Source organism: Onychostruthus taczanowskii, unplaced genomic scaffold (genome assembly GCF_017590055.1).
Source record: "Onychostruthus taczanowskii isolate IOZ18803 unplaced genomic scaffold, ASM1759005v1 scaffold72, whole genome shotgun sequence".
NCBI classification, from domain to species: domain Eukaryota; kingdom Metazoa; phylum Chordata; class Aves; order Passeriformes; family Passeridae; genus Onychostruthus; species Onychostruthus taczanowskii.
In genome coordinates this window covers 2620068-2692156 of record NW_024505008.1, presented here as the reverse complement: position 1 = coordinate 2692156, position 72089 = coordinate 2620068, and the positions used below count along the sequence as shown (strand labels likewise).

General features: G+C 39.0%; 1 protein-coding gene across 1 annotated transcript; it reads right to left on the bottom strand.

The window, feature by feature from the left end:
* Nucleotides 1–15600: 15600 nt before the first annotated feature.
* LOC121345382 (multiple C2 and transmembrane domain-containing protein 1-like) lies at nucleotides 15601–66332 on the bottom strand. The gene is made up of 7 exons (XM_041422216.1): nucleotides 66327–66332; nucleotides 66063–66182; nucleotides 50638–50691; nucleotides 24894–25003; nucleotides 22113–22222; nucleotides 18647–18744; nucleotides 15601–17597 (listed from the first exon to the last, which is right to left on the bottom strand). The coding sequence occupies exons 1-7, from the start codon at nucleotides 66330–66332 to the stop codon at nucleotides 17526–17528; spliced, it is 570 nt and encodes a 189-aa protein (XP_041278150.1). The 3' UTR covers nucleotides 15601–17525.
* Between the last annotated feature and the right edge of the window lie 5757 nt (nucleotides 66333–72089).

Sequence of the window (72089 nt, the reverse complement as noted above, 5' to 3'; positions counted from 1 at the left end):
ACTAATAAAACTTCAGTATTTCCTTTTGTCAAACAAAATGAAAGAAATGTTATGTGTTTACTTTCTAAGGAGTGCAAAACATAAGTTTACAATAGTAACATTTGCTTTTAGTCAATAATTTGATGCATAATTGTGAATTTTCAGTAAGTGGGATTCAGAGGACCCTGAAAAACTTATGGTGGGTCTCAAAAAGCAAATCCTTCAGAATATTCAGAATTCTAACATACCGCTGACTAAAATGAAAGCAGGAAAAGCTTCCATTCCATTCATTTTGGCCTGATTCTGCTTATTTAGGAAAGATGTGCCTGCAATTATTTGTTATTGTTTATATCATTTAAAAAGAAAAAAAATCCGCACATTAATCATTTAAAAAGTCATACTTCACTACTTAAAGTAATATCAAGTACCTCCCTCCAAGATCATGTAGGTAACATATGCTAAATTACCATAATTAACATTGGAAAACAAAACAGTCAAAAGTTAGCAAATATGTTAATTATGTTCCAGAAGTAGCCTCAGCTAAAACAGTGTCTGTGCACATCATCAGTCTTTATATGGTAGCATAATTCTGTTCTAATATTCTCTTAGTTTAAGGATCATACATTCAAAGTTTTCCTGTTATTTCCCAGTTCTTGCAGTTCAGTTTTACATATACTCAAATTTGAAAAGTTCATACCCTTAAAAGATTTTAAGCATATCAGTCATATTTAACATAAAATAATATGCTTCATCCAATTTATCAGAGTACCTGTTCGCTTTCAGTATAGCAAAACTTTCCTGTTAAAGTGAGATCTATTAATAAGTGATTGTTTGCTTTTTAAAATCTCTCTTGGTATGTAGGGTACCCTGTCTTAGCTAAAAGAACACACAAAATCACCCTTCTTCTCTAAATGCCCACATTTCACACACTGACATACTTCAGAAACACAAAGGTGTATCCTTCCATATACAATACGGAATATAAGTATACATATTTGATAAAGTATATTATTCCCTCAATCAATCCTATTTTCCTAAGCCTTTAAAAAGCCTTTTAAAAGTTCTTAATTATTTTTCACGTTCAGCATACAGCTGGAGAATATATGTACCAGATGATGATGCTGCAATGCTACTTTCCAGTCAGGTGAGTAACAGGTTAGCAAACTTGACAGCAGTAAAGCAAACGGTAGAGGACACTGGGATACACGAGTCAGGAACTTGCACACAAAGATGTTGGTCAAGCTTTGAAAGTTGCCCAAAAAGTTGCATTAAACATTAATTTCAGTGCTGTATACTCTGTGTCCCGTCCCACTGGAAAATGGGGAGTCAGGGAGGATTCTTTTTGATAGATTTCTCAGAGGAGAATAAAGCGTAAACACAGCAATATTAGATCTGAGACCCGTTTACTGATAAAAAAGGGTGTTCCTACAAAAGCGAGTTAGGAAAAGGAGCACAGAGGGAAAAAAGAGAGACGGAGAAAGAAAACGAAGACAGGTGAAATAAATGGGCAGGAGATCTTTCTCCTTTTTAATGCCTTTATTAAAGAGAATCAGCTCAGCTCAGGTGGGGAGAATGTAACCTTAAACAAAAATAGATAACTTTTTATTCATAACAACAGGGACAGTACTACCACAAGAACGCCGGCACTCAGTCACCGCTGCCTTGGCAGGCGGAGCGTGTGCGCTGTAAGCAGCGCTGCGTTTGCGTAGTTCCCATGGCGGGCTGGGCGCCATTTCCAAACAGCAGCCGGCTGCGTGTTCCCTCCGTTGGCAGAGAACAGGCTGTCGTGGTCCAGGTGCAGCCCTGGAGCACCTGCGGGTTCCCAGGCTGGGGCGCTGCGGCTGCGGGCGGGATTGAGTGCAGGCGGCGGCTGCGGCTGCAGCGTGGGAAACACGCTGAGGGCTACGGTGGCGGCTGGCGCAGGAGGTGGCGAAGGGCTGGGCACTAGGGGCTAGTGCTACGGCAGGTTAGTGGGGCGGGCAGCACAGGAAACATAGTGACTGTTAAAAATAGGTTAGAAACGTTTGTAAAATAGTTGATAATTGTTAAGCATGTACTGTTAGTTCGGTTGTTACGTTGTAAAAGGGGTTAAAAGGATAGTTATAAGAAATACGGTACTCAACGTACCGTATTACACCTAAGCAAAGCGCACCACTGCCCAGCGAAACAAGCCAACCTGGTCGGAACTGTAATGGGCCAATCAAGCGCCTAAAACCTTCATGCAAATGAAGGTTCCAAAAAGAAACCAATCCAGAGGGGCAAAAAAAACCAGGATAAAAAGGGGCGTCTGACCCACTAAATGTGTGCCGCTTGCCTGGAAGATGGGGGACATGACTGCTGAGGAAGACCCAGCGCTGGCGCAGCAGCATCCTTGACGGGAATGCTCCTGCTTGGCCCGCGGGCCCCCATGTTTTAAGCCTTTCTTTTTATTATAATAAATGCTGAAATCACTTTTAGTACCAGGATTCTGGTCCTGTTTTTAACAGCGACGGTGGTGGCTGTGGCTGGGTACAGCCTGGCGTCGGCTGTGCCTGGGGAAATAACGGGGGCGACTGGCTGCAGTGGTGCCCGCTCCGTCAGGGAGGCAGCAGAGCATGGGGTCATCCCTGCAGTGAGCTGGTTCGCTAAAAAGGTGATGCAGGGCGAAGAAGATACGGGCAGAAAGCAGGACCACTGGGAGAAAAAGGCGGGAGGCTGGAGGCGCAGGAGAAAGGCCAAGCTGGCCCTCCGAGCGAGCCCCTGACCGCTCTGAAAAACCCAAAGCGAAAATGACTGGCCTGGTGTCGCGGCTGGCTGCTCTCAGCAGCTATGGCTTCTCCCACAGCTCGGCCAGCCTGGCATTTGCCCCACCGGCCAATGCGAAGGATCACTTGCTGCCCGATTATGGAGGCTTCCTCTGCCCTGCTTGGTTGCCAGGCCAAGCCTCCCACCAGACAGGCCTCCAAGCACATGTACGACCCCTATAATATATGTTGAGGCATAAATAAAAATAAAATTGGTCCGTCTTACTGTGTCATATATTCTTTGTTTCATGCTACTCCATTACAAGATAGGAAGCGCATCACATCAAAAATTGTTTGGAAGAAGTTTTGCAGAGCATTTCTTGATTTCAAAATGGTCACTCACACTGGCAAATAAGTACTGCCAGAATATCAGTCTGGCCTCAAAAGTTTTGCCATTGATTTATTTTATATGGAAGCAAAATTTAGCATAAGAAATTTGAATATTGCTGCAGCTTCAATGCCCATTTAAAATTTGTTGTAACAGAGAAGAGGTTCAGACCTCAGTCTGAGCTCCCTTAAACAATCTAACTGAATAATCCTGAAGCTCTTCCTGCACCATCTACAAGTCTGACTGCAGTTAAGTCGCTGTATTACAAAAGGTACCAAACCATGTTTCATCCCCCCTCATCAACTTTTGAATACTGTGCTCTGTTTTGTGACCCTCATGACAAGAAAAATGTTGAGGTGATAGAGCATGTCCAGAGAAGGGCAATGGGGCTAAGGAAATGTCTGGAGTACAGGTCAAATGAGGAGTGGCTGAGGGAGCTGGGGGACTTTGGCCTGGAGAAAAGGAGGCTGAGGGATGACCTTATCACTCACCACAACTGCCGGACAGGAGGGTGTCAGTCAGCCAGGTGGGGGACGGTCTCTTCTCAAGTAACAAGTGACAGGACAAGATGAAACAGCCTCAAGTTGCACCCGGTTTAGGCTGGATTATTTTCAGGAAATCTCATGGAAGAGGTTGTCAAGCCCTGATACAGGCTACTCAGGGCAATGGTGAGGTCACGACTCCTGGAGGGATTTAAAAGTTGAGATGTGGACTTAATGACATGGTTTAGTGGTGGGCTTGGCAGTGCTGTGTTAAGGATTGGACTTGGTGAGGTTTTTTCCAACCTAAAGTATGGTTCTATGACAGTAAGCCCCTTTGTCCAGGCCCACACTGAGCTTTTTTGCATTAGCACAGTGCCATGCTCCTATGTGGTGAAGAGCGCCCAGTAAATTCAAAGGGATCCAACTCCAGCTTATTTTCAGGTAAGTACAGGCTTCACTCTGTGATCATTTCAAGATCAATTATTTTTTCCAAGTGAATAAATTTAAAAATCTGTCAAATAACTCAGATTTTAATCTGTTAAATGCATATGAAGAAATTACAATAATCCAATTATTATATATAAAGATCCTTAGAAATTCCTAAATTTGTCATCATATTTATTAGGATGTGAAATTATGCATTTTTTTTAGGAAAACAGCCCTAAAAATAACTTTGGAAAATATTCATCTCTGTGCTCATATTCACATAAAGATAGGGAAGTGCACCTGATTTATCAACCAAACTTCTAATCTTCTTGAAGGGGGAAAAAAGGATTCTGATTAGTCTAAGCTGGTTTAAGTCAGGCTATCAATAAATACAATTATAATAGCATATTTTAGGCATCTGAGTAAATAAAAAATGCCTTTTTAAAAAAAATGGATGAGCTCAGTAGACTGTCCAGGAGGCAAGCACTGAACTCCCTGTAGAAGAGATGAAACAGTAAAGCTGCAGAGCTCCAGTAACTGTCTACACAGACATCTGTGAAACAGTGTTTGGAGACCACAATTAAATTGATCCAAAAATAATTAGAAGTATTAAGAAACGTCTATCTCCTTATAGCTGATGATAATATACATTTGAAAAAAAGTGAATTTAGACTATTTTGATGATTTTCAACAACATCAGGAAGTACTTTGTATTCACATTCAAAGGTACTGCTGGCTGGAAAGGGAACAAAAGGAGGAAGAAAACCCAAGTTCAAGTCCAGCTAAGAAATTGAGATCCTGTTTCAGAGTCCTTTCAATGCTAATTTCTTTAGTCTTTTGGAAGAAACATCTAACTGATGCTGCAAATTTGCCAGCAATCTTGAATGTAGCAGAAGTTAAACAGTGGAAGAGTGAATATTTAGCTTATACCAGTTGTTAAAGAATACTGACACAGAGAAATTTGCCTCTTGTGGTTTTCAAGGCCCAAGCTGGTGTTCCAGGTAGTGGAACAGGGTATATCTCCAGCCACCCAGTAGTTCTTTACACCACTGTCAGCACATAGGCCTGCCTTGGTGGGTTTACAGGACTGTGATTATCTAATTTGGCAGGTAATTAACCTGCCAAACATCCCCATATTTATATTTTGACCATAATCCACCACAGCACATGGGCTGTGCTTGATCAGTGCATGTTTCACAGTTATGGATCACCTGGGAAATAGCGTCTGTTGTTAAATCCACCCCATAGTTAAGCCACGAGCCCATCTGTATTGTTACTTCTCTTCCCTGCTGCCCTGCAGCATCATAGGCCCACCAGCCAGAAGTAATTCACCTTTATGCTCCCAGTTCTGATCCACATCCACCTGAGACAGTTTAACCTTGGCAGCCCAATTCACCTGTCCATTCTTGAAATACTCTTCAGTAGCCCAACTCCTAGGTACAAGTCCATCTACATGACATACTTTTACAGCCAGCTTCTCCACCTGGGCAAGTGTCTTCTCAAAATTCAGCAGCCTGGTCCAGCCACCCCTGCAGTGCATTTACTGTCATCCAGAAGTCAGTGCAGAGGTGCAGCACTGGCCATTTCTCTCATTCAGCAATATCTAAACCCAGCTGGATGGCTTTCAGCTCTGCAACCTGACTTGATGCACCCTGTCCCTCCATAGATACTGTGACATGCTGTAAAATTGGCTGGTCTCTCCAGGGACCATGCAGGTCCGATCCGACTAACTCTGGACCCTGGCCCCTTGCAGCCTTTACAAGAGCAAAAATAAAAGACTGGAGGTGCTCTTCTCCTCTTGGGACCATCAATCCCATGGCTTTATTGTGGAATTACTCCAGGGGATCCTACACAAGAAGCACGTGGCATCCCAGGAGAGAAAGAGACGGAATATCTCATGGTGGGAGACTTTTAAGCCCGGGGGCATGGGGGGTGGAGGAAGAGGACTACAGCCAATGGGATACAAGTGAGGAAGGGGCGAGGGGAGGAGTGAACCTGGGACAAGCCATCACCACCGGGGCTTTTGGGCAGGCGGGGGGAAGGGGAAATGGGACAGACCATGGGACAGTGCAAATTACCAAACATCCAGTGCAAAAACAACAACTAAATAAACTATTTAGTGTAATACAACATCATGCCATGTAGAACTCCATACAGCAGCTTTTTATTTTCCATGTAGCCCTACAACATGGCAAGAACCATCAGTAAAAAGAGTGTATTTCTGTTTCTGGTATCTGAATATATGGAGGGACTACCACAGCACATGTCACCTTCTCCTCCTATGATCATGATGATAGTCTGAAATTTTCACCTTCAGGCCACTTCATGATGACTTCGAAGATCCCTGACTGGGGTTTCTGCTTGAGCACACTGTATGATTGGTGCAATCCACTTACTCTATGCGGCATCAGTGCCATGGTGTGTGGAAGGGTTTTTTCTTTTGCACATCCAGCCCAGCACTGGCAGTCAGGGTGCCAGGAGAAGCTGTGCTTTGGTGCCAAACACTTCTGAAGTAGCTTGAACTCCTTCAGAAGCTGCCAGAATCTCTTTTTTTTAGTTGGGGTGTTTAGTTGGATCCTTTGTATCTCAGACTCCAGAACCCAAGGGTTCATCCTCTAGTCTCCTCAGTTGTTCTTCCAGAGACTCCAGGTTGGCAGTGTTGAGCCATTTTTCACATCTTTGCTGTCCTCCCTGGCCCCAGGGCTACTGCATCAAAAACCTCCTGTTTGATTTGTTTAAAACCTTGTCACTTACATCATTCTGGGTCACATGACAAAGAGGGTTTACAATGTGACTGTAATCTGGAATATGCATCTTCCAGAAACCCACAGCACCTAGGAAAGCCTGTGTTTCCTTTTTGGTGGTTGGTGAGGACACAGCTGCTACTTTTTTGACCACACTGGAATCTCATGTTTCCATTTTGCCATTCTACTCCTACAAACTGAATTTCCTGGACATGTCCCTTGACCTTGCTATGGTTTATGACAAAATTATTCAGAAGGATTTCTATTATCTTCTCTCCTTCCTCAAAAATTTTCTCTACTGTTTTGTCCCACACAATGACATCCTCAATGTATTACAAGTATTCTGGAGCCTCAGCCTTTTCCAGAGCAGTGTGGATCAGTCCAAGGCAAATAGTGAGCATGGGTTTCCACCCCAGGCAGTTGGTTCCAGTGTATTGGATGCAATACAAAATACCCTGTGGCCTGCACTCTGCTGCTGGAGACATGGAGAAAAACGTATTTGCAATGTCAGTGGTGGCACCACTTGGCTGTCCTGGACTCTAGCTCACACTGAAGTTCCAGCATGTCTGGCACAGCAGCGCTCAGTGGTGATGTGACTTCCTTCAGGCCGTAGTAGCTCACTGACATTCTCCACTGTCCACTGGACTTACACAGTGGCCACAAAAGGCTATTAAAGCATGAGCAAGTCTTGCTGGCTACTCCCTGACTCTCCAGTTCGTGAATCATCTCATGGATAGGGTTCACAGAGTCCCAGATGGTGTGGTGTTATCAAAGATCACTGTTGTGCTAGTGATGGTGTTCTACCTTCAGCAGCCCCATTGTAGAGGGGTCCTCTGAGAGACCAGGCAAGGTGTTCAGCTGCCTAACTTCCTCTGGCTCTACAGGTCTCCCAAAAGCCCGGCAAGGCCCTTTTGGATCTTTGAAATACTCTCTCCTGAGGCAATCTCTGCCAAGGAAGCACAGGGCCTCCGGGCCAGTCACAATGGGGTGTGTTTGCCATTCATTCCCAGTCAGGGTCACTTCAGCTTCCAGTACAGTCATGTATTGGGATCCCCCTGTCACCCCAGAAACAGAGATGAATTCTGCCCCTGCATATCTTGATGGCATCAGGGTATGTCATGTGCTGGTGTCAACTAAATCTTGATAGTCCTGTGGGACTGACATGCCAGGCCATTGGATCCACACAATCCTGTATTGCGGTACATTAGTTTATTAAGTTGATTGTTTTGTTATCTTGTGATATGTTCAAGTGTCCCCTGAGTTATTGCAGTTAGTTTCTTCCCTGTGTTGTGCCCTCCTACCCAACTGTCCCTCAAAGAATCCCCTCCCTCCTTACCAGATCTTTCCCTGTCTGACAAGTCAACCTGGCCCCTTTGCCCAGTCCATCAGCCCAAACCCTACCCTTTGTTCCAGAAAGTTCCCTGTCCCTCACCCTGAGATCCAATCCCTATCCCAACCCTCTCTTCTCCTGTTGTTCTGAGTTGTTATAGGCCTCAAAACCACACCCCGAGAGTCTCTTATTGGTCCCTAGATGATGTCCCACCTGCCTGGCTGCACTACTAGATCATCCTTGAGAGAGCACCTTCCTCTCATGTTTGACAGGAGTCACCTCCAAAGGCTGAGAGCTTCTGTTCCCTTCCCAATGCCCTTGTCAATGCCCAGATCCTGGGACAGGGACTCCAATTGCTTGGCTTCACTACCATCAAGTTTCATATCATGGGCCATGATGTGGCAGCATTGGAGCAGCCAGGGCTGATCCAGCTAGTGGCAAAATCTCTGCAGATCTCACAGCACACCCAGGGATACAGATCAGTGGTTATCTCTGGCCCTGCCTCTTCCTTCTGTTGTGAGAGTCCCACTTCCTCTTCATCCCTTACTAAAGAAACTGATTTGGCTTTGGATTTCTTCTTCTTTATAGGGGCAACTTCTGCTGGCACTGGGTTCACATGCAGTTTGCATGGCCCCACTGCCTGTTTTTCTGCTTTCCTCCTTTTCCACTTGAGGCTGCAGTCTAGTTTCATGCAGTGTCCAATAAACAGTAGCCAGGGTCCAGGTTCATTGTAGAACTTCCCTCCTGTCTGGAACTGCCACATCATTTTTCTTTCAAATATTCTGCTACCTTAACAAGGTCCTGTAGTTGTTCAGGGGTGAATAGAGACCCTTCCAACAATAGACAATACCAGAGAGCTCCCTCTGCCTCAATTTCTTGACTGGAAGAAACCCTTTTTTTCCAGAAGAGAGTCCTTTTTCAGAAGGTGCAATGGCAGGAAGTGATACAGAATGGCCTCTCTGTGCTGGCCATTCCCACACCCAGCTACTGCAAAAATTAACCCTGTTCTACTCAGGAACAGAGTGGTTTTTTGGTTCAGTGTGGTTTGCTTTGCTTTCTTCTCAAATAAAAAAAAAAAAACCTCTTTCAACTGTAGCAGTCGCAGGGCCTGCAAGGCCTCCTTGGAGGTCAGAAGCCTGAGCTAGGAAATGCCAAGTCACGATGACTGGGCATTAGAATCCCCTCTCTTCCGCCTTTCGGACCCTGCTTATCTCTCTGTAAGCCTATAGGTCACTTTCCCCTGACCTTTACTATTGGACAATTTCCAAAACCCCTATAAGGTATATAAACCCCTGATTCTGCCTGGTTCAGCAGAAGAGCTGTCACTGAGACCCTTCATAGACCAATAAAGGATTCTTCGGAACCTCACACTGCCTTCTCCTCTCTCTCCCTGCGTCTGCTGCTGCGGCACTGGCAAGCTAAAGAGCTGAAATCACAAAGAGCTGATAATCACTAAGAGATAAAATCACTTAAGCTTGCTTAGGTTGCCTGCACCTGGGAGCTGCTTGGGAATTCGGATGCTGTGCTGAGCCTCCCTGAGCTATCCTGGCCGAGGCAGCCCACTGGGCATAGCCCAGCTGGAAGCTGCCTCGCAATATTCAACTTCATGTTGTACCTCAGAAGTATGAGGTTTAAGACATGAAGAGTTGCTTTGGTATTATCTTGCTTGCCTACAGTGACTGCAAGCCATCAATGAACAACACTCTGTGCATCTGCTAGAGGGTTTCATTTTGGGCTGTCCATGTGGAAAGAGCAAAAAAACTTCCTTTGCATAGTAGACTACAAAGAGGCAATCAGGCTGTTGTTTCAAATATTTGCTTTTTATAAATTTAAGCATGAATTTTGTGCAGGATTGTGAAGGCCTGTAAATAAAAGACAAATGAGTTTCTAGCAAGTGTCTATTCCAGAGGAAACCTTTCAAGTCCTCTCTAGGCTTCTGTGTAGTTACACTAGGGGAGAGAGGTCCCTACAAAGCAGAATGGGAACTTATCTTTCAAAAGTGTATCCTACCCCAGAAATCTCTGTAGATCAGAGTATCTTCAAAGGGGGAGAAGACTTCTTTTCTTTTCTCCTGCTGGGGAGCATATGTACACAGTTTTTTCTGCAATATTTTCATGAAAATTGCATAAATTTTTGCTAGTTCTATTTCCAAATTTTTCTGTTATCCACTGGGAGCCTTCAAGGCTGCAGCCCCTCTCTGCCTCTGCTGTCTCTTGAACAGTCAGTTTTGGATCTCCTTCTCTACTGAGCTCCAGCTGCAAAGAGGATCGATACTCTAATTGATTAGATCCACTATCCCTCTTCCTTCGTCTGAACAGCCTCATGTCTACCAGAGCATCATCTTAGGAAATATGCATCATGGGTTTGAGTCCACCCATACTGAACAGAAACTGAAACTGCAGTTTTCTGTCTAGGGCAAGTGCCATGGCTCTACACTTAAACTGAGGATCTGCAGCAGGGGAAGCTTCACATCATCTGAGCTGTGATTGTCACAATCACAACTCTGCACGTCTGTACCTGCCCTCCATGAGCCATGCTGAAGCTGACCTCTGTCCCCTACTGGCAGAGGTCAGCTGGCAAGTGTTCAGGGCTATATCGACACTCCTCTTAGCTATTGCCTCTATTACCAGAGTAAGACTTCTTTCTGAGGGGGGAATATGACCTCCAAGAACTTCTAACAGTTTTTGAGAAATTGAAGGTGTTTTATCAGTCCTTGTGGAAACACGGTCTTCATTTTAGACAAGCTACAGCATAGGAGTGGCTTTTCCTTTGATGAACGGAAAACTTTGATCTCACCTGCTCATCCTCCTGACCCCTCATCATGTTTTAGCTCTGGGTTTGGGTGGTAGGATGCTTTCAGTTCTACTCTGAAGACAAACCATGCCAGTTTTCAAAGCTGTATCCTTCTTCCATCAGTAAAAAGACACTTGATTTTTGAAAACCTGATACACATCCTCACCCTCCAGTAAATCAACTGCACCACTCAGCTTGGTGTCACCTGCAAATATGTTAAGAGTATGCTCAATCCCACTATGTCATTGATGATGATACTGAATAGTATTGGTCCTAGGAGAGACCCCTCAACCACACCACTTACTGCTGTTCTCTGTTTCGACATCAAGCTGTCTGTTGGCTGCAACATTTTGGGTGCAGCTATCCAGCTAATTCCTTAACCATCAGATAGCTCGCCCATCAAACTTCCTCCATTTTAATATCACATGCCTTAGAAAAATACTTGTCCACTTCATCTGTGTCCTCTGGCTTAAGTAGCCTGGTTAGGAGTTAAGATTGAGAATTTATTTCCTCATATAATAGCAGAGTCTATTATATGGAGTCTACATATATTATATGTCTGCAGTTCTTTCATGGCCAAATGTCTGCCTTTGGTAACAGGCCTGAATAGGGCTGAAATTAAGAGAAAAGCTGCCAGCTGCATTTACTCACTGAATGTCTGGACAAAGAAATTAGTTTTAAAACATATTATTTCTAAATAACATCAGAGTTTACATATTTATTATCATTGACATAATTTGGCCTCGTTGCATGAATGTGTGACGTAAGGGGAATGGCTGCTTACAGTATCAGCCCACTCTGTGCAATCGAACTGAAGTTTTAGAGTGGGAACTGGGGTTTCTAAAAGCTCAGGACTTCTCAGACAGCTGCAGTGATGTATGTCATGTATCCTCAACTGTGTATTCATACCAGAAAGAGGGTTTAACATTCAGGTTGATATGGAGAAGGCCCAAGAAACTCCCTCCTTCTCTTGCACCATTATATATATTCATATTGTACACTGATCATTACTCACAAAAAAAGATTAAGTAACACACTTGTTTGAGATGAGGTAACTGCGCAGATGCTCTGTAAAGCTCTTCACAGGAACTTCATCTTGAGCCTCCTCTGTTACAGCCAAGATAGTCCCAATTACTGTCAGCCATGTATTTTTGGCAGCTCTGGGAGAGAGCACTTCAGTGTCCAACTCTGTGCCCCCAATAATACATGAGGACAGTTTCCTACTACTGATTTGCTTTCACACCTGTCTAGATGAAGTTGTCTGGCTCTCAGGTGAACCATAAAATGATCCAGAAAGTAAACAAAATATTGCATACTTCTCTTGTGGCATCTGACTAGCAGATGCAAACTCCCCACCTCATACGTGCAGTGTGCACCTGTGATTCTCTTTTGACTCTCCCTTCATTTTATCAGAACTTTGCTTTATCACAACTTAAAAAAGGTAAACATAAACCCTGGCTTTAAACTTCCTGGCACTTGACAGCTTTGACACCAAGTGACAGAAAGTGTCAGCTAATTAAAAAATTAATTTCTTTTTCAAGTGCCGTTCTTTGTTATGAAGATGTCTACTCAAAGTGCAGCCTACACATTACCCTCTAGAGAAGGAACCCAAACTGCAAAAATCATAGTGCTGTACTTAATTATGAATCAGAGAATTTTACAAAGAACAGTAAATTGCATAGTGAAAGCCTGTTTTCTGTGATGGAGAATACATTAAAACAATCCTCTTCAGCCCCTAGCAACCCATGCTTGCTACAGTTGCTAACTTTAGACACAAACTTCATAAACTGTAGGTTTTCTGCTTTGGCATGCATCTATATTAATTGTTTTCCCCCCACATCAAATGCCTACTATGACTTGATGCAAATCACACAGAGGTCCAAAAGCTTTAACTGGAGCAGAGCAAAACTGCAAGCTCAGACATTTCTGAAGCCAGTAACCAACAGCAAGATGCATGCATATTGCAGGAACAGTTATACAACTTCCAGAAATTTCTTCTCCTTTAAACTCAGATTTTAATTTCCTCGACTATTCTTTTCTGCATTGTCATAGAGAACAGCTTCAAAATATATCACCACCAGGGAGGAGTCAACAAAGTCTGAATGTGTGAGGACATTGGTCTAGATGGGAGTCACTGCAGGTCCAAGAGAAGCAGAGCTGATGAAAGACAGGTATGTATGACTACTTAATGCAGCAGTGAGAAACTTAACATTGAGCTTCAGGTAGGAGGTATGTGAGGGAAACCTGAAGTGCTGACATGAAACCAGCAGCTGAAGCTTTGACCTTGTTGTCAAGGAGTTGCATCTATGAAAAGGTGAATTAGTCAAAGAATGTGGATGAGGAAAAGCAGCCTATCAAAAGAACAAATAGGGAGAAGAAGCAGGCGAGGATGACATGGCAGTTTCTAGTTAAGGTTTAATTGCTAGTATCAATGGTGACCAGGAAATGAAGAGTTTGGTCATGTAGAGACTGCAGGCCAAAGTGGACAAAAGGAGAGAGGGACCCTTTACATTCAGAGGTGTAGGGCCACCTCCATGGCATGCCACAGCAATGTCTAAAGTTGGGAAGAGATGGGGAATGGGGTGGCTCTTGGAACTGTCTGAATGCAACTGTGGTTTTGAGCTGTGGTCTCCGTAAGTGCGTCAGGGGAAAGTATGTATCTACATTGTGAAGAGAAAACAGGAACAGGCTGCTTCCAGCATTATAATTCTTCCTATAATTCTATCATTCTTCCCCAACTATTTTCCAATCCTGTCTTCTCAAAACTGTACTCTGCCTCAGCAAATGGTGACTGAACTTTCTTCTAAGTAAGAAAGATACTTCTAGAAACATAGTGGAGAAAGACTTGTCTTTTACTCAAGTCCCAGTCCTTAAAAAAGAAAATCCTGCAAAAATTTTAGATATATTTGGGAGTTACCCAGTTTTTCAGTAAATATTTTATTTAAGCAATCCTTCCCCATTTCTTCTTCCCTTTTCCCAACAGGAACACTCAGCCTGAATAATACAAATGCAGTTTAGAAAAGGACTTGCTTTACTTTCCAGGCTCATGTCTTCTGATCAAGTCATTATCTCATGACTGTAAACAACACACTCCTCCTGATACAAGTACATTTGCTTGTTGAGCTTGTTACATGTCCCAGGGCTAAAAATCCTATGGGGTAGGAAAATAGTTTTCTTTTTTTTTTTACCATATTTGTTCAAGAGGCAGCAAAACCCCCTCCTTTTATGAATGTAACTCAAGGATATATATGCACAGCAGTCTGGTTCTGAGGTCTAAATTTTTGCAAGTCAGAGAAATGGTCAGTGCACCACACTGCAAAGCAGCAAGGTCAGTCCTATAATGTGGCAAAAACACTGGAAAAGAGATTTTTTTGTGTTGAGTACCCAGCTCAGCAAAAAGGCAATACCTTTTGCTGTTAGCATTCATTGAGGAGGTAATAGAGGCTTGGAGCAGACTCTGGGAGTTGAGGTGCAGATGCAAGTGGGTCAGTGTCAGCTGAAGAGTTTCTGCCACAAAGGACTCAATCTCTGTGTAAACCACAAGTCAATTAAACCACAGGCTGGGAACCCTGCCTGCTGAACAGAGAGCTGCAGAGCTTTTTATTATGTTTTGTAGCATGTGTAATCTAAGAATGATGAAAGAAATAAGTTTTCCTTTACCTCCTTTGCTTCATGCTCCTGGATTATCTTCACGTTAAATACCTTAGCATCTTGCAGTGCATTTGCTGGCAGCTCTTCCTCTTGTTGCTGAAGTCTCTGCTCTAAGGGACCAAATTAGCTGATAGACTGTATGTAGACTGCTTAATTACTTTCTTGTTATTCCACTGTTTGTTTAATTGCAACAGAAAAAAAAAAAAAAAAAACTTCAGGTTTTTTTACACTTGTATTTAAAATACTATGTTATAATACTGCAGCTCTTCCAGTTAAAAACTCATTGCTATTATGAAAAATACTTAGGTATTCCTACAAGGAGGAACAACTGTAAAAACAGGGTAAGCAAGCTCTGTACTGTGAGTTATCAGCAGGAATGTAACAATCAGCCTCTCAGATTAATCAGCTTTAGTGAATTCTGAGTGCTCTGACATCCAATCTAAATATGGACCCCAACTAAATAATAATTTTCTATGAACTTACATAAAGTTAAATTTTATTTACTGGGAACAGAGACAATGTCATGATTGTGAATGCCTTATTCTTTTTTGATTGTTTATGAACAGACAAGTTGCTTTCAGAATAAACCTGCCAAATCCAACAGGTTAAAAATGGACTTCAGAATCAGTTTGGAAAAGGAAGATATGTTGGAATATTCATGGCATAAGAGAGGATTGGCTCTTAACAGAGGCCACCTACACAAAGCAGCATGGACAAACTGCAAATAGTGAAAATGGGTTCACTCACAAACTATTTAAATTTTTATTTTAAATTGTCTTGTTGTGGCAGGAGAATCATATTTAATCAATCAGCATTCTTAGCCTTGCCTCTGTGTGTTATATTATCAGTGAGATCAGTTTTGAGTGACTGAAGCATTTAAAAGGAGTTCCCTGTTTTTCAACAAACAGATGCTTATTGTCTCTCCTCCCCCTGCCCCCAGCCCATCCCTGCGTGTTATAGAACTTAAAATACTATAATCCTGCACAAAGAAATTCACTTGCCCATCAAAGCACTCATGGAAAAACGACAACATAGAATTTCAAAGACAGAGGCTTCGGAATATCTAATTGAGCGATGCTTAGAAGTGTGTTTAATTTTGGAAACATGCATAACCAGCTGAGATATTACCACCAAAGTAGACATTTGAAATGGTGTACAATAAAAAAGACAAGAAATCACACGCAGGCTGGTGGGCAACGTTAAGAAGGTACAAGGATTGCAGTGTATTAAAGAAATGTGCGAAACTGACAACAGGCAACAAACATTCACATCTTGTTGAGTCACAAATTTGTTTTTTTTTTAAAACAGAATAGGCTGACCAGTGCTTCTGATTTCATCAGTAGTATGTTGCTCTTCAGGTAGGATATAGTCAAAAGGTTACACAAGCTGCAAAATTAAACTCTTTCAAAGTCATGATGTAACAAGAGCTTGTTTAAGTCCAAGGCTTTCTGTAGACGATTCATTTGATTGGCATTCTTTTAAATGTACAAACAGAAAGATCAAAGTAACTGTCACATAAGAACTTGGCTATCATCTTATCTGCAAAACAAAGAAATCCAGGATGATCCTTCATGAGCAATGCAACTAACACATATTTCTTTGGACAAATACATATTCACATGTTCTTGCGAAGTATTTCTAAATAGACTTTTCAAAAAGTATTTTTAGAATAGTGCAATATAACTTTATCTGCATTTGCAACCAGTGAGAGGTAATCCAGAGAGGACCACAGCCCCCCTGGAGAATGCAGTCCTGTCACTCTCCCCTGGGCAAAAATCCCCTTTAATGTCACTGGGAGCTAATAATGAGGAGCTGTGCACAGGTAGTCCCTCAGGAATGAGTCTCCGCTCACTATTTGGGGAGCTGAGTTTGGAAGTCTGCATGCAGCTACCAGAATATATCCCCAAGTACTCGTTATGCAGTGGCCACTAAGACATTTGAAATGTAAATGTTTCTCATCTATGTTCCATGTAATTCATAAGATAATGCAGTTTCCATGCAGTAGGGAAATATTGTATCAGAAGAACTGACAGTATTAACTAAGGAAAAAACCCTGGTATATCAGTTTTACCACAACTGCATTTTTTTCCTCTGCACAGTATTTCACATTGGTAACAGGCAATGTTATACCATAAAGCATATTAATATGATCTTGTAATTTGAATGAAAAAGCTTTTTTGCAAGATATCCATATTAAAATAGTTATATGCACAAAAAGTGTTCATAGCATGACACCCAAAGCAGTAATGGAGTTAGTTTTACCCATTAGAGCTAAGCTATGTAGTACAAATGAAGACTACTGGTACATGTAGAAAAATATGACAGGCAATCAGTTACAAACCTGGCAGTATTTTGAAACAGAGATTTTTAGGTCTTACAATGGAATGATAAAGACAGAAGGAACTGCTTTTGGGAGCTCCAGAAAGAGATTTTCACTTGGTGTTTCTCACTGTCTTATAAACAGCCCTACCACATAGAAAAATGTTGCACCAGGAGTTAACATCAGGGTCTGAAATTTAAAAAAAACTGCTAAAACTTAAGTGCAGTATGTTCCACTACATTGTATTTCTCTTGTAATATATAAAACATAGAAAGTTGTAATGGTGACTTACTGGATAAAAATATTAATGCTCACAAATAAAATATGAGAAATTTCTGAGTCAGATTTAGATGTTTTGTACGTTTAGTTCACATGATTTGACTATCTCATGTATCTTTGACCATCAAGTAGCAATATATAGTCTCCATTTTAGATTGACTCATTGTATCTGTTACATTGTTTCTAACAAGACTTTAAAATGACAAAAAACCTACTTGAAACAAATGTCTTTACAATGAGAAATAGATTTTACACCAGAAACCATTTTCCACCTTTTAATACTGTTACAAAATCTCTCCACTACATAAAAAGGCAAGATAAATAAAAATCTTAGAGAAAGGAAATGCTTCTTAGGCTTGCTCTTTTGTCTTCCCCTTGCAACTGCTGGTCTCCTTAACACATGAAGTTGGCTAGGTAGGATTGTTTTTCTTTCTCTTGCTTGGGCTGTGAGTAGGATCTTGTTTCAGTTCATGGTATTGCATCTGTTTAAACACAAAGTTCAGAAAGAAAATTGTCAGGTGGCACTTGTTACGAAAAAAGAAAGGTATAATTTTTTTCTGTCCGGGGATAAAAGGTTAAAAAAAGAAGACTTTCCCCATAAAAGCAATACAGGATTTGCAAATGTGATTCACCAACACCAGAATGACAGATCTAGACAGGAACACCAGGAAAATCCTACCAGGAAATAACACCGCATGCTGATGTAAACTTAGAAAAGACTGGGTTTTTTTGTTTTCTCCATGAGATCTAGCAGACTAAACATTATAATCTTGACCATGTTGGATACCATTCTTCATAATGTTTCTTAATAGCTTGGTGATTTCTAAATGCCTGCCACAGAGGGTATCAGATACAGAGTGAGTGTTTGCACCCATATCTCCTACTTAATACCAGCTCTGAACTGAAACTAGAAATTCGGGAAGTCTATAATCTTTGTGACACTGGATATTATTTATGTGCTTGATACTATCTTAAATCTTGCATTCTCTCTGGGGATTGTGTAGTGCAACATAAAAGCTTGTAATTCACAACCAGTTGTTTTTTTTTTTTTTTTTTTTTTTTTTTTAAAGGAATTTATGAGCCCAGTGGAACTGTGGACACAGCAAAAGCTTTCACCCCTTGGAAGGGAAAGGCCAAAGTGTTTTCAGAGTGCTGAGGAATGCTGTCTGCCTCTTCCATTTTTTGACCTTCCTGTTCCTTCTCTGCCTTCTGAGAGCCCTAGCTCCAGTGTTTCCTTACACAGTGCCTTATCCCAGTCAGATTCACATCTTGCTGGATGCTGTTTAATACAAGCTCTAGCTACCATCTCACAAATACTTGTCCTTCTACTGATTGTTTCTAAGGATCCTAAGAGGCACAACCAATGCAGGAACTTCTTTCCCATTGGATAAAGATCTAGCAGCCTCTTTCTGGTTAATGGATTATCCTCAGCTTGAGTTTGCAATTTCTTTCTGCCAAGGAACATAATAGTAAATCAAAACAACTGCTTTAAAAATTACCAAATCAAATCAAATCAAATAAATATACACACCACTTGCACATCAGAAGGGACTCTGGAGAGAAAGTCAAGTAGCTCATTGTTATCAATTGCATATGGATTTCGAATCTTCTTTGTAAATTTATTGATGCCTGCAAAAGTGAAAGTTCAAATGTTACTATCATAAGATATAAGATGTCAAGAGATACATACTTTTGGCAAGGTTTTAAGACAGATTTTAGGATCCACTCTGAATCCTGACAGTAGTACTGAATGAATTGTAAACTCGGGCTCCAAAGGTTGGACTTTGCTTCTGTGGTTCCCTGTTTCAAAATACGAAAGTTCTAGGGACATTCTCAAATTCCTTCAATATATTTTTTTGGAATGTAACAAAAACTGTGGTTTTTATGAGGAAGTTGGGAAAAACAGAGGCATAAAAAGTATTTAATTTCTGTAACAGAGATGATGAGAAGAAATGGGCTTAATTGGTGGACACAAGATTCACATAACATCCAGAAGATTCAAGGAAAGTATTTTTCATGCTAATAACAAGGAAGCATATGGGAAGCATGAAGTCTGCATCGTATGAGAACTTTAGAGGAGCTTACACAAACCTCTGTGTGGAAATGAAAGACAGAGACTAGCTGATGGCAGTGCAGAGAAGAGAGGATATGTCTCCCTTAGGCATCATGTTCTTATAATGCCATGGTCTTATAACTGAGAATTAGTATTCAGAAGCACCAAGAAAAATCGTCCACAAAATAATCAGGAAGCAGGCTTAAATTAGACATATTTTCTTAATTACATACCAAGTCAGATTCATACACTTTGAGATGTCAGATGAGGTCTGTGGGCTCTGGGAAAACATGTCTAAAACATGGACATGAATGGTGCAAACTGCATTGACTCTCATGTGAGCAGGAGAAAGCTAGGACACTATTAAAAATATGTCTTTCTGTGTAATTTATCCAGGCTCTATCAGATATAAAATAACATAGTTTATCTTCCACAAAGTCTTTGGTGCCCAGACTTTTCAGAAAGCTTTAGCAAGGACATGGATAGGGCATGCAAGATTCAGTGTCAACTACACCCAGAGCTTCCCACTGCATGAATCCTCAGTTCTGCAGAGTAGACAGGAGATGCTGCCCTCCCTTTATGTGGTGTCAGATAGTGAGTGTTCAGAAGGAACATCTGACCTTCAAACATCTTTGTTTAAGAAGATGTTTTGCATCAGCAAGTGGCTGCAAAATTTAAGGTTGAACATCACTGTTCAGTGCACATGGCCGCTGGACCACCCATGGCTGATTTCTGGTGGTATGAACTCACTTTATCACATCTGATAAAGAAAAATACCAGTCAGTGTGTGAAACCTCAAGAAAGGAAAAGCACTGCACAGATGAGAGGAGACACTACAGGAGAAGCAGAATACAACAAGGAGATTGGTCTTTTCCAACAGTTTGAAAATTTTCAGATTAAAATAATTACAGTTTTTTTCCACATAAACAGCTGTAGCTATTACCAAGACTCAGCACTTCATCAAGTGGGATTGGGATGGAGAGGTGGTTTCTGCTCCACCCCACCTAACACACCACATCTTCAAGGACCGGTAGTCTTCACTGGGAGAGAAACGGACAGGAAAGGATGGAGAATTTCTTTCTAGGGCAGACTGAAAGGGGCAGACCCTATGGATGCCATGAAGAAAGACAGCTATACAAAAGATGACACATAATATGAAGAAATTTTAATTTAAAATATCTGCCTTCCAAAGAACAAAATGGACAGATGCTGCTACAGACCAGCTCAAACATTCCTACGGAAGTAAGTCAAAAAAGAGAAATCAATGGCTCCCCACAGCCAGGATGGATGAATAGAATGAAGAAATATACACAGGAGAGGCTAGAAACATGCAGTGATGGAGAAGATAGGTAGGTGTTTGGAATACTGCAATTTTTGAAGGGACAGCTGTTGAAAGCTGTTCTCAGCATGACACGGCTCTGTGAGAATTCATTTAACCCTGAGGAGGTCTGGATTGTAGGACCTGCACCTCTGCAGTACCTGTCTGGTCTTCTGTCATGACACAAGAGAAAAAGATTCCTAAAGAAGGGATCCACATATACTTGCTGAGTAAGAAGTCACCTGAACTGAAATGCAGAGAAAAATGTGGAGTCAAAACGTCTAGTGAACCAAGGGGCTTGAAGTTATATCTCATAGCCTACGTAACTTGAAGACAGGGATGGAAGAGATGCAGAGAGTGCAAGGTGCATTTATAATAATTTATGCTTACGCTATCCATCCACGGTTTGGGAGGCTTGGGAGCTGAGACTCTGCCTTATCTGAAACGGAGATATTTCTGTGGGAGTGTGACACTTCCAGGGATATGAGTAATGAGCTTTTCAAAGAACAGTTCTGGCTCTACAGTTATGTGGACCTTGGAGGGGTATTATAATTCAGATTGTTGTATCACACCTGATGTAAAAAAGCAGGATGTCAGACCTGTCTGAAAAATTACAGACAAATACTTCGAACTTGCTGGTACAAAAGACAAAAGTCTTTTGTTTTTACTTATTCCCCCATATCATGCTGGTGTTCATGGTATGGGGGAATAAGTAAAAGTCAAAGACAGGAAGAGAAAGGAAGCCCATATGCTTGCTTTTGTTTTTTATGTAGAAATACTTTTGTTCATAATCTTCTTTATTGTTTTGGCTATGATCATTTGAGAAAATATTATAAGAAAATTACAAATTCTGACTGATTAACAAAAAATAAATTCTTTGGAGTCCATTCAATGATTTTATGCTGTCCCCTGAATTCAAAACTTTTTCACGAAAGGGTGCCTGCTATTCTTCAGAAAGAAAATCTGGCCACTGATGTAACAGAGACTGTGCTCTTTAAACATCTGTGCTACTGGGTAAGGGTACAGCAGCTGGTGGTGTAAGATGTATGAAAAGATATACAAATGAAAACCTGGAGCATTATTTACAACAGATGTGGTAACAGTAGCTTTTTAAAATCAGTATAAAGAATAGACATAAGCACATGTAGTGAAAGCTTTCTGTTCATTATCAACCAACCAAATACCTCATATTCCCATCTGTCTAACTAAAGGTGACCCCTTAAACAGGTTTCTTGCTGCTATGTTTGCATACACTTTCACAAGATAAAGTACTGCATTAAAAAAGGCGTATTGTCCTAAATGCAATATATAGATTGAAATGCCTCTGTTTTTGTATAAGTGGTGAAAATAAATCAGAGTAATATCTAGACAAAGCTACACTTTGATATATGAAGAATCCTCATGGCTACATGTTTATAGCATGATTAAATATAAAATGCCAGCCAAGAAAAATGCATTTTTCAGGTGGGCCTAAATATTTACACTGCTGCTGTTAACTAACATGCCTAATTCCATTATAGGGGAGCTTCATGACCATAAATACCAAAAAAAGTAGTGCCAGTATAAGTCATCCATTAAAAACAGGTTTTTAAAGCAGTACAGACAGTTTAAAAGGGCTTTACTTACCCCAGACAAGGACAATGTATCTCAGTGGAATGAAATATAGGATGATGGTGAACACAGAGAGGGCAAAAATTGCCAGCCAGCTCAGGAATGGGACAGTCCAGTTGAATGTACTAAAGAAAAATTAACAAGAGTCAGAACTGAGGTCGGCCAACAAAGCCAATAAAGAGTAAAGGACAGTGGAAGAAGTGTCAGTTTCCACCAGGGAGAACAAACTGAGTCTACTAATGAAGCATGGATGCATTTGTCATTCATCAGGGAGGGCCTGGACTTGGATCCAGTGTCAGTGGAAAGGAAAGGAGGTCCTAGCTTTGACCACTTGCCTGCTGAATTTCACCTCTCCCAGCAGTGCACATCTGCCAGGAGAACAACTGCTCTGCTTTTTGGAAATATCAGTGCCTAACCCCAGTTTCTGCATCAGGAAAAACCCACAGGGCTCCCTACTCTCCAAATGTACTCACACAGGCAATCTCCATTCCCTTCTCAACATCATGGTAGAGTAGGATACAATAGTTGGAAGACTACTGCTAAGACTTTCTTGTTTTACCTCCTCCCTATTATTCCACTGTAAGGATAGCACAAGGAGTTAAAGGCTGAACAGGGACATTCCCCTCTGTCTGAGGTACAGGTGCACTCCTCAGCAAAGTGCCTTTCAGCTTTGGGGGAAAATGAAAAGGCAAGTGCATGGCTATGCAAAGATGGAAACTTATCCTTGTGCATAAGGAGAGGGCTAGGAAAAAAAAAAGGTGGTAGAACAGTCTGTCATGAAGACAGGGATATGCAACAGCAGTGGTTGAGAAAAGAAATAAAAACCTTCTGGATGTCAAAAGAAAAAAAAATTTAAAAAACCCTGAAATAAGTAAAGGTTATTTATCTATGAATAAAGGAAGATAATTTCTGGGATCCCATGAGAGTTCCAGGACATTACTTTTCCAAAAAACGTCACAGATAAAAACATTCTCACTAAGAGTCCCAGACTCTATTCTGATAAAACTCTGCTGATCATCACATTCTGCAAAATTGAGGTATGAAGGAGATTTAATGGATCTTGAAAAGGGTGCTATGGCTCTCCAACTCCTGTATTCAGTGAAGAGAGAAAGACCAGATGATAATTTCATACATATGTCCCATAGGAACGCTGGTTGAGGGGAGCTTGGGTCAGCATATTTGTTCCATGAAGGCACTGCCTTCTCAAAAGTGTTGCATGACATTTATCCAGAAGGATAATGTGGCTTTAAATCTAAATAGTCTCATGATACACTTTAAAGTATTACTACTAGCTACGTTCTCAATCAATGTGATTACATGATTTTGGCTTCTCTGGATGAATAATTGCAATTACCTGAATTGCAAGCCATATTTTTCATAATGAGCTCTGGCTTCCTGTATTCATTTGTCTTCTTTTTTCCCTGGCAATTTTGACATGTCTCCACTAACATTATGTTAGTGTCACTTAGTGTAGGACGCCTCCCTTTATCCTCGGGGGACACCTGCTCTTTTCCCCTTTTCTGTAGGCATTTGGGATGAACAGAAGGTTGAGGGTCTGCTCATGTTCCTGTGACTTGGCTTTGTGCAATGGATCACAGACACACCATGATGTGTGGGAGCCCTGGCTCCTCACTTAGCAAAGCTCCTTATGGGCTGTGTTACTACAGCAATCAGTACAGGTTTCCCATTATAGTTCTAGGAACAAATTACAAAGATGTTTTAGGAAAAAATTACAAGATCTCACTCAGCTTACAAAATTCTGTAGCTCTCATCTGGTATATAATAGAAAAACCCTACCTCCAAAATGCACAATTAGAACTACTTAATCATCAAGACAACTTCCATGAATAGCCCTTTGATAAAGGACTTTTTTCAGAGACTGGTTCATTTTTCTAACTGGAGAACTTGTGTGATACAATATGCTTGCACCTGCCTCTCCTGCTGTCAATACAACCTGCCTGGAATTGTCCCTAGGGAACTTTCCCAGGCTTTCCTATTAGGGACCTTGTTTTTAAATGAATAAATGGCAATGTCCTTGTCATCAAGACTGAACAGGACAGCATTAGCGATTATCCTCAGGATTCCTGCAGACTGACCTCCACCCAAGGCATAGGTTTCCTAAAATTCACTTCCAAAAGTCAATCCAGGTAGTAGTGAGATGCTCTTGGCTTTTGAGGTGCAGAACACCAAGTCAATCCTCTCTGTGTTTTGCAGCTGACAGCCGGAAGGTATCTTTCTGGAACCTGTCTCACCTCAAGTAATAAACCTTGTGCTGCTGTCCACTGACCACGCCAGAAATACATTTCCTGCAGTAAATCTCAGAACCTCCCTTTCTTAATGTCCAGATTTGTTGGCAAATTTTACATATTATGTATTAGGTGTTACAAATTACAAATACTCTAAAGGTTTTGCTGATCAATAAATAAAACTTCCAGCAAGGGAACATATTTACATCCTTAAATTATGAAACTCCTACTCAGTTCTGCTTGTTTCCTTTATCAAAATTGCAATTTTTATTATTGCTTTTAAATAACAACCTCATAATAATGTTCTTTCTGTTTTACTTTAAAACCTTACTTTTTATTTTTGTCCCAATTAATATAGTTCTAAACTTCAGAATTAATGTAACAGAATTTCCACTCATTGAGGGCCTCCATAAAGCAAAGTAAATATAGGTGAGTTTGAACGATGGACTCCCCTGGAATAAGTAAGTAGAAATCTAACATATTATATCTCTGCATGAAAAAGATGTTAAAGAGTATTGAAAAACAATCCAGCACCTGTGTCAGCACTTACTTCTTGATCCTCTCACCAAAGGAAGCAATTTCATCTAGGATATTCTGGACAGTGACACACACCTCCTGGATGGCATAAAGTCTATTCATAAATCCTTTCTTTTCACTGTCCTAAATAAAAGAATAGGAGTAGTTGAGTAAAAGAATTTCTGACTGTAGGAAAAGGATTGTGTAGCCATCAATTAAGTTTCAGAAGGTCCTGCATTACAGATTCATGTAAAAGAATTGGTAAAACCTGGCAATAAGAAAACTATTTCTTGTCCTGAAAACAGTGCTTATTGCAATACATATGGTTTCATATATATGCTGATCTCCACACAATTTTGTCTGCCACTGCATTAGTTTCTAAACACATATTTGAATAAGCCAGCTCTCTAGGTTTTAAACATGCTGAAGGTGCCAATCTTGTATGTTGTGTACTCTTTCAAGTAACGAGTGTTATGAGTAGAAAAGTTATCCATTTTTCTTAAGTTGCAGAGTTAACAAGTTAAACCAATTGCTGTTGTTAATAACTTCATGTTGTAATCACCTGTTGTTAATAGTTTTTCTTCAATTACCTGTTAATGTTTAGAAATCGGCTCAATTGTCCCCCTGCTGCTTCCTGGAGGACACCTGAAGCCGCAGGGGGTGGGAGATGGCTGGTATGCAAATGAGGAAGCCCCTCACCAAATTGTGCAAGAGAAACCCCTAAAGCAACGTGCCAACATGGAATTAAGAGATCTAAGTGATGTCTAAAGGTGAGGAACTTAATCCCGTGTCTGGTAAGATCCTTTTTACCTTTCACCCTCACCTAAAGGATGTCGGCTAGAAAGAGGACCTCGAATGTCAGACTGAAAAGGTGGAATCTCCTACTGCTTCTCGTGAGGATGGAAGCCCCAGCTCTGCCTGCATACCAGCTGCATCCTCCTCCTCCTCCTCCGTGCCATTCCTGGGAGCAGCGGCGGTGTGAGCGTGACCCCCCACCCTAGCTGATTTTTTTAATAAAGGCATTAAAAAAGGAGAAAGATCTCCTGCCCTATTTTTTTGAACAAGAGTCATAAAGTGGAATAAATGCAGTTTGTAGAAATGCTGGTTCTTGAGATGATGTAAGCAGAGGAAAATAAACATTTCTGGTGGAAGGCACTGAGCAAGAAACCAGAAAAACTCAGCTCCTTTAGAGAGCTGTTCTTTTTCCCCAAAATATCTGTCTCTAAATCTAAACATGTCTGCAGCATCAAATCCACTAACCATACTGTGTTAGATGGGATTAACATGTATTATCACCATGGAAAAAAAAAAATTAGTTTGTATTCATTTTATTCCAGACCACAGATAAGACAAAAAGTTATGTTCAACATTTCCAATGTTGAAGTTCAACTTTTTGCAATCACAAACCACATGATACAACAGACTCTGTCATTGACTCCAAAGTTCAGCATCTAAGAAATACATGTTGAAATTAATTTTTCTTTTCTTCCCCTGATGCGTAACTATCAGACAGAATATTTGTTCACTCATTTTATTGATATTTTTGCTATCTTAATAAATTGGATTGGAAGAAAACATAATTTATAATTTAATCATTTCAACATTACTGGTTCACTGACAATGGTGTTGTCAAGATTACCTGTGAAGATGTTTGAAACACAGGTTATCTAAAAAACAACCACGAGACAAGCAGACAGACATGAGAAAACTACTTTCAGTGATTAAGTGTAATTTATAAACCAAGCACTTCAGACAAAGCAAAACCACCAGTTTCTTAGGCAATGTGAAAGAGATTATATTTCACATAAGATTAATAATAATTATATCACAAAGAATTTTGTTTTCTGAAAATGACCATAATGGATCAGAACCAGTGATATCAACTACATCCAGTGCTGCACAGCAACACAGAGTCATTTATGTAAGTAATTTCCTTAATATTTACTGCATTCTTGAAGCCTTTGCAATGACGCCATTAATCTCCTCAGGTATACAGTTTCTGAAAATGTGCATCATATATCCAGCGTGCTTCATTTGTCATCAGGAAATAGGCGTCTGCTCTATTCCTTCATGTAAAACACATACTTCCAGTCTAATGTTCTCTTGTACAGCAGAAATGAACAATAAGCCATCAGGTATTTTTATGCTTTCCAAATATGTATACCCCTTGCCTCTTCAGTTTTAAGAGATCCTGCCCTCCACGTAAATTCATTTTGGTTTATAACTAACTTGTGTGAAAAAATAATTATGTCACTCTAATAAAACCTGTGGCATATCCAGAACTCAAGTGGTGTTACATTCAAAGGTCCTAAGGCTGTTTTAATTTATAAGTATCTAACACGATAAATTTGTACCTTTATTCATGTCATTATTTAGGAATGGCACTCTCCAATTTAGTGCTCCCACTGAGGCTTTCCAAATCCTGCTGCTGCATGCTCACTCCCAGTGGTGGGCTGGAGAGGAGGCTCAAAAGATCGTGGTTGAGATAAAAACAATTTACTGGGAACAGTGATGAGATAAGAAAATAACAATAGCAATAATATCAAAACCAAACATGTACAAAAGAGAGGGAGTGATTTACATGCGAAATGCTCACTACAGAGCCTGACCCGCCCGCAGCCACACCACCCTGACCGCTCCCTCCAGCTCGGAGCCAGTGCCACACTTACTCAGCCAAAAGGAATCCCTCTTCCCGGAAGAGAATCCCTTTCCCCTGCCCCCAACAACTATGTGAGATGGTAGAAAATAACCTCTGGGTTCCAGCCATCTCCCCTCCTGGCTACTGCAAAAATTCATCCAGACCTAGCCAGAACCAGACAATCCAAAAATATGTCAGTTTTAAATCACTTCCCACAAATTCCATGAAGACAGAATGAGACAGAAAAAGGATCACTATTTTCAACCCACTGCACCTTCTGAGCTTAAAGGAAATTTGTTGACATACTCTGAGGCAGGATTAGACAAAACAGCACAGGAAAGACGAGGCAGTCAGAAGGATCATGGTTCATCTTTGCTTAAATTATTCCAACTATTCCCACATGTCCCACAACCATTAACTTCCTTTTTTATTTCCTGCTCCAAATAATTGTGTAACAAATTAGCTGGACTAGGGAAAAACTGCAGTTATTTTCTTCCAGCAAGATGCCATGTTATCAAATACAACACATGAGCTACCTAGAGTAAACCAAGGTTCTTAATAATTAATTTTCCAAACACTATTGGCATTTCCTTTCCAGAGAAAGATGGTGTGAGAGATGGGAGTAGATTGGTGGCTTGAAACATTTCAGTTGCATGAATGGGATAAGGGGTAAGACAAGCCTTGCCCTGGTGAGTTTGCTCCATCCACCCCACCCCTAGAGCCTGTACCCCAGCCTTGCAATAGCACAGTGGATGCAATGTTCTGAACCTGCCCCTGGAGCCCCTAACCCAGCCCCAGAGTGGCTACCAGACGTCCCACCTTGGGGAAGGGCCCAGGAAAGCCAATGGGTACTCATGCTAGACCATGAGGTCTGACCACTGGTGGTAGTCATATTTTTTCTTTTCTATATCTCTTGTGTCTTTCTCTTAGTTCTTTTTCTTCCAATTACTTCTTCTTGAAGCCTAAGTAACTTAAAGTCAGATGGGTTGGAGTTTGTCAAGTTGAATGGACTTGGAGCTTGCTAAATTAATGCTTTGTGAAATACGTTATGGTGATTCAATGTTGCTTTAAACTTTTGCCAAAGTTCCCTGATTTTCTGAAGTTGCCAGTAAAGTTTTTGTTGCTTTGACTCTTGAGGAATATCTTGTTGGTATTTCTCTTTTGCACCTAACTCTGGGTAAAAGAAAAAACCAACCTGTAAGCCTCTTTAAGGGACTCAGCAAGAGAATTCAATTCTGGGGCCTTGAAGATGGGCCGTGACTGGAATGAATTTCATCATTTGCACGACTACAACTGCCAATTTTCTGGACATAATTGTCATTTAAATAGTAGATAAAATTTATAATACAAAGCTAACAAAGCTTAATACAAAGCTTTATTACTATTTCATTTGTGTGATTTACTTGTTTGCAGAAGGCTTAAGGTATCTGAAAAGCAAGAGATTTGCTAGGGCATAGTTGTGAGCACAAATTGTGAAAGCAGAGCCAAATTGATGCTGCTGATGATCTGACCTGAATTTTAAAAAGGGTATGAACCAAAAGTAAAGAAGATGTCCTCCTCCACTTTCACAGGAAATTGTAAATTAAAGATTGATATGCTGTTTGGTGAATAGTAATACTTAACATTTACACCCTGATTTTCAGCCAGAACTATATTTTCCTTTTGGTGAAACCAAAGCAAAACAAAGTAAATTACTAGCTAATTTACACAAATCCCTAAATAAAATCCATGTTATGTGAGTCTTTTTATTCAACAGACTGTTCTTCCAACCCTGTGACAAAATAGGGTGATTTAGGAAAGGATTATATCTGTAACCCCAAACCTCTCTCCTCTCCAAGTGAAAGTGCATTTAAAAACCAAACATTTCAAATTGTCAGGAAAGCAGGAGAAACAAATAAGCAGACTCAAAAGTATACTCTGGTAAAGGTAATATGTTTAAGCCAGAAAAGGGGAAAAAAAAAAAAAGTTTTAAATACAGAGAAGAAAACTCTGAACATTTTATGGTGGATAACTGCCCTACTAGTAACTTCTAATTTGGAGAGAAAGGCACAGATCATAAGAGGAGAGTTTTGAGAATAGAAGCAAATGCTGAAGGCCAGGGTATTACCCCACCAGGCAAGGTCTGACCCCTTCCCCTATACACAGTCATCCAAAACCACCTTGAACATCAACCTTTCTAGGCTCTGTCACCTGTGGCTGCAAAAGCAAATGTATAGCCCTGCTGCTATCAGTGAAGAGCCCCTCTAATCATCCTTGACTTTTAGTAACAGGCCAAAAAAATCTATATTGCTTAAACAGAAACTTCTGTGAGAAAACTCTTCAGATTATTTCAACTAATAATTGGTGTTGAAGGTAAAGTCCGTAAATAGGCACCCACATCATCCCTCAGCAGGAAACTCAACTATACACAGGGCTCTAACACTGTGGCAGTCTTCCTTTGTGGACTGATGAAACAGACCCAGAAGTAGTTGGTAGCACATGCATTAGTCCTTTACTGGCAGGAGTCATTAGTACTGACCAGAAAAACATACAGATACAGACCGTGAAATGCTGGCTGATGGTGTGGCCACTGCTCAAAACCCCCCCTCAGCAACTGCATTCCAAACCCTAACCACTGCTGTCTGTGAAGCCCACAAAGATAGTAAGCCAATACTGTTTCAGCTCTGGAGGCCTTCGATCTCCTTGAAGTCTTCTGAATCTCTATCCAAAGGCCTCAGATCTGGTGATGGACACCCAGTTAAGTTTTTATTTTATCAAATGTGGAAGACAGAAATCCTTCTGGTGAGCAACATAAAGCACTCTGGGAAAGGTTTAACTAGCAGAGAGGTGAAAAACAAGTCCTGTAACCAGAGAACGGGTTGCATGGCTGGCATGTGGTCGCCATGTGTGTGGGGCAGTTATTGTTTGGGGGGTGCATGGACAGCACATGATCAGAGAGCTGCAGAGAGCTGCATGGGTAAAGGGATGCATGAACAGCGACACAGCCAATGCATGCTGGGTTTGGTTAAGTTTAGAGCATAGAAAGTCTTGGTTTGCTGCAATAAACAATCTTCTTCAGTGCATGCAAGAAGGTCTGTGTATCTTTGTTCCCCACTGCTACAATCAAATCCTCAGGTAAATAGAAGGAGGACAGACAACCATGATATTGTTATCTTAACTGTGGTAGAAGGTCTTGAGGTAAAGCTGAATGGTCTACATGATCTGGAGAGGTGCATGATGTGAATTGAGACTGGCCTCCTTATTACATCCTATAATGAGCTGAGTTAGGGTATTTTAATTGTTTTTTCCCCCTTGCAGGCTATCACTGATGAACAGCACAACCACATTATTCTTTCCCAATTCTTAAATTGAAAAAGTATGGGAAGACTCTTGGAGATATTAAAGCTTCTCAGTGGGACCTTAATGATTCAAAAGTTCCCACCCTTTCAGTAAGCCAGATTGTAACTCTTGAGACTTTCACTTATTTTAAATAGTGACAGATAGCATGACAGATACCTGTGTATTTTCAGCATCAGCAAAATAGAAAACCTTTTCGGTACTTCTTCCACTCTGAAAAGGACCAGCAGGAGCAGGTTTCCTTAAAGCACTGGCACCACTTCACCTCAGACATCAAATCCGTGGGTTATGTAGATAACCAGAACTGAGCTTTTAAACTTGGGGCTTCAACTTCACCCATATTACTGGGCACCACACCTTAAGTGACCACATTTTTCAGATACTATCAGCTGTCTACAAATGCTCAGTACATCATCTTTAAAATCTACGTGTTAGCATGTGTCTTTATGTGTGCATGGTGATGAGGTCTGAAAATAACTGCTCATGACTAACTGGAAATCAGGCTGAGGATTATAAAATATGGAGAAAACCACTTAATAATGAAGAGTAGAGTTTTACAGAGAGAAATTGTACTTGTGGTCATGATTATTAAAAATAGAAGTAATAAACTGTTATTGACTAGTAAGATTCCATATTTAAAACAGGCCACACAAGGCACAACAGAAATTATATAAACATGTGTAAGAAAATACGGAAGACTAAGGAAAGAACTGTTAAACAGAGACATTTTTCACCTTTGCCAAGCCTTTGATAAGATCTGCAGCTGAAGACCTGATGTAATAAGGGTCCATGAGCATCCATTGATAATGGGCTGTGATAATGGGCCCATGATAGTGGCAGTGAATGTGCCTGGCTGTAAAGGTAAGTGAACTGCAGGGCCAGCTGACTATCACCTACAAAGGGAATATCCCGTGAACACCGTGTCCACGGTCCCAGGCTGGAGTGGAACTGCCCAGTCACTGCCATAAAACACCACTTAGCCTCTGTATAAGTGAGTGCACAGCAAGTTTGTCAGACACCTCCTCACAAACAAAGGAAGAAGGATCTTCACAGGATGCCACAGACTTGGTGGTGATTAGCTTTCTTGCTTTCTGTAGTTCTTTACTTTTTCCTACTTTTTCCTACTTTTCTGTTTTATTTCTTGCTCTTTCTTTGATAGTGAGTAAATGTGTATTATCATTTTGATTATCAACATTTGACCTCCTTTGTGTCTTAATCTCACTCTGGGTATATTGGAATCCTGCCCCTCCCTGTGTTTGCAGTTTAGGACACATTTCCAGATGGGACAGACTCAGTTTATGAAGATACTACACCTGTGAGCATTAATAACCTGCTCTTAGCAGTGGGGTTGGACTAGATATCTCCAGTGTCCCTTCCAACCTAAGAATTCTGTGATTTTGTGTGAATATTACAACAGTCTGTTCTTCCTCAAACCTTACACTGAGAGTTGATAAAAATAATTTTGAACCTTCTCTGACTTTTTGGCAGTACCACCTATGTAATGAATTAGGTTTTTTTTTCATGGACTGCTGAAGAGCTAGAAGATAAATATAAAACTGGGGAGAAATATGCCAAGAGCTACAGTAATAATTCTAAAGAAAAAGAAGATATTGCAACCTTTCCAGAGTAAAGAAATAACACTGTAATGGAAATTATGTAAATTATGTTTAAATTGAGATTTTTTACTAGTGCTCTTTATTTTCTCTTTCTCCCTATCACATTACACAGTGTTGCCCAGTGCTTTTTGTTTTTTTAAATATGTTTCTTCCTGATCTCTCCTTCACTGCACATTTGAATACTGTAAGGACAGCACTCCAGACAAAAGGCAGAAACATGGAGGCAATAGAGCATATTCTGAGGTCAACAGAGCCCAGATGGCCTACACCAGCTGAGGAACAAACCCTGGATAAATATTCAAACTCTGCTTTTGGAAAATTACATAGTGAAGAAAAATAGTTTGGCATTTGAGTCAAAGCAATATAAAATGGAAGAAAACAGCAGCATCTAGAAAATAGATGCTCGAAAATGTACGGTGGGCAAGGAATCATGAGTGAATCAAGAATTCTAGCATGTCTTTTATGAAAATCTTGAGAACAACCTGAAAGCGCTCTATTGCCCATTTTATTTCTATGCTTACTTCACTGAAATCATAAAAAATATCCCCAAAGCCAAACAAAATGTAAAAACCCCAAAATAATAACAAAAAAAAAAAAACCCAACCCAGCAAAAAAACTCCACAAAAAGCCAAGAAAGCTCCAACAGACACACAAAAAAACACACAAAGAAAAAAAAAACCCACAAAACAAATCCCACCCCTTTTAATTTGTTATGAATTACTGACATTTTGGAAAATATCTAAATCTGAGCCATGTAGTGACGATGGGGTGGTATCATGAATGTGCAAAAATCAAAACAGAAGGTAATTTGTAATGATGTTGTTTTAATGTCTGCCCACTACAGTAGCCTGTTCTACATTCATTTTAAATAGGCTTCAGCATGCTAATTTCTCAGAAGTAAAAATGCACATATTTATGTTGGATCACAGTAAATCACACTCTGACTAAAAACTGTAAGAGGTGCTCACATTCAGCTGATGTACTGCAGACTACAATATCAGAAAGATAAAGAGTAGCTCAAAGGCATTTATTTGCTCAAATGTTTATTTTTTTTTCCTAGAAGCACAAACATTTGTAGTGTAGGGAAAGGCTTGGACTGTGCACGGCATGTATGTATCTGTTACTTCACAATAAAAGATATAGAAAAAGCTACTAGCTTGTCTTCAGTGACTTAAAGCGAATTTCCTTCTAGAATTAAATAATAAGACTTGCTGACTTGAACTAATAATGAATGGAGCTGCATTAGAAGGAAAAAAGGAAAGCAAAATGTTGTTAAAATAAATACAAAAAACCATATGATTACTGTAATGTTGGAATGACAGCTAAAAAAAACAAATGGCAGGAAATACAAACAGTTGTCATTGTTCAGGGATGACTAACTCAGCCACTGAGCACTCATGACACAGGAAGCATACTGGGTCACAGATTATAATATTTGTACTAAAACTTGCAGCTAAAGAAGAAAAAATCCTGCTGAGATATACCTAATATAAGATAAAAAATAAGCACTCCACAGAATTTATCTGCTTTCCTGAAGAAACAAATAAGCAAAGTGCTTTAACCAGTCACCATGTGACATGTATTTCCCCAATTTACCATTTTTTTCCATAATCTCCTAACTTGCCTAGTACCTATTTAAAAACTTTAAAGCACCAAGATCAACAGATCTACAAACACCAGATGAGGAGGGCTGGGAAACCTGCAGCTGACAGCAAATTAACAAATCATTGCTGTTTAACAATTCAGAGTGGATATTGGACATTAAGGAAATGTATGAATGAGACAGACTCTAGAATGAGCAAAAAGGGGCACCCAATAGCACTTAGCCTGAAAAGCTGCAAAAGAGCTGGCATTCAACACATGATGCATCCCTGCTCAAAGGGGATGCTTTTGAACACAGAATTATTTTCAGTAGAGAAACAGGAAATTATAAAGAGAATTGAAGACCCTCTCTCCCTTCCTAAATTCCTGAGCCTTTTGCATCTTTTTCACAACTGCCAGTGATCCATGTAGGAAGGCATCAGCTTCAAAGGTTTGCTGGCACCAGCTGTCCACAGATGCAGAAGCACTGTGCTTCTCCAGCTCCACTACTGCTGCTCTGATGGTGCATGTTGTGTATAGCGCATCATCCCTAACAATGTGCAGACTGTTTAGGATAGCTTGTTTTATTCACACAGGCCTTTTCAGCAGAGAGGACAACATAGCCCTCCATACTTAAAAAGCTTGCTTCTTCCAAAATTTTAAGCTCATTGCTTGTTTTTATGATATCAGAAAAGCAACAACCACCAGCCACACTAAAATAATTCAATGACAGCTCTCTTCTTCAACTTTCAGTAGTCTTTGTATTATTTATTGTCTAGTAAATAAAGTTGAAATGCTTTTCAACCTTGGTTGCAAACTCAGTACCCAGTTGCAGTCCAACAACAGCAGGGAATAATGCTGCCAATGTAAAAATATCTTTTTTTTTCTCCTTTGTGACTGCTTTCCCTAGATTTCATTATTTCTCCTGGATCTGCACTTTGTCATATCTAGGGCACAGCAATACTAAGTAAGCAGGGAGAAAGGATGTGAAATTTTTATCACAGAAACAACTGGCTAGGAGGTAATACCATATTCAAGCTTTTCCCAGAGAAAACACGGAAGACAGCAGGTGCCATTCTTCTAGAAAGCTGTGCTGTTCTAGTCTGACAGTTTGGGATTAAACATACAGACACTTGAGGTGCTTAGACTTTGTGGCACAGCAATTATCTGAGAGGCTATAATAAGCAATTCCACTGGATTAAAACAGCTTTTTAAAAGCAGCAGCTTTGTGTGATACTTAAAAATAGCCTTTTCTATTTTAGCACAGTTCTTTGCTATCAAACAGATGGAAGGATGGCTCATGCACAACACAGGGTGGATGTGTGCTTGTGCAGAATCAGAATAGCCAAGAAAAGTGAGCACATTAAGGTCAAAGAGTTATACCATATTATCAAACTATTTCTCAGGCTTTCAGAGAATGGTGGGGCAGGAGTTTCCACAGCTGTTTTTCCCAAGTTACTCTCAATGGCTTTTCCTTTCCTGAGTTTGCCCACTCTTATGTTGGACCTGCATAAGCTTCAAGAACCCGCACCACTGTTAGTGTTTCAACTACTTCCCCCCAGGTTCCTTCAGAGTTTTTAGGCAAACACCATCCAGTCCTGATAATTTGTTATTATTCATTTTGTTGATTTTTTTCTGTAACTTCTTTTACCAAAACTGGATTTGAAGCAGACAAACCCTATGGAAACTTCACCATGGTCTTCCATAATGAATACACATGCAAGAAATTACAATTACATCTCTTAAATCCAAGGCCCATGGGTAGGTTGTTTTGAGTTCCTAGTACCATACACTGAAATTTGCAAATAGTTATTACAAAGCTCTTGAAAATTTCAGAATTTTAAAGCCATCAAATCAACAATGAGAAGGCAAATGATAATTTACATTAACATTAAAATAAATGTTAGGCTGTTAATGGAAGAAAAATAATATCAAAATAACTATGCAAGGAGAAAGAAGTAAAAGACCATATTATATATATCCACAGAAAGATTAATTGTAAAAATTAATTGAGATGATGTTTAACATATTTATAAAGCTAGATCAAAAAGAAGGAAGGTTGAAATGCTCAGTCTGGAGGTGACAGAATTACTTAAAGATGTGATGTCAAACTTCTGAGGAATATAGTGAAGTTAATTGATTACTAACACTAGTAGTTTACTTAGTGCCATTGTATAAGCCTAATAATTTCAGCTAAAGTATTGAATCCAAATTAGAAAATAAAAATAAAAAAGATTCAGAAAAGCAGACATAATATTTGAAATAATGAAAATTATGTGAGGAAAATTAAGATGATGAGCAACAAAAAGTACTAGGACATTTCAATTTACACAGAGGATGAATTAATATAATCAAGATACTCAAAATAATGAATGGTTTAGAGAGAGTAAATTAAGACTCTTAATTACTCTCATAAGACTGTAGAGAGAAATGGTCTAAGAACTTGAAAGGCAGAAATAAAGCTGAGAAAAGTAAATTACTTTTTTTCCATTCAATGGAAAACTCACCAGTGGACCTTTCTGACAAAGCAGCATTAGTATGAAGAACTTAATAAAACCAACAGCAGAATTAAATACATATACCATCATTTTCCTAGAAGGAAAGGTACTAGGTAGGACAACTATCCATCATTTCACACAAAAATATGACACTTCAAAAATATCTTTAGGAACTTGAACACAAGTTTAAGTCAGAATACAGAGCAAAACTTATTATGAAAATTAAGTATAGACAATATATACATGGATGATTTTAAAGGTCCCTTCTAACCTAAACTATTCTATATGATTCTATGCGCTGAAATCTTTCCTATTTACTATTTGAGGCACTTGCACATTTGTTAAAACATTTCAGAGGAGTAGTAGCAGAACAAGAAATCAGTAGACAGAATCATGGAACTTCTGACATTTTAGCCTAGACAAAAAGTACTGAGAAGTACTGTCCACTACTTTCTATAGAGAATTGTACAGATATGAAAACACCTTAACCTTATAGTAAACTTCCTATGAATTTTCCAAACAAACAGGGTCACAAAATTGTTTTCCAATGACAGCACTGATTTCTTTTAGAAGGAAAAAAACCTTGCAAATACACATCCTAGGCGAATAAATGTGTAATTTTATTGTGTATTTTTTTTCTGTTTATGAAAACAGGGACTAAGAGAATGGCTGGCATGCCCATGGTTGCAACACTAATCACCTGCACCAATCCTGATGTCATAAGACCTATTTTATGTTTCCTTCAGGTGAACTCTGCCAATCCACACTTTGAAATAGATTCATTTTTACTATACAGTTGTATAATAGCATGTGAAAACCAAATATATAAGAAGGGCTCCAGTGTGCTCAGGGAAGAGAAGAAATCTTAATACCAAAATATCTTCAACTCTATCTCAAACTGAAAGTCACATGAGAACCTTTGTTTTACATATCAAAATACAGAAATGGGGAGGGTGGGGGTGGTGGTGGTGCAGGGTTGTTTGGGCTTGCTTACTTGTTAGGTAGAAATCAGCTAACTACGAGTCAGTACCTCTGTACTGTGCAGTAATTTCTTCCTCCTCCTGAGATATTAGACTTCACTTGGACTCCAAGCTCTGTAGAAGCTGGCACTCCTGAACACACAACTCCCATGGGGCACCCTACTGCACTGCACTGCCTTGGCCCCAAAATGTCACCACCTTTGGTTTGACTTTAATGTTCTTGACTCCTGTGAAGCTGAAAATACTAATGTGGTGGAAAATATTAATATAGTGCTACAAGGGAGAGAAACCAAGAGAGTTCACTAACCAGCCTTACTCAAAACCAAAGGAGCACGGATGTGTGTAGGATGCAAAGCATTTCCCTCCAGTATCTGCAAGACACCCCTGCTGTGTTATGATAATACAAAGGGAATGTAGGGAAAATGCTGTGACTCCTGGGGATAGTACAACCTGACTGGGCATCCTTCCAGGGCTGTCTTTGAGACTGCTCTCCACCACAGAGAGATGGATAAAGCTCTTTATTAGTAGCTCTATTGACATTAATATGTAATATTATTAATATTAATAAATAATTACCGTGATTAAGATTTTTTTGTTGTTTGTCCTAAGGAAGGGAAGGGGACACCTGTCAGAGCAGAGCCTGCTGGGTCCCAGCATCCACAGAGGATGAGTCTACCTTGAAACAGGGGGCAGAAAAACAATTATCTTCTCCAGAGAAGATGACTCCAGCATCCAAAGGGTTGAGATCTGCCCAGTGGCTAGAGGCTATTAACTATTACATCCTTCTGCATGGCCATGTGTTTCCAACTTTTTTATATCCCATTTACATTGTATAAATGCCCTGCTTGATTTCAGTGGCAGAGTTGCACTGAGCTTTCTGCTCCCCACCATGACTAATCTTATGGAGCAAAACGAAGGTTTGTTTTTTGCAGCACTGCTTTAATCTCATCCACACCACATTCAATTTTCCTTACAGTTACTACTTTCAGTCAACACTTTAAAAACCACAGCCACCACTGAAGAGGTTTAAACCTCAACCTGTAAAACAACTAAATTATGCAAAGTCTATGTAGTTTATGGTGGAGATAATTTAGTGTATATAATCAGTTTCAATTTTCTCCTAGAGCATGAGAGTAGGATGAATTATTTGTGGAAAAAAGGACAGAAATAGAAGAAAATAAAGCTTTCCTAAGCACAAACACTTTTCAGTGTCTTAAAAACAGGTAATGTGTCTAGTATATCATACTTTATAACCTTGTGTCAGAGCTCTGGCTATGCTCCTGCCTTGTGTCCTTACATGTTTTTTAGGATACAACTCCGAACAGTGACATTGAGAGTGACCTGAAAAAAAGTATAGTGCCTGGGTGTTATCAACATCTCTAAAGGGAAAGAACAATGCTTCAGGAAGGTCAAAGTAGTATAGCAGTGTTGGAGTGCTCCCCATCCTTTACTAAGCCCCCTCCACCTATGATGGGAAAAGCAAAGCAGGATATTTTAAGAACATGATTTTAACAGTTCTGCTGAAACTAAGGTTTCCTCCTTGATTAAATATATCTTTTCTGACTCCCTGGAAGCCATTAATGACATCATCCTTACAAATTACCTTATTATAAATGTTAAGGAACATTGAAATAAGAATATGGTGTAAGATGTCACTTACTGCAGATTCTTTTATTTTAGTGTTTTTAAAAGGTAATACTATTTTTCTGAATGTTTTTCATTGTTCAGATTATGAAAAATTAATTACTCCAACCCTACACAATTATTATCTATATTTTATAGCTACTCTGATTTGGTAATTCAGAAAAAAATCCTTTTTTTTCCCTACATATTTCATCAAACTTTGTATATTGTTCTTCTTTTCCTTGCACTGTAATGCTGACCTGTTTTTAATAGCCAATGGTATTTTTAGAAACTCAATAGGTAGTGTTTATCTGCAGTGACATCTTAGGTCCTAATCAAAGCATTAATTTTGAATTGCAAAATTGGCTGAACTTTCCTTATATTACTCTCCCAGCAGGCTCCCAAGGAGGGGTTGTGCTGTCCTTTGACCAAAGATGCCTTGTCAAACAGCTGTGATACTCACCAAATTCTTTTGGGGAGTTGTGAAGTGCTGCTCTTCAATCTGATAGTTTTTGGCACTATGGTAGATCCAAAAAGTCTAACTGACATCAGAGGAAAACATAGCCACAGACCAAACTGCTGTGGTTTCCTTTCAAGCAGTTAGTCTCAAAAACAAAGAAACTCCAACGTTCAATAAACAGACAACATTTCACTGGGGAGAAAAAAATCTTTAGCATTTCTGTATTTATGTATTAAGACTTCAAAATTCAGCATGAAGTTCTTCTTTCTAAAAACATCAAGGTGTTAAAATACATTTTCTTCTGAATCAATATCTCCTGAAGTGGATGAGTTAAAAGGATTACACAATGTAAGAACTGCTTGAAACAATTATTTAGTAACAAAGTGACTCTTATTATATAATGTAATTTTTGATAATGCAGCTTCTAGCATTCCCTGAAGAGACCATAAAATCTTAATCTTTAAGAGACTATAAAGGAACCGCAACTATTACTATGCAAACCATTCTTCTATCAAAATGCAGAGGTGTGTAATATACTTCAGAAAAATAGCTGAGTAAACTGTTTCTTGGTCTTCACTATATGCTATGTATTGATCTAAAATATTCAGGCAGCATTAGTTCTTTGAGAGTGGGAAGGAAAGCAGTCCTTTGAGTACAGAAAATACAAAAGAAGATGCTTTGGTGTGAACATATGCACAAATTTCAAATTCACTACAAATTTTTAAAAAATCCAACTACAAATTAGCAGTGGAGAAGGCATTACAAAGAATTTCCACCTACTCTTCTTCTCTGTTTGTATTTAAATTTTTACTCAAACAGTAAGTAAAGGTCAACAAGTGGCTTTTCCATAGTTAATTTTGAATTATAGCTAATACCATGCATTAAAGGCATAGCAAGGCACTGGCTAATACATTGAGGGTAGGAGAAATTCTACCATTCTTTTGTGTAAAATACTAAAAAGCACATCTGTTGAGCAATTGATCTGAAATTACTATTTCTAATTGCAAGGAAGCTTCAGATTAGCAATGCTGTTCCAGCTTATTCACTCTGCTAAAGATTAACCAAAAGCAATACTTTTTCAATAGAATTATTTTCTCTCAGAGCTCTCTGTTACTCTGGCATTAAAGTATCTATGACATCACATAAAGGAGTGGTATCCATTTTGTTTTTCTAAAGCTGTTAGCCTTCAGAATAAAAATAGTTTACTAGGATAACTCTGTAAATCTGTTTTTCCCATTCTGGACTTAGTTACCTTAGCACCTGAGCAGACCAAGAAAATATAGAAAAGAGAAAGGAAATAGGAGAAAGAGAAAGAAGAAAAAACCCAATACTTAAATATTTATTAGTAATTTTTCTTATATATATTTTTGATATGTATTAAATAATCCATATAAATTTCTCAGCTCAATTACTTACAAATAACTTATCCGCATCATCAGGTGAATCTCTCAGCTGTGGAAGTTTATTTTTCCATGTGCTATCTTGAGATAAGCAGGTCTGTAATATTATATTTCCACTGACATAACTGTGCATGAATTCTGATCTGATCTGGTATTACATGGTGCAAAAGGTGACACATTTCCTTTAATACAGCCCATTAGAAAAGGAAAGGAATTGCCAGTGTATGAAATCTAAAGAGTTTGATTGAAAGACTCTGGGACTTGGGGGGTCAACTCAGTGGAAAAGTAACTTGCTCAACTACCCCAGGCACTAAGTACTGTGACAAGCAAACAATACCCTGGTGCATTTACTGAGACAATCAATAAAAACACTGCACTATCAGACTGCTACAGCTGTACATTAACCTACCATATTACCTCAACTTCTCCTGAACCAGTCAAACATGCATTTGCTGATCATGCAGATAACACAGATACCTCACTGGTCCTTAAGTCACATTTAATAGCAAGTCAGAGTGCTAAAACAACCATTTATTGCTTTTCCATATGCCATAAATTCTAATTTTCAAATCTATCTAAATTGTACACTGAAGACTATATTCAAAGAACTACTGAGATGGCAAAGCCAACTGCTCTGAAATTAAAGTATGGGATATTTAAAATACATTGCTACTTGGATCATCACCAGGGGCTTTGTGGCCTCTCTCTGCCTCCCTGCTTTCACCTGATGCAGGTCTCAGCATCATCATGTCCTTTCCTGCCCAAGGACCAGCCATTCCTGCTCCCTAACTTGTCTGTGTTTATTTTTCTATCTTATTTCTGCTACTCTTTCTCCCAGTTCCAGCTCTAGTTCCTGCAGACTTCAGCTCACAGCTGTTCCAACAGGGTTCATGGGTGGGCATTGGTATTCTTGCATGCAGCCCAACAAAAAAAGTCAGTCAATCAACACAAAAACCATTGCCCTCCTTGGCACTTGGCCCCAGTGCTTGACCGCTCATGCATCCAGGGAGGAACAGCCTGGACATGCTTCTTACCTTTGGAACTTTCCTAGTAGTTACCAGTAAATGCATAGAATCTACCACAGAAGAAAACAGAAACACAACAAAGCAGTACACAGTATGCGCTATTTGTCCAAAAGCTTTATGCTAAATTTGCCTCTTAATCTGCCAGCAGATTACACCTGAGTAGAGACAGACTCTGCTCTGTACCATGCTGTGATGTGTCCTAGATGCTGCTGCACAACACCAACTTTTTAATTCCATACCACACTGCTCTAGGATGAACTTTGTTCTTAAATACTTTGGGCACAGGTACCTCTTTCATTTTGTCAGGATTATATTTTGCCTAGATGATCTGTCCTACAGCTTCATCACTAATCCATACATCAACATTAAGTAAACAACATAAAATTTTCCACTGACACACAGATATTTCAAACTGTAAACAAAAATGCATGTTGCATATTGTTTGCATAATCTTGCAGTTTATTTTCCTGTATTCCTGTATTTTCCTCCATAAAGCACAGCAAAGCCTGATCAACTGTCCTGGCAAATTTTTGTAGTTGAGGTTGCAATTTTCCTTAGAAGCCTTTCTGTGAAGTCCAAGACCTAGCTTAAGCTGTGGATTTTCAGCTGTGTTGTAGTGCGAGCCTCAGGATCAAATCTCAGTCGAAAACCCAGACTACAATACAAGACCCATTTTGCACACAGCTGTGTTGCTGAGTACCCTCTTCTCCCACAGCATCACCTCTGCCACTCATTCATTCTCATTCACATACTCTGTGTCAACCATATGCTCCACTGGGAACTGGGTCCATGCAGCACATACCTCATGCTAGCACATCCTAACCATCACTTTTCTCTACATGGTTTCCAAAGTTGTATCTTACTGGAATGCATTTGCATGGCCAGGTTTTGGAAGGGGTGGGCTACAGAGCTGGCTTCTATGAGAAGCTGCTGGAAGCTTCTGTGTCTGGCAGAGCCAACACCAGCCAGGATGGACTCAATGCTGGCCATGGCCGAGCCCACCAGCAGTGACAGTAATGCCTCTAGTAATGTGGTAATGTATTTAGAAAGGAAATTTTAAAAAAAGATATTGCATAGATGTTATTGTGGCAAGGGGACAATGAAATGAAAATATGTGAGAGGAATAGCTTTGCAGACACTGAAGTCAGTGAAGAAGGAGGGGGAGAAGGTGCTCCAGGCACCAGAGCTGAGATTTCTCTGTAGCCCCAGATGAAGATCATGCTGAAGCATGTGCCTCTGCAGCCCACGGAGATGTCACACCTGCAGCCTGGGAAGGGGACCAGGCTGGAGAGGGTGGATGCCTGAGAGGAGGCTGTGATCCTGTGGGAAACCCATGCTGAAGCACAGTCCTGGCAGGGACCTGCAGACCCGTGAAGAGAGAAGACCTTGCTGGAGCAGGCTTCCCAGTAGGACTTGTTAACCCTGAAGGGGACCCACTCTGGAGCAGCCTGTGCCTGAAGGAGTGTACTGTGCAGAAGAGTGATCCACATTGCAGCAGTTCGTGAAGAATTGCTGCCCACAGGATGGACTCAGGGTACAGAAATTTGTCAAGGACTCTCTCCTGTGGGAGGGGCCCCACGCTAGAAGAGGGAAAGAACTCTTCTTCCTGAGAGCAGTGACAACCAGTGATGAACTGACTGTAACACCCATTCCCCATCTCCCTACACTGTTAAAGTACTGGAGGTAGAGCTTGGGAAGGAAAGAGAAGTGGATGTAGTTTTAAGATTTATTCTACTTCTCATTATTCTGCTCTGATTTTGGTAGTAATAAATTACATTAATATCCCCAAGTTGAGTCTCTTTTTCCTGTGATGGGAATTGGTGAGTGATCTCTCCCCATCCTGATCTTAACCCATGAAGCCTTTGTTATATTTTCTCTCCCCTGTCCAGCTGCAGAGGGGAGTGATAAAACAGCTTTGGTGGGTGCCTGGCATCCAGCCATCGTCAACCCACCTACACTTTACATCTCTGCTTCCTCGGAGGATTTGTTGTGTATTATGGGCTCTACACTTTGTTGTAAAAACATGCTCAAAAGGCATCTCTCCAAAGCTGTTTGGGGCTGTCCTTTGGGAGGTTAAAAAAAAAATGGAGTTAAGAATAAACCTGAAGAAGCGTTTAGGTGGCTGGCAAATCAGTCACTACATGGCTTGCTTAGAGTTGCAGGTGGTTCACAGCAGTAGTTGAAACAGAACTCAGATCTCATGATTCTGTGTGAAACTACTTCAAAGAAATTTTGTTGGAGAATGAAGAATGGTGGTTGTCCATTCTCACCACCTTTGAAATCACATGGAGCTAAGGTATAAACCAACCTGCACACGTAGGAAGGTTTCAAAGCAAACCCAGCAGTATAGGGCTTTGGTTGTTTCCTTTCACACTCATTATTTCTCTTCCAAGTCATGGAGAAGATCATACAGATGTTTTTAATTAGACCCTAAAGTTACTTTTTGAGGACCTAGGTGAAAACAGCACTTTGCTTGGCCTCAAAGAATTTAAATCTGCTTAGTTACATTAAGAAATAATATTAAGTGTAGAGGGAAAAGTATGTCCCATTCTTATATAGCTTACATAATTTAGACACATGCTTTATTTGATTTAATAATTTATTTACTTATACTTGGATTGCTTCATAAGGAACATCACCCGCAATATATTGGTCACAGGTGAAGAACGCCATGTGTAAGGGTAATTTATTCAACAGACTGTCCTGCAGTAATCCTTAATGTAAGTACATTCCACAACTTTCTGCGCCCAAAGCTTGTTCCGGTATCTTTAAGACCTTGCAAATAAGGGCCTCGTGTGTGGGGAGTGCTTTGAGGGGCGTTCTTAACACCTGCCCTCCCGCGCAGCTCCTGCCTTTTGCTGTGTGCTGTTTGCGTGGCTGGCTCTTTGGTCGTTGCTTAGGCAGAGGTTTTGTTCCCCTTTTGGGTTCTGTTTTCACTTGTTTGGGGGTTTTTTCCCCTTTTTGTCGTCTCGGAGAGGCTGCCTTGGGGCGATTCCCACAGGCTGTTTCTGTTTCTGCCGGGCGGGGAAAGGCCCCGCTGCCGTGCAAGCCGCTCCCCGCACCGGCGGCGGCCAGGCCGGGACGGCAAACCGCGGGCCGCAAGGAAGGCCAGCTTCCTCCCTGAGATCCTGCCCCTCGATCCGGAGAATACCAGCTGTCGGGGAGATGAGCAGAGCGGCGAGGGGCCAGGAGGAAAGCTGACACCGCCTTTCGCTTTGTCCTTCGAGCCACGCACTCGACTGCGGAGCACCGTCTTGGAGGGAAGGGATGCCCCCCGCATTTTTGGGCCTCTCTTTATTCTCGAGATACAGCAATTTTGCCGTTATTTTTTGCCTGTTGCTGTTACGCTTGTTAGTAAACTGCTGGTTTTTTTTCACTTACCTCTACTCTCCTTCGTTCCTTAGTGGTGGAAAGGGACTGGTTAAACCTAAAAAGGGGACTCATTCCAGAGTATACTTTAAATTGTCTCAAGCCGAGACATAGACCCATGGTCCCCCAGTGACTATCACACACACACACCCCCCTCCTCAAATGCTGAACTTCAGATACAAGTCTTAGATTCTGATCTCATTAATTCTTATTTTACTTCACTGATTTTGATAGTATTTCAAGACTGCACCAGGACAAAGAAACGCGATCTCATTAAAACTAAACCTCTCAGAAGGCTGTCCAAGTACCTGTTTTCAAAGATGTGTATGTTAATGATGAAGACTATATGATGTCCCACTACACGGCAGGATGAAAACTGTTTTTTTGTGAAAGTTGATATGCAAAGGCTCCGCAGGATCTAAGGTATATCCAAGCAAAAGTAACTTAATGGCTGTGACTTGGGGGTGATCCAATGATCAAAACCAGGTGATAGTTCAGAGTACAGACTGAAGCAGTCCACACCATCATCCCATACTTTATGTACAACTGTTATTAAAACTACACACCTCTTATCAACATGTCTACATGAATAACTAAACTGAGCTGAAACCAAACTGTACTGAGAAGTATGACTTCTGCAACCATGTACTGTAGATTGCCCTGTTGTAGAGATTTTTTTTGTAAATACACACAGTTTTCTCATCTACGCTTTGAGAGGATAACAGGTTCATACATAGCTACAGTTTTCACTGGAAGCTGCTGTTGGCTTTTTATTTATAGTTAGTATTTAGATGCTATGTTCATGTAGAATATAATGGTAGAATCAAGCTATAGGTGGACCAATAGATTCACTTGTTCTGGAATTTTAACTCTGCTCTCTCTTTCTCTATATCATTTTCCACCATTTATTTTACAGAAAATAGCTGCCACTGTAATAGATTGCGGTCTTCTCTTTTATGGAATATAAAAATGTAGGTTACATTGGAGCTATCTTTCCTCCTCCTCACGATCTCCTCTCAGTAAAAATGCAGGGCATGCTTCTGAGACAGGATACAAACATGTCTTGGCTTGAGAACAAAGTTGATACCTTTCAGCAACAATTATTAGAAGCTTTAAAGTATATTTTAATTTGACTCAGCTATAATTCATTACAAAAGCTTTTATTTATCTTGAAGTACAATTTCACTGACTGAGACCTGCAAAGAATTTTTCAAAGGATAAAGAGTAAATAAGGATAAAATGGAAGGATAAAGAGTAACCATAACCGCAGATGTTTTGAATATTTTTTTCATAATAAAATGTTGATGAAGGTAAAACAAAACAGTGTTCATAACATGCATCTTCCTCCCTTTATGCCTGCAGTGGTAGCAGTTTTCACTGGCCTAATTCTCTGGTGTGCTGAGGGCTTCCAGCAAAAGGCTGACCTGAAAAATCTTTGAGATTATCTGAAATCTTACGTGGAGATTGTTAAAATACTAAAGCTATATGAAAAGCATATGTAAACTTCTTAAAAACTAAATCTTAGATACACAGACAAATTCTAGATACATAAGTTGTCCATATTGACTGCTACATTATTATAACTGCATAAAAATCCTTTTGATAGCTTATTGATAACTTGACTACATGTAATTTAACTGACCCATATTTGCTAAGGTATTGCATAAGCCAGTGTTTGGAAAGGAGCCAAAAGAAAAAAAAGAAAGAGAAATCAGATTACACTGTAAATCTCTGGTTGGCATAGGTTTAGCAACAAATGTTACAGGACATATGGAATGCAGAGTCCAGTGCTATTTCTTAGAAAAACTGGTATTAAATGCCTGAGCCAAACAAACTACATCTTTTAAAATTCCTAAACACATAACAAGACAATTAAGAAAAATCAGGAAAAAAGTGTTCCACTGCTAAACACCACTTTGTAACCAATACAAGTAGCATACCTGCTGCTTTAGTTTATTATTCATATTGCAAGTGAAGGTGAAAGTCAAGATTCTCCAGTAAAAAAACACATAATGTGGCCTTAAATTAACAGTCCTGTCTTGACCGCAGCAGAGGGTGAAAAAAGTTACTAAAATCCAGAACACTAGAATGAGACGTGGTAGTGTAAATCTATCTTGTCAGATTGCTCTCAGTATTACACAGCATTATTAATAAAATGCATTATATTAACTAATTTCATATATTTTGGCATTCATCATCCTCAGTTTACTACTTCTGTAACTCTGCAATTTGGGGATGTCAGGTAACGTCTGTCCATGACATTACCAACATCAGGGCATGCCCACACTGAGGTCATCACGTAGCAAGTCACTGATACCCAAGTCAGCTCTAAAGAAAGACACTTTTCATAATTGCCCAACAATCTGATAAGTAAAAACATATGGATAGGTTTAGGTAAAGCCTGCAAGGAGCCTTCACTAAATGGAAAACAGGTGCTCCAGTTCCATGCCATGTAATACCCTATTGATCACAGAGTCCAAAGTTTACAGGACTAATAGCTTCCTTGTGGTAATCAGGGAGCAAAGACACTGGCCATGGTCAAACAGCTGGGGCATATTTTACATATTTGCAACATATGCTTCAGTTTTAATGAAAGTAAGGGTTTGGCACATTTATTAATCTTGTAACTTTCTTCACATAAGGAGACCCATTTTCCTGAGTTTTCTATTAAACCACATGAAAAAAAACCCAAAAAACAAGAGAAATAATAAAAGCCAAAGGTCACTACCAGCTGGTGGTACAAAACATGCATTTTTTTTCTCACAAAAATTTATTTTGCACATAGCTTTAAGAAAACACACACAAACTAAACACAAAACTGCACCCCTCCATTTAGTTAAAAGATGTAACATGAACAGCAGGAGTTAAGAGAGTATGTCTAGTGCACCAGAAAGGAAAAACAGCTTCTAACAACAAACAAATTAATCCTAACCATGTGCTTATTATTTACAATTTAACCTAATGCAAAATAACACCCACTGCAAACACCCTGAATAAATAGAGTAGTCTATTCATGCTTGTTTTAAAAAGTGTAGGGTTTTTTTTTCCAATTCAAACAGCATATTTAATCTTGAGAGCTCAAAACATTTGCAATAATGAAGACAGCTTTGAATTTATGAAAATCAACCTTAACACCTTCTGTATAAAAACCCAGCTCTTAAATATTCAATAAAAGGGCTCACTGAATGCACACAGTAATGTCAGTACTCACTTTAATTCAACCTTGGTAACTAGATCCAGAAAAATGTTTGAACTCTGGTGTCAGTTTGAGAAAGCTGAATATTAGATCATAACATTGAAACCTAGAGTGATATTTCTAATTAGGGGTGTTTGCTCAGAGAATCACCAGAGAACTGGGGGGAGGGAGGGGCTGACCTCTGCCTTCATCTTCTCTTTTAAAGGAGTTTGGTTAGCAATTTCCAAAACCCACTAAGCAGTAACTACACAGGCTGGTTTAATCTACAAGCAGTCAAGTACTATTCTTTGTGAACTAATCACAGTGGTTAAAATATCTAGGAATACACACACTTCTGGTATGACACATTTGCACAGATCTAATTATAAAGCAGGAACAAACAGGAGAAAATGGCCTCAAATGGATGGTAAATCCATGTTTATCAGAAGATGACTGAAAGCTAGCATATTGAGATAAAATTCAAGCCCTCCACAGCTACATGATGGACTTTTACAATCAATCATATATTTTATTGCTAATAATGAATGCTCATATCATTTAGCATCAAAAAAACCTCCCATATGCATTTTGTAGAAGAAGATTTTGTTAATACAGTGTTATGAAATTATGTAGCTAACAATTTAGCTGATGTATAGAAGAATTTCTCATATAAATTGAGAAGTTTATGTGTGTTATTATTCAAGCCAGTGTTTGACCTGGCAATAGAATGAAGAAATAATCTTTATTTTTTATCATCTCTTACATCTTAGGTGTTAGCTAACAGAAAAATAATTATTCAGGGAATTAACTAATTACAGTGAATTTTCTGACATTTCAAATGCTGCTGCCAGCATATGAATTCTTACAGTGGTGTATAAATGTACATCTCAGCCAGAAAAAAAGGTCAAGAGCATAAATTAAGATGCTCCTCTCTCTCAGAAAAAAAAAAAAAAGAAAAAAAAAAAAAAAAAAAAAAAAAAAAAAGCTGTATTACAACAGAAGTGGGGGAACATCGAACATCTGTGAAGGTCAAAATAATCTGAATTTTAATACAGAATTGTTGTAAAACTATGTATTTCCTCAATTTTTATTTTCTTCCCTTCTGATAGGAAAATACCAGCAAGTATTGGGCTGTCTTCACTCATCTCACCAGAAAGCCATCCTGCCAGTGCTAGCCATTGTTTCAGTGGTGCAAGGTCATTCAGATTTATTTTCTTTGGTTTTTCCCTCTCTTTGGGGGACAACCAATCCAAGAAGCCCCATGGCTTGGCTCAATGATATGTGGAAATGAGCTGTTATTTACTATGGTTGAAATCCTCAGCCTAGCTGGCAGCATCTAAACTGAATCACATCCACTCAAATAGGAGTGGTTTCCCAGCTTGCAGGGCCACAATGCAAACTTTAATCAAATGGATGTCTATGAGAATTGTGATTATTTAAATGTCATATGTGATTATATAAATGTCATTCTTCTATCCAGTAATTCTTTGAAAATTTTAGATGTCAATATCCCATCTTTAACCAGCATAGAGTTGCTATTTCCACACCATTTTTCCCCTGAAGTGCAGCACTATTTGTAGTACTCAAGACAGGAGGAATTTTTGTCCTTCAAAACCTGTTGTTGTCTTCACAAGAGCTATCAAGTTCCAGACTGGCAGAGATACTCTTGTTCCTGGCAGAAAAAAATATTTTATCCATCTCTGGACCAAGAAAAGAGAAAAAAAATAAAAAGGAAAAGGAAGAGGGAAAGCAAAAAGAAGAAGAAAGGGAAAAAAAAGAAGAAGAAGAAGGAGAAGGAGAAGGAGAAGAAGGAAAAAGAAATAAAGGAGAAGAAGAAGAAGAAAGAAAAAGAAGAAGAAAAAAGAAAAACCAGAAAAATAAAGAAAAAGAAAGCAGGATTTATAGTCCTCTAACCTTTCCATCAACATGCTATATCTATTATTATAGGATGATAAACAGCTCTGTCCAATTTTCTGGACTAAAACACATCAACTCCTTTGTTAACTGTCGGTAAAAAACAGTGTCATGTCTAAATTCTCCCATCCCCAGATACCCAAGTGCTAGGAAAGATAATTACCTTGTCATCTCTGTCATCCTCTTCTTCCTCGTCCTCTAGCATGTCCTCCACTACCTGCAGACAGAAACAGTAGTAGTTGTCATCATTTAAAAAGAAAGAGTTTTGTTCTGTCAATTCTAAGCCTTTTGTAGATGAAAACTTTATTAACATTTGAAATAAATGCACAGAGGGAAAATGTACAGCTAGGAAAATACACTTGATCTAGTGATTCAAATTTAGGAAAGTATTATAACTTTAATTGACCTACATTGGGGAATTATATACTGAAAACCCTTCCTTTGCAAAACGCTTGCTTGACAGTTTAAGTATTTAAAAGGTAGTTCAAAATTCAGTAAATGCCTGCTTTAACTAAAGGAATCCTTTGTCAGCTCCACTGGTGCCTATGCAGCACACACACGTGCTCACTTCAAATTTATGGTTACCTACATAAAAGGTCAAAACTTTTAATAGAATTTACAGTATTCACCAAGAGCTTCTTGAAGAATACAAAGCCAGAAATAAATTCACAGTAGCTTATCTCCTTATCGTGTTCAACAGTGATACATGCCATATGCTCTATCAACATTAGCCCTGTGTTTCTTTAATAATAATTTTGTACAATCTGTGCATCTAACTTTATGCACATTAATTGTGAGCTGCACCTGCCACATGTCTGCATCAATGAATTTTTCCATATATAGTTTTTCAGTCCAACACCATGAAATACAAACATACCTTAAATTCTTTCTCCAAATATTAATAATTAATAATCATGCCATCAGCATGAAATAAACCACTAAGTTTAGTTTACAGAGAGATCAAATGATTTTCCAAAGATGGGCCATGGCAGATTCAGACTTACATATCTCTCTCTCTCATTACACTGTGATCAATGACCCTAACAGGAAAATTCTCTGTTGATAGAAAGAAAGTTGTACCTCCTTATACCCAGAAAATAGTGTGCTTCTTTATATATTTATGTATATATAAGTACCTATTAGGATATAAGAAAATCCAAAATGAAGGTCAGCAAAGATCCAACCATCCCAGTGTCCTATTATGGATGCAAAAATTTTATACTATGTATTATAAAGTATGCATAAAGAGGAAAAATTGGAGATAAAACTCCCTGATATGAAACAATTTTTGTGATTTAAGACAACATACTAAAATTAAACTTCATAGCCACGCCCTCAGACAATGCTGCAAAGGTGTTCCCACATCTATGTACAAGAATTTAAGGGACTTTATCCAAGAGCCAAATTCAGATAAAAGAATAACTGAAAAATAAAAGTGTATGAATCCATTTACTTTCCCAAAGTTAGCTGTACCATCAAGAAGGTCCCAATTAGCCATGTTACATGGACCCATGCAATGCATAAACAACATATGGTTTGATGTAACATGCCCATCTAGTAGGGCACTGTGCATACATGCAAGTCACCCACACAATTCAAAACATTTGCGGTTTCAGCTATTCTTCCTTGTTTGAATCCTGTCCCAGAACCCCTCTAACAATAGTACTTTGGAGGGGAACCACCAGTTCTGCCTACTGGCTGCTCTGTCCTGGAGGTTTGAATGAGATAAAACCAGAAATGCTAAAAAACTATAAAGAGCAAGGTTGTCTAAAAGTATAAGAAGGAAGAATGACTTGAGAAATGGAGGAATTACTTTTGAATTCTTCCATGCCCAGAATAAATTTTAGCAGGAGGAGCCTGACTGACTAAATCTTCTGCAGCCTCAGACCTGGTACCAGCCAGGCACATGTACTTCTAAGTCCCCTTAGGCAGAAGAAGGAATCTAGGCTCTGCTCTAGCCACTATCCATGATGAAGTCTCCCTCGCCAGTCTGTTGGCCTTTTAGGCCAACTCTGCTCCATCTCTCAAAGATGGGGGATCAAAGACAGATTTGATCACAGGGAAATGTTCAGAGCATGTTGCTGAAACAGATGTATCTCCTGCTTAGTTCAATACACAACTGCATCCCATTTAGAGGTGTCTGAGTGATCCAGTTTTCACTGACCACTGACCACTCTGAAACAAAGGCATTTTCTGTTCCCACGCACCTGCATCATTTTCTTGTTCCTCTCCGGATTGCTCATTGCAATATATATATGTATATTCCCTGGGCTGTTCAAAGTCTTTGGGGAGCTGAGCTGTTAACTGCATCACTGGAGTAATTGAATTGTTCAAAAACACACATCCTCAAACCTTTAATGCAGTTGGTTCTAGTGATCCAGTTTACTGAGCAGCTTCACCAGCTCTACAAAGAAAATGGTAAACTGAGAAAGAGGAGGAAAACAAGCTCTTAAGTGCTGTAGCAAGATGGAAACTCTCTTAGATCAGTTTTTCCACATACAAAACACTTAACTATACCATTAGTTGACTAAAGCCCTAGATATAAATCAGATCTGTTGGCTCACACACTGCCTAATGCCCAGAGCTCACTAGGTCAGCAGGTATCTTACTTTTCAACATTAACATTACCTAGACACTTTTATGTACATCCAGAAATTCATTGTCTTGAGAAGGTTGAATAGCAGGATGCCTGTCTCACATTAGCATTCAAGTTAGCATGGTGACAGTTAGTTGAACTGGAAATCTCTAAAATTATTGTAAATGAGGGCACCTCACAGAAATCACTTGTATGACAATAATTCTAAATTATTCATATAATAACACTTCAGATTCAGGTGTGGGGTTTTTGTCCCCCACATCTAAAGATCTCAGACTACTTTGCAAGCTTCTGTAGAGAGGCAAAATGTTAACTTGTTCAAAGGGCATAAAAAGTCCTTTGAAATACTTGAAGTATCAGACTAAGCCCAGACTTCCATCTCCTCCATTCCATTTTTTAATTCAAAAGCCTAAGCTCTTTTTCTAGTTTAGACATGCTATCAATTACCTTTAGATTTGGAGTACTGAATTGTTTGGGAAGAAAAATAGAATTCAATATTTGTAGCAAAATAAAATGTAATGAAAATGTGCCAATACCCAAGATGCATAAATAATTCTTTAAAGTATATGAAACATAGCCCATGCTTTCACTTGTCTTGAAATTCAAAAGAAAGGGTTAGAAGAAAAAACCAGAACACACACAACCATTAAGTCAATATGGATATTATAATACAATTCATTAAAGCACCAAAATAAGTGTTTTCAGAAATTGGCCACAAATTAAAACAAGGAAAGTAGATTCTTCACAGTCATACAACATATGAATTACTGGCACACTGAAGCCTTACAAAAGCTTTATACTGAAGTAAATTCTACTCCAGAACAAAGCAAGGCAGTTCAAGAGAGGTACGGTAGGTATGAACACAGGTTTTAGTTAAACATTGTATTAAGAATACAGTAGAAAAAAACCCCACAGTGGATTTTTTTATCCTTTGATTCTACCTCTTTTCTTTTCAAATAATGTACACATGTGCCACTCTGTTTGGAAGGAATACAGTAGTTATTTGGATCCTTACGTCAAGCATTAACATGGAGGAGGTGTAAGGGAGGGAGGGATGTCATGAGGAGGGAGAGGAGAGGAGAGGAGAGGAGAGGAGAGGAGAGGAGGTGGGCAATACAACAAATAGAGACAAAATGTAATGTTACATTTATTTTAATAAAAGTTCTGTGGCAAAAGTCTTACGTTGTCCTTAGAACATTCACTCTAAATGATGCCTTCTGATATCTTGTTTGAAATCAAGTGGTATTAATCAAACAATGGAAGGGCACGAGGGAAATCAAGGATCTAATGCAAGCAGCTAAAAGTGACATGACCTTCTGTAGCATCACTTGTCACAGACTTATATGCTGCATACTGGTAGACGGTATTGAAAGAAATTTCTTGATATGGACTCTTGAATGTAGTGTGAATACACATGACATTTAAAAAAAAACCACAGACAGATGGCCTCAAATACATCACGTAAGCTACGTCACAGCCAAAAGGTAAGGAGATGATGTTTAAATGTTGCAAAGTAAGACCCTTCCTCTGCAATACATGCCTATTAAAAGCTTATAAATCAGAAGCAGCATGTAATCTAATTCCTATGTACTACTATTATTCCTGATCCATTCCCAACATCTTCAAGGAACACAGGCCAAAAATACTGTACAACTCATAATCCATAAAAGATTGGAGGACCATTGTCACAGCAGATACCATAAACCAGGTCACCAGAAGGAAGCACAACCATCACATTTGCACACCAAAGAAAACCTCAGCATCTGTGGGCTACAATGCAGTCTTCTGAGTAAACTGACATTAAGTATAAATTGCATTTATTTTAAAGATCTACTGACTAACAAAGAGGATAGAATTGCTGAGAAAATAATTTGCTTTGACTTCTAACCTCAACACCTGCAAAGCAGAGTTAGATTCTAGTTATTTACAGGTGTGTTAAATCAAAGCCCTACAGCTGTAGAGGACTTAGAAATACCTCCTGAACCTAAAGAATCAGTGGCAAAGTGACGCACTGAAACTTAACACCACCTCTAATGAAAGGTCCTTCTTTCTTAGCATCAGACTGCCATTTCTCACAGTGTGCAAAGCATCCTTAATTGTTTCTGTTCTATGTTTTTCAGCTGATCCAAAATAAAAACCTGCACAGAAGATACTCTGATTATTTACATGTCAGTAATACCACGTATTTGCTCTGCACTGAGATTTAAAATAAAGAAAAGGGGGGAAAAATGGCCACTAACTCTGCAGATAGCCATGATGACTGTTACCTTAATACTTCAACAATGCCCCTCATTAGAACTTCTCTAAATCTGCTTAGATCTTGCTTGATGTAGTCCTTCAATGCTAGGTAGTTTTCAATAAAAACAAAACAGAAATATCAACACATGATCTCAAAACATCTGCAGACATTTGTATATTCATACATAAGTATTAAAATTATAAAATCAAAAGTGAGGGTGAAATATGGTTCCAAATTGCATCTAAATGCATTTTACATATGCACTAAATGTAGTCAGAATTATACTGTTCAGGACTGTTTGGATTTATATTCATATTGTCCTGACATGAAATGTTCTGTAAGTTTGTGAGCTATGCAACTCAGTGTACAGCTGTAAATGTAGTATAAACTTATGCAATTTGTATGGATTAAGAAGGATGCATAAACTTGGGCTTTTTCAGATAATTTCCTGGTACTTAATTTGAAGGAAAGATGTCCATTGTCTACAAGCCAACTACAGCAGCAGTTATGTGCTCATCTTTACAACATGACATCTCCTTCTTTTATGGAATTGCCAAGGAGAAACTGTACAGAAGATAAATTTCATTAAAATGTCCAACTTTTATACCACATTTAAAAAAAATAAAAATCAAATTAACAGATTTTCATTTAGGAGTGCAGTATATCTTGGTCCAACCAGATTTATACGTTTTGAACTTAGAATAACTGAACTACTAGATGTGATAATTAGTGTGATAAGCTTCTCAGTAACATTGAATATATTGCAGTACAGAAGACAGGAGAATAAAAACAAAAGCATTAGTACTTTTCTACGAAATTTCTGGTTTTTACATAGGCATTCAAATTATGTCTTCTAACAGAATGCATTTTGTTAGCTTATTCTGGGAAGGACTCGTAATTTAGTCTGATTCTTAATAGGAAATGAGACTACTACAGCTATCAAAGGCCCTTTGGTGCATGCTGCTGAGTACACAGAGTACTGTAATGTCAACAACACAATTTTTATTTACAGTATAATACATTTCTTGGGAATATGTTTCAGTAATAAATACAGTTGATTATACAAGAACTTGTAATCTTTTTGCCAGCTTGATACGCCCTCAATATTCAATTGCCAATGTAGTTAAGAGTAAGTAACTTTTAACATTACCGTGGTACAAGTAATATAACATTTCTTTCATTTTCTTTCAATATTTGGTTCTCATTTATTTTAACTTTCTTTTGTATTTACACAATGCACTGTGAACTGAATATTAGTTTGAATGTTTGTTTGAAGTATGTCTCCATCTAAAGGCTTCAATATGTACTGTACACTTGAAATGTCAGATCTCTCAGAATGCAGTTATTTTTAGTTCAGCAGAATAAAAATAACTGCATTCTTTGCTTGGCTAAGTATCAGTGAAAGATTACTATGCAGGACTATTAAAAATAACACCTTCACAAAATATTGTGAACTAGAATTCTTAGGCAAAACCTCATGATAAATTATAAAGAACACAATGTCTCATTATAGGTTTAGATTTTTAATATTATTTCTTTTCAAATATATTGTTTCCAGATTCTAGTAGGACCAGATATGCTTCTGTTATAAAATAGCATTTATCCAAGCTATATTAAGCTTATGGGTGTGCCCCATTACACTCAGATTTGAACCTGACTAACCTTTTGGTACAAAAAAATTTTATATTTCATATGTAGGTGAAAATGTATGTCATACACATATTGTTGTAATTTCAGTTAGCTATTTTTGCCCTGATACTTATATATTTCTATAAATACTGTAAAATCCAAAGATCCCTGAAGTCTTGGCTCAATGAAAATGTGCTAAAGTGACAGAAAGCCAAACTAAAATGAATAAAAATCTCACATTACTTTGCAAATTTTTTCTAGAAACTCAACTGATATTAGGTTATATGGTACTGATTATTTATAATAGCCACTACAATCTGTCTATGAATCTTGTTGCCACTTAAACCTTCAGGCAAATGCAAAAAAAAAAATCATTATAACAGTCTTATATAAAAAATGCATTCTCAGTGCTGTGAACTTCAATTTTATTTTAGATACCAGCAATAGTGAAAGACTGTGGAAATGAAAAGTGAAAAAATTTAAATGTAAAAATCAGTTGGTTTCTGACAAGGAAAAAAGATCCAATTTTTAAAAGAATGCTGGAGATATTTAGAGCAGGGTTTTGGTTTTGGCCTTTTCTCTTCAGATGGCCAAAGCTTTCCAATTCTGTAGTGGGTTTGGGTTTTGCAGCTGTTGCTGGGGTAAGAACAGGCATGTAAGTTTTACCAAGGAGTTTACTGTGCACTCTGCTAGTGTGTGCAAACCTCTGGCACAGGGATTATGAGTGCAGCATGGACAGCCTCTTTTATCTGTAACCCAGCCAGCCAGTTGGAGCACCATATATTTCTGTTATGCCTGCCGCCCAGTGTAGATCTTTACATAGTGTACTGTGGGACTGTTGAATTGAATTGATGCACAATGCATTTAAAATATTTATAGTACCAACATTTAGTTAAATAACCTTTATGTAAGATTTGCCTTGATTTGTTCAAGTCTCATTTAATGGCAAATTATGGAGAGGATGTTTCATAAAGATAATTCTCCATTTAAATGCAGCAGGCCACCAAACATTATGATGCAATATAGAGCAAATTTGCCCAGCTTCAGTGATTATGTGCAGTCATAAAAATTAGACTTAAAATTTAAATGCATGATTAAGCTGAGGTTTTCATGTTTCTATTCTGATATATTAAAAGAAAACTCCACATCCATTGTGGAGTACTGTGTTATATATTTATTTCATGACTGTATGGATCACATAGTAAAAACCCTAGATATCTGTGTGGAGATGACAGTGATTCTCAGTGGACTATGTAATATTCAGGCACATATTGCCAGAAGTCCTTGTTCTTCGACAGCACCCACCCTGCCCACATATACAGATTACAACTCATCTGCAAAAGCCTTCTAAATTATTTTATTAATAATGAATGAAGGCAAAGTTTGTGATTAGTTAGGAGCTAGAAAATACAAGGTAAATTCAGTTCTGCATAACAATGAAAAAATTTTATAAAAACAATCATTCTTTCCTTACTTTTAGAGTCATAAATCTGACTTCACACATATACTTCACACACATACTATTCTGTGGCTAACTCTGCACTCCCAGCAGCCCTCATGCTGGGGGTGGTTTGTGGCTACTGCCATTGCTATTGTACCAGAAGCAAAACTTCTCAGGAAAGTACAGTCAGAAAGCAGGCAAAATTTACTTGCTAACCTGACAACATCCTTTTGTACCTTGTGCAAATGACATACTCCAGACACTAGCTAGAATACAGAGGCGATGACATTTATTTTTTCCAATAATTCACAACAAGAATTTAGTCTGCAGTTAGAAATCTCTGCAGATTCCCTGGCAGAATAGAACTTCTGGACTTGAAGCTCAAAACCCCAAAGTACCACACTAGCTAGGGATCTGAAGCAGGTGGTGTTTGTCCTGTATTCATCGGCACATGAAAGCCTTTGAACGCAAGGACCATAAAGACTCAGTCTTTAAGACCATTAAGTGAAGAAACAGGAAAAAATCAAGTTCCCGCTTTGTCTATTTACTTGGTAACTCAGTTTTCCACTTCTAGGAAAATGGCTGGTTAAAGCCAGGCACTTGCCTGTTAAGAGTTAATTTATGCATTGAATGTATTGCAAAGTGGCACTCTTAGGCCCAAACAGGAGCAGCAACAAATCCACCTGACAGTGCTCTGACAGACACTGTTGCCTAGCTCCTAGAAAAAAGTGATAGGATTCTAATCGGAAAAGATCTCCTATGTCCAAGTGAGCTGGTCTTCTATGACTAACTCAAGCTCATTGTGCTGACCACTTTTTCTTGAGTGAAGAAAAAGAATTCACTGAGATGGATATATTCATAAGCAAAATTCTTACCATTTTCACTTTTGTTTTATTTTTAATTTGCCAATTTCCTGTACACACATAAAAATTTGAGTCATTATATTGGAGACTACAGAAAAGTACCCAGAGAAAACTGCTTAAAATCTTAAAATAAAAGGCTGTTTTTAATAAAATTATTTTTCTTCTGTTCTCAAAATTTCATCCTAAACATGGGTAGTTCTAACTTGTAATAGAAACATACACATATAAATCATCAAAGTCTATGTAGGAGAAAACCTACAGTAAAATTAGAAGATGACTTGTTGTCACTTTATATAATTCTTAAAATACAGATTTATATATATATACACATATACACTTTATTATGCAAATTCATAAAACATTGTGTATGGCACATTAGCTCCCAGCTGTTTAGCACAATTTGCTATGCAATGACATGTGCATCTCATAAATTCAAGAGGAAATTGGCTACTTAATATTTCCTTAAAGGCTCTGAGTGTTAACTGTCAATGCAAGATGCGAAGTGATCAAACCTCTTCTCCATGGAAGTTTATATGGCAGAAGAGCATTCACAGGTACCTTCAGGAACATGCATTATTTTTCTATTAAATGTCAAATTACTTGGAAAAAAATCCCTAACAAATAATAGACCATAAGGAAAGAAAGATTAGTATCTTCAGTTGAGAGAATATCAGAGTGGCAGATGTTGGCAGGGCCATCCTCTCCTCCCTAATCAAGCAGACGTCATCAAGTCCAATCTCCCTACTCATGTCAAGGAGCATGTTGCCCAAGACCATGTCCTGAAAGGTCTTGAATATCTCCACAGATGAACACTTCACACTGTCATAGCAATCTGGCAATGGTCACCACAGTCACAATGAAAGTGCTTTCTTGTGGTCAGATGATTTTCATGTATTTTGGTTTGTTGCCATTGTTACTGTCAAGTGATGGAGCACCACTGAGAAGAGGCTCTGTCTCTCTCCCACTCCCTTCAGCCGTCTATACACATCATCAAGAACCCTCCTCCATGTGTTGTGGTGCACCAGTTTAGTTGTTCTCTTGCACTGGGTGACTGGGAATTTGCACAGAATAGTTTTGTATTGCACTGTATAACTTAGGTTATGTCATGTGGTTTGTTACGCCGTTTCCCCATCACATGGTCGTTCCCTCACCTGTCCCAGTATCACCTGGTGGTCTCTCCCCTGGGTTACCCCTCCCCTCGCCACTCCTCACTGGTATTCCATTGGCTGTGGACCTCTCCCTCTGTCCCCATCCGGAGGGGTATAAAAGCTCCCTGCTGCCAGGGAACGCTCTCTTTTTCTCCCATGGGTTTGTCCGCCTGATGTGTGTCTTGGAATAAAGGACAATGTTTCCCACATGGAGGAGTGCGTTTCTCTAATCTTTTACCTTTGTCCATGAAGTATCGTGTGGGCAAGGGTCTATAGCTAGCCGGAGTGGACCCTAACAGCCCAGGAAACACGCTTCTTCATCCATGCAGAACAGTACCAGCTTGCACAGCCTCTCCTTGTATGCCAGATGCGTTGATCCCTTCATCATCTTCCCTTTGCTGGAATGAAAAGTAACTCCCACTCTCCTCACCTTCCCAGCCTGTTTTGACTAAAAAGCCAGAATACATACACTGCATAATGGACAAGAAAGCAATTTTGCCATGTCTCTGTGATTGTAAATGAATGTAGCTACATGTGGACCTCTGAACTCCTACTGGTTCCTATATTATGCACACTAATTACCTAATGTGCACGCTAATACGCTTCCCTCTGACACGCTGGGTTCTCAGAGAGGGTGTGAGGGACTTTTCCAGAGCCATTTCCTTATTTGTGTGCCTATACCTGGCCTGGGGGGCATATCTGTCTTGTTGGATTGGTTTTGAGGGTTTCCTTGGCCATTCACCCTGCACCCTTTTCTTGCCAACTCAGACCACCAATTTCACAACAGGACAAGGGGCAGTAGCTTCAAACTGACATAAGGCAGGTTTAGATTAGATATTGGGAAGAAACTCTTCATTGTGAGGGTAGGGAGGAACTGGAACAGGTTGCCCAGAGAAGCTATGGGTGCCCCATCCCTGGCAGAGTCCCAAGGCCAGGTTGGACAGGGCTTTGAGCAACCTGTTCTGGTGGAAGGTGTTTCTCCAAATCAAACTATGCTGTGATTCCTCACTTGAGGAAGCACTTTTATGGGTCATCATCACCTCCCTCCCCCATTTATTTTTAGTTTGATGCTTTCCTCATCAGGTTGGACAGCTTCTGGAAAAGAAGACTTTGCTCCATGTGGTGAAGTGAATCTCTTCCTAGTAGTCTTCAATCCTCAAAAAGTATCCTCCAGTTGTAAAAACAAAAGTCCCTGTTGTCAATAAGAGCTGTGCAACTGGTTGTTGTAGATCTGTACAGTTCTACAACAGGGAGGATGTAGGAGAAAATGACCTGCACTCCCTGTCTGCAACCTATTTGGTCATGGCAGAACAAGAACTTAGTGTCACCAGAGGAGATCCAATGTGCCTGTTACATAAGTTAAGCATTATAGATCAACAACTGAGAGACTGTCACAAAAATCTCCGTATGACACACTCCAACCGTATGATCAACTGTTTCATCACAGGGAAAGGGACAAGTGCAGCTGGATAGTGGGAACATCTTAAATCACTGTGAGAGATTATCTGACCATTCCTTAAGTTAGGCAGCTCCAGCAGGCAGTCAGAACACACAGAACATAGCCTGAAGTAGAAATGCACAAGTAACAAAATAAAAAAACCAAAACCAACACCAACAATTTTTTCCCCCATTAACTCCATGCAATTATAAATGACTGTGATTTTTGCTTAGAAATAGAAGAAGATCCCAGACACTAGACAGGAGTGCTGCTGTTTTCTTCAAGTTACAAGGGTGAGGGACTTTTTTTGGTGTATTTGAAATCATCAAAGTATTAAATAACTTCTTAAAAATACTGAAAATAAGCTTTTAAACCCACCATACTTTCTGTTAGTTTGCAGTCCGTCACCATGCCATGGTTTATTATGTGTAGGGGCAGCACTTCTATGCTTCTTCCCACCACTCAAATCCAGCACAGGTGACAAGGAGCAGCAGGGAGTGGTGACAGAAACACAGCAGTTGATACCTACCCCACATACAATGTGAAAAAGATGATGGGAAAAAGGCAGGAGAAGAAAAAAATCTCAGCCTGGTAAGATTCACTCAGTTCTAATCTTGTGTGTTTAGGTGATCGTGGCTTAATATAAAAACAGCTGTGCTAAAAATAAATTATTTTGTGAGGTCAGATACTCAGGAGTACAATTACAAGGAAGTGTAAGTCTCTTTGGAGAAAGCAGCAGGGTATACTTCAGGCAAAAATGTTACTGCAAAATTCAGAAGAATGCCTTAAGAATGGCATCTTAGTAATTTTTTTCTCTCTTAATACTGGAAGATTTTTACATCTGTCACATGATTCAGTGACATAAATTCATTTGTTTTAGTTCACTTCAGAACTATCCATTAAGTCTACATCTATCTACAGTCACTTACACCAATGTTTAATGCAAGAGTTACTATTTCATGAGAGCATGTCTTTCAGAAATACAACTAATCTTGATCAAAATGTACAAAAGGTAGGGAATCCAATGCTTCTTTTGGAAATTTGCATCAATGTTAGACTAAAACCACAATGATCATCAATCCTACAAGGACTCCAACGGAACCCATGGAGATAAAGCACACTGCTTCACCTATGTTGGGCATTCCAATAGACTTATCTCCTACTAGGAAATGCACTTGGTCCTCCCCCTTGCCCCAGCCATATTGCACCTTGAATTCAAGAAAGAACTCACATATATAACTTGTTAGGACTCATAATAAATGGCAAAATAACTGTACTTGCATTCAAATGAGAAGTACAGGTTCATATAGAGGTATAATAGAGGTACCCAGATTCTTGCTTGACAGGTGAATTTCTCCATGAGGAAATAAGTTTCAAACTACTTCAAAAAAACCCTGATGCCCAAGAGGAAAAAGCAAATGGTATCTTATCTAGAGAGACGGTCAAACAAGGATGAGTTAAGGCTGGTCTGTATGCCATATCCAGACTGAAACTCAGAGATCATTAATCACTGACCAGCAGAAGTGTGGTCCCTAGCACCTGAACTGGTAAGACAATTGACAATTGTTTTCTCAAAGAGATATTGTAATGGAAATCAACTCTTCTGGGCTCCTTTGCATGGTCCCAAATTTAAGTATGTTCCATAGACATTAAACAAGCGTAAACCATGTATGATTTTTAACTATGCTTGTCTAATGTTAATTAGGTAACAAATACATTTATCTTTGTGTCTTATCATTAGCCTTAGGATTTCAAAGTAACTTCTAAAGATAGACGATATATCTAAGATGAGTAATCAATGATTTCAGAGAGACACACAAGGAATCTCTGAAGACTTGGGGAGAGAAGCCAGATCACGTGCATGCTGAAACATTCTCTAGCCACTAGGAAACACTGCTTCATTAATTTAGATAAAATTTACACTCTGCATAGGAAAATGTAGGTATTTAAATTACTCCTAATGATATGAAGATTCATGACTTAGTTAGAAAGGCTTACAATAAATCTGCAAATGACTTCACTCAAGGCAGATGCTCAACATGATGATAACCAAACATAAATCATTATAAAAACAAGGTCATTAATGGCACAGATGCCAAATATTTGGGATCAACATGGTTGCTTGATATAGGCTATATTAGCTTGGTATGAAGCACTCACAGCAAGAGGAGAGTTTTAGGAGCAGCATTTGGTATTCTTAACTGAGAGTCCATCACTAGCTTCATTAGTCTGTTAGAAAAGTTACATGATCAGATAATCTTTCCAGGCAGGTGGTATTTCAGAGAGAAATTAAATGTATTTGTATGCTCACAAATGAAATGTCTCCTTTCACCAGGGATTTCAGGTACTCATAAAATCTTCAGGTTGAGAAGCTTTAAGCATTTCAGCCATCAGGAGACAGTGGGCTGTGTTTTAAGTATTGCATCTTTTAAATCTTGATCTTAGACTTTCCCCCTAAATGTAATCACATTTGGGATTAGGGAATACCTTTATCATTCCCACCCTTATTTTTAGATGATCCTTGGAAGCATAACAGTCTTAGTGATATAGACAGGTAACAACAGTGTTGGGATCAGGGCTGTATGGGTTCTAATAACTGCAGTTGCAATACATTAGGGAATCATTCAGGCTGGAAGGGACTTCCAAACTCCTGCTCAAAGCAGGGTCAGCCATGAGGTCAGATCAGGTTCCTTAGAGCTTTACACAGTCAGGTCCTGGAAACTTCCTATAGCAACTGCAGTTTCCTAAGCAACCTCTTCTATTCTTAACAATACTTATGGCAAAAAAGGTTTTTTAGTCTGAACCTCTTTTGTTTCAAATGAAGCTTGTTGCCTCTTCCACCACAGAGCACTTGTACATCTTCTTGTTAACCTCCTGATAGGGCATTCCAGTCACTAAAAGCCTTTTATTCACCAGGATCTTTCAAGTCCACTTCCCTCTTCAAGGGCTGGTTGATGAGGGCTTAAGCCCCTGATCATGTTGGTAGCCCTTCACTGAACTTGCTGAAATCAACCAACGACTTTCTTGAACTGGCATGCCCCAAACTGGACACTATTGTAGATGTATTCTGGCAAGTGCTGAGGAGTGGAGATAACTACTTCCCTCAATCCACTACCCGTGCTTCTGATCACCTCACTGCCTTCTAAGATCCCCTAGGCCCAGTTCAGACAGCTGCTTTCAGACAACCAATTTCCACTCTGTATCACTGCAACAGGTGATAGCTCCCCAAGAGTGGGATTCTTCCTTCTGAATTTCATGCAGGTCCTATCAGTTCGTTTATCCAACCCACTTAGATAGATCCCTTTGAGTGGCAGATCCAGAGTGTCAAATGGTCCCACACACCTGATGTAACCCAAAAACTTGATGGGGGTGCACTATCATCTCCTGTACATCACTGGAAGAGATGTTAAACAAGACCTTGTACTGTGGTAGTCCACTTGTTACTGACCTCCATTAATCACTGTCCTCAGAGACCAATTATCTAATCTGTTTTAGCTTTTTTTTTCCTGCCCATTCAGTTATCCATTCAGATCATAAAGTAGTAGACAACATCCTGTTTTTGGGATACAAAAACTAACACAAATATCAAATTCATAAGGCTCAGTAGTATGGCATGCAAAATCCTTTAACTGCTGGATGTTAGAGAATTTGTACAGCATAGAATACAACTTCAACTTTTAATATGTACTTCTGAAAATCGAAAGCCAGTTATTAGTAAATGTTTGCTACATTATATCCCAACTACATGTTAATTAAAGGATGGCATTAAATGAGAGAAGAAAATAAGAAAAGGCTAATATTAAGCTCAATGAATATTAATGATGAATTATGAAATACAGTAAAATGCGATACATTCTGAAACTGTTAACAAACTGGAATAATTTTAATCTTTAAATTCAACATCTTAATAAAAAATGCAACATAAGAACTTAGCCACATAAAATAACTTCAAAGAATTTGCCTTTTCCTCAACAATAAGCCTCTCTGCTCCCACACAAAAACAGATTCTATAGATAGTGCATGTTCTATTGTATTTTTACATGACATTTCAACAAAATCAGATACATTTATTGGACAGTCAAATAAAATTAAATTGCAGGAGGGAAAAATTGTCCATAGAACATTGTGAAGGGAAACATTTTGAAAAAGACAGTATATTTAAATCCAGTTTAAAAATTTTACCTAGTTAAAGAAAGAAAAGAACATGTATGCCCTTGAAGTAGAAATTACTTACTGTATCATGTTGCCTGTTTTCTTTTCCTGATATGATCAAGAAGTAGTTCCATGCCAGCAGCAGCAACAAAGCCAGTGGTATCATGTAGAGCTCAAAGTTCCAGACCACAAAAAGAAAAAGCTAGAATACAGAGCAAGAAAAAAAAGTGATTGAAATCAGCATTAAACTCTTGTGCAGATTAAGACCAATCAATTGAAAAAATTCTAGAGAAACCCACCTCTCCTTGTGGAGTGTTGTTCAACCACTTTGCTGACTCACACTTACCTCCATAATACAACTACTACCTTTCCCAATCCTTCCTACCTTAATTCTTTGAAAAGAAAAATGATGTAGTCATTAATTATTGTCTCATAAAATAATGCTTTTGTGAATAATGCAAAAGAGCATAAAAATAAGATTGCATTTTAAGAAAGGTTAGTTGCTTTCATGAATCATAGAATGGCTTGGGTTGGAAGGGACCATAAAGGCCACCTAGCTCCACCCCCCTCAACACAAGCAGGGACGTCTTTCAGTAGACTAGACTGCTCAGAGCCTCATCCCACCTGGCCTTGAACACCTCCAGAGATGGGGCATTCACAACTTCTCTGGACAACTTGTTCCAGTGCCACCATCCTCAACAATAAAGAATTTCCTCCTAATATCTAATTTAAACCTCTACTCTTTCAGTTTCAGTTTTTCTTGCAGGTCACAGAGATGTGATAAATTTAAAGAAGACCTCAACATATTATTGAATCTGGTTATAGCTTTGAAACAACCCTGTATCAGTGTAAAGGTGGCACAAGAATTGTTTAAAGACTAATCTGCTATTTAGAAAAAAAGAACATGGTCCCTTTGTAGTAATGTCATACAACAAGCAGAAGTAGCAATCAGAAGTTTTTTGCATGGAAAACTAGCAAGAAGTCACAGTAAAAGCTAAAATCATATGATTATTTTAATGAAAGTATAGTAAAATAGAACTGACCACAGATTCATCAAAAATGGGTTTAAAAAGAAAGCTGAGAAACCACTTAAGTCCACCACTTTGAACACTTTGATTTATTGCAGTGTTAGCTCAAAAGAGCTCAAGTGCTCTGTGACCAGCAGCTGCCAGAAGCCTGGCTGGTTACATCGCCTAGAGGTGTGTGCCTAAATAACTGGGGCTGGTCTTCAGCATGGGATCAACTTGGTCATCCCACCACTGGAGAAACCCATCTCACTGCCAGCTCCATGCACCACTGTCTAGATATTGTTCCCTGTCCATGCTGCTACAAAATTAATGGTTTACAGGAAAGAACTAAAGATAATTGGACTAAGATAGGGCCAAACTAAAAGCATTTTTACCTCCAATTTTCCCTATCAATGAACCCCCTTTTTATTTAAGCCAGCTGTAGCCACAAACACAACAAAAAACAAAAAACAAAACAATGAAACACAACAACAACAAAAAAAGTGAAAGCAAATCACACTATGTACTACAGCTGAATAAACATCCAGAAATCTTGGTAAGCCTTTTCATCCAAATACTAAAGCTTTTGAATATTTGTACTTTTAATACGTTCTAAAAGTATTGAAGATGTTGTGCTACAGAACTCGCAAACCTAAGGCAATGCCAGTACCTAGGTAAACAAAACAGAGCTCATTTTTCCAAATTAGCCATCAAGAGGTATATAAAGATCAGCAAGAATAAAATTCATATTTTAATAGTCTTCTGCTGGATTTTTGTTTGGAGTCTTCTGATAAATTTTTGTTTGGAGTAGGAACAAAATGCTCTTATCAAATACAAGCACCCATGTAGAAAGCAAAAACATAGGTCTATATCTCAGGTAATCTTTCTAAAAATCAGGAAACTTACCTTACCCCCATACTTTCTACCCCTTTTAACTATGTATATGCAAGCCTGTGAAACTGCAAGACAAACATGATTATTCCTGAAAGAACTGAAAAAGCAGTGTTTGTGAGACAAAACCAAGGATATTGGCACTTCTAGATGTTTTTCATTTGAAAGAAAAATGGTTTTTTAAGGTTGTTTAGTTTAAAAGAAAATATGTTAGACATGGTAATGCATAAGAAGCTGTGTTGGTTTCAGGTAAGGTAGAGTTAATTTCTGCCCTAGTAGCTGTTTTGGATTCAGAAATGAGAATGGTGCTGATAACACGCTGATGTTTTGGTTTTTTTGCTAAGTTGTATTTATCCAAAGTCAAGGACCTTTTTTCAAATTGCCTCATGCTCTGCCAGCGGAAGGTATTAAAAATAAACTGGGAGGGAGCACAGCTGGCACAGATGACTGGAACAGACCAAAGGGGTATTTCCATATCACAGAGCATCGTGCTCAGGATATAAACAGGGGGGAATTACTCAGAAGGGTGGATGATGTGCTTTCAGGAAGAGGGGTCTGGCAAGGGTCAGTAGATAGTGAGAAACTACATTGCATTATTTTGTTTGGGTAGGTTTTTTTCTTTTTTATTACCATTATTATTTTTATTTCCTTTTATTATGGCATTTCACTTTACTTTCAATTATTAAACTGTTCTTATCTCAACATAGAAACTTTACTTCAATTCTCCTCCTAATTCCACGAGGATGTGGGGGAGGAGAGCAGGGGTTTGAGCAAGTGGCTGTGTGGTGTCTCATCTCCAGCTAGGCTTAAAACCACAACAGAAGCAAGCAATATCTCATCTTATTCAAGAACTTTTCTGTGACCTTGCTTTCTATAAGAAAGTGGTAAATTAGATGTAACCAACTTACAACAAATTTTGTGTCTCAAAAGAAAAGCAAAATATCCTTGCATGCTTTAACACCAGAAATACCCTGAGTCAATGGATGCACACTGAAGGGTGCTCTGGAAGCCAGCAAAAAGCATGAAGTGTCAGAAAAGTAAATATTAGAGATTACCTGTTGAGAAAGGCAACACATACAGTCTTTATCAGGGCCCCAGCTGAACTTTGGTTAAAAAGTGGTTAAGAATGAAGTACTATTTAAACACTCCCTGGCCCCAGAGGAAAAAAGCCAACAATCTACACACAGTCTCAGGAGACGTGGACCTGACTGGAGTCTGAGGAACATGGTCATCATGTACTCTGTACTCCAGAATCTTGATGAATTCCAATTCAAAAACTTCTCACTTGAAGTTTCTAAAGGCCAAATGACCTTCAAGGTCATTAATTCCTTGCAGTACAGCCATTAAAACATATTAAGAGAATACCTTTTTTACAAATTGTACGACATGCCATTCAAAAGTGTGGATATTACACCTGTCATCACCTGAAGATGATTTTGCTGACCTGCCACCTTAATTTCCATCTAGTCTGGCTGAATTTTAACCAGTTCCTCCTTTCAGGCAACTGTCTCAGCCAGGTACTACACAAACATTGCAACACAAATGAAATGTGTGCTGCATGAGACCAGCACAGTTATGGCCCTCTGACCTAAATGGCCTCATTATTCTTCCCAGGCAAGAAATGCACTCATGAAATGTGTATGAGAGAAAACAAGCAGATTTCCAGTATCAGACAAAACTTTTAAGTAAACACAAGCAAATCCAAAATCAGGTGCAGAACAGCAGGAAAACTCCAGGACTCAGTTCTTATGGATGAAAGGCCTGATAGCGGAGGTGAAAGAGAAGGAAGTGATATGTAAAAACCTTCATGAAAGGTATAGAAATAAACCAACATTCCATTAAGCAAGTATAGGCCAAAAAGTCCCAAACCCAACCCAAACCAGAAAAGCTAATGAATAAGTATAAAAGAACACTTCTGAGAGTTGCCCATGTCTGTAAAGCATCTAGTGGACTGTATCTGACATGATACCTTCCAAGAAAATAATGGCTGTGTGTGTAAAAAAAGGATGCTTATCACTACTAAAACAAGCTAACTATTTTAAAAGATGAATGTGAGTCTCAAAGGTTACAGTTTAATACAACTGCCATTTCATATACAGAAGAATATAAGGAAGGGCTTTTTTCATCTCTCCCATGAGATCAAAATTTTCAGAGTCACAGGGCATGAACTGGTCATTTTCAGTTTATACTCTTAGTGAGAGACACACGCGTTAAATCATCATTCAGAGAGACACATGACACTATCCCTAATGTACAACACTTCAAAAATTAATTTTAGATAGGATATTGAATGTCCTATTCTTTTGCAAACTACACTATATTTTAAAAAGAAATATTATCCAAAATTATTAACACTTCCTACTGTTCAGAAAAAAAGCCTGCCCTTTCAGACTAGCAGCTGTGGATCATTAGCTTTCCACTGATGAGATGTGTTTGATGAGTATTTTTCTTTCTAATTAAGAGACGAGATTCTCTATTTGACTATCTTCTGATGGAATGAAGAGAAAGATTTCTGCCTATGTGGAAAGGCCATATTCTACAGAACAATTACTTCAGATTTCTTTTTATCTACCTCCACCCAACCTCTTTTCATTTTTAACAAAATCCTGTTTGCACCCATTCACAGCATTAACCCCCGTTTTTCTCAACTCTTCTCCTTTTTTCCTTTTGCTTCTGTTTTGACTGCTAGCAGGGAAGAGCATGTGAAAAAAAAAGGATCATCCCCACAGGGGACACTGACCTCATCCTCAGGTACAGAAGAGACCAGAGGACATGATGAAGGAGGAGTGCAAGAACTATGTTTGAAAGCTTTATGACAAAACTAGAAAATGTTAATTCCACAGAAAAGCGTGAGTTCGGTTTACCAGATATTGGCCCTCGTAGCACCCAATGCCATGAGCTGTAATGTGTTGGGAGTAAAGCAAAACACAGACATCCCCACTACCATTGTCCCACACAGGGCACAACACTCATGCTGCAGTCTCCTTCTCAAATTGTGGCTTTCCCTGATCATTTTCACAGAACATCTTTACAGCCTCATTTACATATTATCTATATCCTTGCCTTATATTTATAACAATCTCTTCATTACCCTGGAAACACAAAAGTTGGCTGAACAGCATTTTGGCACAATCACGAACAATCACAAATGTCTACCACCCCAAATATTGCACTCCAATCACAGAATCTTCCATTTCCCATTTAAGCTTAAAATGACAATTTTATTACCTGAGGTTTTGTCCCTTGATGTATTCTCACAAGACTAGAAAGTATGAGACAGAACCCATATATCTGCTTGATACAGACTGTGTACCAAGGACTGCCGGTTTTAAGGCTCCTGCATGGTGTTTTATACCATGAAACACTGGCAATTACTTTGTATTGTACTTTGGAGAGATACTAGCTTCTTCCATTATGAAAGTAGTCAGTTCTAGCAATCACAACTCCTCTGATCTTGCACAATACTTTTATAAAAAAATTAGTAAGGAAGCATTTCTTTTAGCTGCAACAGATCTCAAATACACTAGCATTAATGTAAACACTTTTAGGAATCCACTCCAAATGCAGTGCCTTCATTCAGTGCATCCATTCAGTCTGGAAGAAATATGCCTTTTAAACCGACTCTAAAGCACACTCCAGCAGTTTTTCTTATCAGTCTTGCAACTTTAGTTCCAATTACCTGAGTGCTAGGACGAGGTGCAGTATGAAAGATTTGAGTCCGAAAGACATTATCTGTTACTCTGTTTTTCCATACACATAAAAAATTAGCTTGAAAATAATAAAAGCATGCAACATGTAAAAAGAAAACCAGAAAAAAACCAATAAAATTCCCACTTGCTTTATTTTGACAGATTTTCAGTTCAATCTTGGATTAGTGTTGGTTCTCTTTTTTAAATGCCTGAGGTCTTGGGAGTCTGAGAAATGCAGAATAATTAGTATTTTTGATTCTCTAAGATCTTTTCCTTTATCTCAGAAACTAACATGGATTTGTTTGAATTGTCTCTCTCTTTGCTGGAGTTAGAAGAACTGAGTTCACTTTAGATTTAGTTCACGGAGTTCATTTTAGATTTTTATTAGCATTTTTTCTATTTGTTTCATGTAGAAAGAGAAAAAAGAGATACATTAATGACAAATAAAGCAAGAACTTAACAGAATGGATGAAGTATTAATTAATGTCAGTCCAAATGGGGCTTTTGATGTATTTTGATGTA

Coding starts and splice junctions, on each gene's coding strand:
- LOC121345382 (XM_041422216.1), bottom strand. Junction 22,223..24,893: donor TTTGGTGAGAGGATCAAGAA/GTAAGTGCTGAC, acceptor ATTTTTCTTTAG/TACATTCAACTGGACTGTCC. Junction 17,598..18,646: donor TCCCTTCTGATGTGCAAGTG/GTGTGTATATTT, acceptor GTGTTTAAACAG/ATGCAATACCATGAACTGAA.